Consider the following 72,089-nt stretch of genomic DNA (forward strand, 5'->3'; position numbering starts at 1 on the left):
TTCGCTTTAGTTCAAGTTATTGGGAGTAACGGAGTTAGATATTAACTTCATAATGCTATAATGCTATGAAGCCCACTAGCGTCATCCTAAAACAAAAACTCACCCCGACTCAAGTCCTATTTTCAAAAATGTTCAAATGGTTCATCCATTTTATCTACATCAGTTTAATAAGTAAATTGGTCCACATGCTGCTAATGGCGCTAACGTCATCCGTCTATGCAATCATAAAGTTTGCTTCCTCATAATCATAAAGATGTGTGCTGTGTTTACTCACTCCAGAGCAGAGAAAAAGACGCGTCGCTGAACAAAAATTGGCCGAGCTGCGATATGAACTGCTTCCATGTCCTGCCAATTCACCAGATATAGCTCCACCATCTTTCCGAAATTTAAGACTTTCTCAACACGACAAAAATTTGAGTCAAATGAAGAGATCATACAGGAGGTAACATTTACTTTGAAAGCCTCGAAGAAACTCATTTCCATGTAGGAACCGTGAAACTGGGGACACGTTGGAGCACGTGCGTTGAACTTCGATGGGTACTATAAAAGTAACCAAGAATGTTCTGTCGCTTTTTGTGGAGGTTTGTGTTCAACTGACACTCACACCGTGAATTGAATGCGAATGGAGATAAGGCGAAGGTCAATTGTTGGTATGAGTATCTAACATACTATCTGGTTGTGGCAGATCAGTTACACCGTGAACTTGTGTAAGGACAGAGGAAACATGGGACCTCCACAGAGCATCGCAAGGGCGTGTATGCTGTACGAGTTTACACTGAGGTCAAACGCCGCTGCAGTGGTGGTTTAACAAGGGTGTCGTGACGATGCGGACAGTGCAGCGGTGGTTTAACAAGTTTAAGGACGGTGACGAAACACTCGAAGAAGCACCGCGTGCCGGAAGACCAACACATGTACAAAATGAAGATCTTCAGGCAACAATTGAGGCGAACAGTGGCCAGACATGTGAAGAACTGGGACTACAATTCAGTGTAAGTGCAGAAACCATTCGGCAGCACCTCCATCAACTTGGGAAGCACTACAAGTTAGGTCGATGGGTCCAACATGATTTGACTCCGTGTTAGAAGGCAACGCGAGCAGACATCTGTTTCTTTGCTGTCTCGTCTGAGCAAGGAGCCATTTCTGGACAGACTGTTGACATATGATGAGAAGTAGGTCTTGTATGAAGCTCCTCGGCGCATCATCATTGGTTAACATCCCATGAATTGGTTCCAAAAAACAGCCGAAACCAGCATTGCACCAGAAGAAGGTCATCCTGTGTGTTTGGTGGACTGCTCCTGGTATCGCGCATCGGGACTGCTACCGCTGGTCAGAACATCAATGCAACTGTGTAGTGTTAGCAGTTGAGCTGTGTTCAAGAAAAACTCAAAACTCTGGAGAAAGCACTTCTGAATAGCAAAGGGATTCTCCTGTGACAGGACAATGCTAAGCTCCACGTGGCTAGGATGACCCGTGAGACCATTCTACGGCTTGGATGGAAAGCACTATTGCATTAACCATACTCCCCAGACATTGCACCGTCCGATTATTACCTGTTCCATTCCTTGGACAATCACCTTAGAGGACGCCAGTTCAAATCCCTACTAGAGGTGCAAAATGCACTTGATACCTTCTTCGCTTCACGACGCACCAAGTTCTACCGCGATGGAATCCATGGCCTTCCAGAACGTTGACAGAAGATCGTCGATGCTGATGGGGACTATTTTTGATCTTCCAGGTTGTCTTAGGATACATATTGATGTTCGAAGATGGTGGGTAAAAACCGACAGAACTTTCTTGGTTACCTTTATAAAATCACAGTGCACTTAGACATAACAATTTAAATACGTCAATATGTTCACATATCAAAGCTTACATAATGAATCGGAAGCATAGATACGGAAGGAACAGAAAAAAAGAAAAAACTATCTTAGCGATTGTGTGGTAAGACAGCCAACTCCTCCGTTCCTCATTGAGTGCTGTTACCAATACGATAGACTGCATTAGGAACGTTAGAAAATGCAAACAGATAAGAGAATTTCGAAAAAATTTATGCGAACGGAAATAGAAGGGTTGGATGCAAGAACCAGATAGGTGCGAATTTGAGATTTTGACATGTTCCAGTTAAAAAAAAAAAAAAAAAAAACCTCTTCATTGTGTGAAAGAATTATGTGGATTCGATGATTATATTCAGTTTTATAATGTAAAAGGAGGTATACCTTCTACAAACCGTGTTCATCGTGAAGTTACAGCAAGAAGCGGGCAGCTGCGGAAAAAATTCTAAAAGTGGACTTACCTGGTTCTTGCATTCAACCCTTTGACTTGACAGAGATTTCCTGTATCGCTGAAGAGAGGATGGATTTAGTCCCCTCTTCTTCTTCTTCTTCTTTTTTTCCCAGAAATTGAAGTATTTTGTCGGAAGAATTTTGAGAAACTGTTGAAATCACATTAAACTACCTACCATTTAAGGCGGAATCCAAACCACCATAAAACATTCAGATCCAAACCACCCGGTAAAAGTTCTTCTACCGGGAATCAGACCAGGGCAAGTCTTTACTTTAGGCAAGGCAGTGGCAATAACCAATTCATCTGAACCGGTTCCTGCAGTTACAGTGACAGTTCCCAAGAAGGAAAGACAGAAAACAACGTGCCCTGCGGGGCTCTAACCCGCCTTCACTCGCTCACGCTCGCTCGGCAATTTGTACTGACATAATATTACTGCCTTCCCCAAAGTAAAGAGTTACCCAGACCAGTAATCACGTGCACTAAAGACGCTCATTAGCCATTAGACCACCGAGAATTGCTTCAAATGCTTTTGCTTCTACGTAGATCATCAAACAAAATATTACTTCATAATAACATTTTTCTGCGTACAAACAGTGAATGTTAGCTAAACTGAATGTAATTCCGTGCCTCCAAGAAAATTATCTCAGTTGCCTGACCTTACTGTTCTGGGCACGGACCTGCTTAGAATCGAACTTAAAACACTTCTCAGAAAGACGAGTTCTGTATTATTGAGTCACGGCGGAAGATACAAATAACAGACTAATACAAATACCGGTATATTACTCGCCATTGTGAAAATAACATAACAGTAACATTTCCTGTATTGTTACAAGTCCTGATAAAGTAGTTTAAGTCATTAATGGAAAAATGATGTGGTATACAGTTGCATTCAGTTGGAAATGAACAATTTCGACATTTGAAATTTTGTACCTTATACTATTACATATCTATTCTATTTAAACTTACTTACGACATCTTGACTTCAGAGATACACGCCGATAACGATGATTTGATATTAAAATTAGTTTTTTTTTTTTTTAATATGTTTCCTAGATACTTCAATTCATTGTTGTGTAAAACTTATTGAATCCTTAATAGTCATAGCTTTGAGACTATTATTTATAGATCTCGATTGAAGAATGAGATATAGTGTCCAATATAAAAGGGAAATAATTGCTGCGGCAGTAGTCCAGAGAGTAGAAGCTACGGGCAGTAGCGTAACGATAGGTGTGCGGGCCTGCCCCCTAAAAAACAATTCGGGCCCCCTAAAAGTATAGTCTCACCGAAACTAATTAACATAAGTTATAGTAGGCTTGGCACATTTTACGTTTTTCTTGGACATCCTACGTTATTCGTTTTAATTTAGTAAAACAATTTATTACGTTTTTTCAATAAATGCGAGAAATGAGAGTCCTAAACGCCACTAAAATGTTTTATTTATTTATATATATATATATATATATATATATATATATATATATATATATATAAGTTAGTGCATTTTTAATTATTATTATTAGAGGAAGTGATTTCTCACACAGCTAACAACGCAACTCAACAAATGAGAAAGAGCATTCAAGATGGAATATTGCTCTCCCACATGGGTAATGGTAGCATCTACATATCTCTCTAGACTTGATTCTGTTCTCAATTTCTTTATTGCTATATTAGACTTTCGTGTCCCCGCGCTTCCAATATTACCTAAGGAGGAACTCTTGAGGAATCTTAAATATCCAAACTCCGGGAGTACTCAGAAATAACTCTGACCTGAAATTCATTCAAAAGCAGGGCCGCCCACAGGGGGGATGTATGGCGCAAGCTGCGCCATTGAGAAAAATTCTGGGGGGGGATTTTACTCTACTTTCGAACTAGCAATTTTACTATCGGAATAGAATTAAAACACGATTTTGAGAAGCTAATTTTCAAAAATTTTCCGGGGTGAACCTCCGTTTCCCCTGCTTCGATACTCGATGAATGAAGTACCGCGTAAGTAGCCGTATGAAAGGAAAGGTTGGTTCGTTTTAAGAGAGAAGGGCCGCCCACAGGAGGGATGAATGGCGCAACTTATGGCATCGAGAAAAAAATTGAGGGAAATAAAAAAAATTGGGGAAGAATTTTACTCTAATGTCGAATAAGTAATTTTGCTGTCGTCAGAATAACATTGGAACACGATGCGATTTTTTGTTTTTAAATCTCGAGAATGAATCCTCCTACCCCCTGCTTAGAAACTCTATGAATGAAGTACCGCGCAAGTTGCTATATGAAAGGATGGCGCCAAGTTCTGGTGAACAACAGTTACAAACACTCAAGGAATCACTTTCAAATTTAGACTTGACACTTGCCTGTGTTGTCTGTTGAAAATTATAAAGTAGTTTGACATAATTGTGAGCTAGTGGTAACCATACAGACAACAGCCAAGTTTCAAATCTAAATTTGAAGTGAGCCAGTGAATGTTTGTAACTGTTGTCCACCAGAACTTGGCGCCTATTTTTGTGATTTCAATTCTTTTTAAGGCCACTCGTACTTGGCTCTTTTACAGGAATGTTTTTTGTTGGATATCACTTCTTTTTGTAGGCTAATTTCGAGGATAACATTTTCTTTTGGTATCAAACTCAATAACTTGTAACTTGCGTCTTACTTTTCATGTACAAGGGAATTATATCAATATTTTGTAAAGAAAAAATAATACTACTAATTGTAAAAAAAAGAATACCTGTGCCATACACAGTGTGTAGAAGTTTTTATACCCTTCAATATCCTTATAGAACATATTTAGTATTGTACACTACCAAGACTACTAATAGTAGGGAATTACTACTGTCCCTACTACTACTACAAGCATTCTATAATACTACTACAGGAAATGAAAACAACAACAAAAATAACAATTACTAGTACTACAAAAACTACTGCTACACTGGGCAATTGTTTTTAGAGGACTTGAGTTTTGAGGAGGGAAGAGATTATTAGTTTTGGGGGGGAGTGCGCCATCAGCTTTGGGGGGGATGGGCACCCCTGTATTAGCAATGACAGTAAAGTGGATCTTTCTGTTTCTACCGTGTATCATCAGCATCATTATATCAGTAGTATTCCGCCATGACCAGCGGATCACTTACCGCAGATGAGAAACTGCCATGCTCCACGATCTTCTATTAACCTCTCCATCTTCACATACGATTTTTCTGTTTCGATATCTCCAATAGCCTAATTCTGTTTCTATATAGTCTAATCCGTCTCCTCGCTCTCTTTCCTGCCACTAGCACATCCTTCATGATACAGTTCCTTCTTAACCAATATCCCAACCAGTTTCTCTTCCTCTTCTTAATAATATTTTTCTCCTTCCATTTCTAACACCCTCTCATTCGTTTTCCTTTCGACCCAGCCATTTCTCTCCATTCTTCTCCACGCACATATTTCGAAAGCCTTCAATTGTTTCTCATCATTTTTGCGTAATGTCCATGCTTCTGTCCTATAAGTACAGTAAAATACAGTACACGAAGCATTTTATGAGTCTTTTTTCAACTCTATTCAAGGTCCCACAAAATAGTATTTTTTTCATCATAAAGGCTTCTTTCGCCATTTCTATCCTTCCTTTTATTTCACGTTCGCATGTCATATCATCACTAATAATACTACTCAGATATCGAAAACTAGTCACCTGTTCTTTTTTCCCGCCCTACTTGTATATTTGACACCGATCGCTTCGTTTCAATCACCATGGATTTTGTCTTTCTAACATTTATTTTCATCCCATATTCTTCACAAGCCTTTCTCAAGTTTTCTACATCTTACGGTTTTCTTTTTAGATTCTGCAATAACAACCATATAAACCCCAAACCGTATACACATCATCATTCTATCTCCTACCGAAATTCCATCTTCATTATGTAGATTCCTTTTCGCTATCTCTTCTACATAGCTATTAAATAATGTCTGCGAAATATATCATCTCTATTGAACTCACCTCCCAATTACACTGTCTGTCTACTGTTACTGTGCATGCACCAGTGAATTTCCATGGAAGACCATGAATAATTCTGATAATTTATATAATATTTATCAATGAATACTTAATAGACCCCATATGAATAACATATATCTCATTCCTCAAAGTAACGAATACGATAGACATATTAATTATATTAATAGACATATTATATCAGGGCGAAATAGGCGTAAACTTCAGACACTACATAATACATTTAGCTCTTCCCGCTGGTCTAGTAACTAGCACGTGTGCTTTGGGTGTACGGGGTCCCGGGTTCAATTCCCGGTGGTGAAGGTTGAAATTTTAATTGTCCTAGATGTTTTCGTATTCGTGTTCCTGTCGTTCAAGATTAATGGAAATGATTGTAAAACGTGTATAACCGAGTAGAAATTAGAGACAAATTACTCAGATACGTTCGATGAATCAGTTAACTTAAAGAAAAGAAAATGTGTCTAAAGTATTTGTCTGTAAATTGTGAAGAACTGTTTAAAAGTTAGTTACAGTTCCACAAAAGCAACTTTATTCTTTTACCTGTTCTCCAAGTTCCTCTTCGTATTTCTGTCGGATTCGATTAAATAGAACCTCGAATAGAGAACCCGTTGAATTCATTTATTGACTAAGCCTGAAATTCTGATAAAGATATGGCTATGATTTTATTATTATTATTATTATTAGACCTATTATTTTTAAAGTAAGAAGTTTCAAATCGGGCGATGCAGTATTTACGTAAACTAAATGCTAATTTATTTGATAATAGTTACTAGTCCACTATAAATTTGCAAGGTTTTGCTTTGGAATATGAAATGCATATGACATTGAATAGTAAAAGTATTACAATAAAATATATTATTAAAAATATTGATTAAGTAATTGGAGTTAAACATGCTCTCCAGTAAGGATTATATGGAGAGATGATTTACTTCGAAGTGCGATGCAAACGAATATTCGAGTTTTAATCTGATTAGAAATCGATAACTTAAAGTACGGGACAAGGATAAACGACCAAAAACTCTATTGGTTATAATGGCATTTTTGGTCGTTTATTCTTGTCCCATACTGTACACAAGAATATTTACTTTATTAGTTCTATAAATATTTATGCTTATCAAATTATAATTCTTTTTAAAATTATGATTTTTCCATTTCAAAACGTAGAACGAGAAATAAATGTAATATTCTATTTGTTAAGAAAACTTTCAAACGGTGATGATTTCAGAGCATGACCTGTCGTAGAATTTGAGACCTTGTCGACATAAGTTATCTTTCATCATGCTCAAAGTGGACTAATAATGTTTTATTGGTTTTCTCTCATTCATATATTGACTTCCCTCCCCCCCAGGGAGAATCTTCTGAAATCGTCAATGCTTATAATTAGTGTTTCATTACAAATCAAAGGATAATAATTAAACATTGAACATACTTAATATTTTCTTCTCAGCTATGGATTTTAGATTTGCCATTCATATAATGTTCGCTTCTAATCGAATTTGGGAAAAAAGTAGTTGCCAAAGATTTATTCAAAGAAATGTTCTCAATCTTCTGATGAAAGTGGGAACTCAGTTTTAAGAAAAAACAAAACAAAACGAATACTTCCTACAGAGTTTGAACACACAAACTTTTGACTGATAGGCTAGTGACCCAAACCGATCGACCAGTTCGTATGTCTTCACTGAGCCTCTTTTGACTCTTATATAAAGTGGTTTCCTGCTCCACACTTTTTTGTTTTGTTTATGTCGATACGACTATAAGTTTGTGGTGAATATTTGGACATTACAACTCTTGCAATGCATAAAAGTCTTTTTCGTATAAATTATATTCAATTTTATGTCCTAATAACTTATATACAACAGGTTTAATATGTGAAATGATTGAGGTTCGAATGATCGTAAATGTTTTCATAGTTAGGAGCTTGGATATGCAAACCCAGTTAACGTGGGGATTTAATGTTGAGTTGAGTTGATTTTAGTTTAGCGTCCCTTTCAGCAGCGAGGCTATATGAGACTTGGACCTAGTGATTAACGTGGAATCCGAACCACATGAGCTCCCGCCGGGAATCGAACCCGGGTCTCCCACGCCAAAGGCGCGTACGCTAACCGCTTAGCCACGAGGGAGCTCATGGGGATTTAATATTGTGAAATTTGGTACCTATACGAGCAAAATTGTGTAATTATTCCTTTCGGACCCAGGTCATTTTTGGCGTTTTCCTACATTTTCAGTTAGTGACTTATTGCTCAAAAACCATTCATTCGATTGATATGGTTAAGGCCTTGTTTTTTTAGAAAATGGATGTGGCTTTTTTTTGGTGTAAGTTCCATTGCAGTGTTTCCAACGGGTGGGAAATTATTGAAGGAAATGTAGGGGTAAAAATTTACAAAAAATTTCCTAGCTGAATTTCAATTTTTTTTATGTAGCACCACTGCTGATATATGGATTCAGGCTACCTAGAAATTATTCTTTGGTGTGTTGACAAGGTACAGTGAAATTCTGAAGTCGCTGGCTTCCATTCAAAGAGGGAAAGAAAAAATTCTCTGTCATCATACACATCAAATTTTGACACTTTTTACGTCTCAGAAGCAAAAATCAGCAGATATGCCGGGGCTACAGCTTCTCTAATTATCCTATTGAAACTCTTTATGGTGCGTTCTGTAGGGCAAAGAGGAAGATTTCAGGTAGTGGTACGTTTGTTTCAATGTAGCCAGCAAGAGGGTAATAATAAAGGGGAAAAAGAAAATTTTCCGAATTTGTCACCTAAAATCGGGAATTAATTGTTTTGACTAGAAACACTGCCATCAGACAGACGAAATCTATCTGTAAATAAACCTTATTATCCCAAGAATATATCCTACAATTATCATGGCGATATATAACAAAGCAAGCATGAAATTTTAAAAAAAATCTCATTCTACCTCAGAAATTCACCATTTTTTTTTTTACCATTCCCAGAACATGGTTTATTATAAACCTCAACTGTACTTCCCCTAATTAGTCTAGTGAAACTTTTTATAGTGCGATGTGTAGGCTAAGGTTGAGGCTTTTAGACACTGGTACGTTTGTTCGAGTGTATCCAACAAGGGGGAAACAATAGAAACAAAAAGGATTTTTTTCCAAAATTTGCCCCTAAAAACTGGAATTAAAATTTTCTGTAGCTGGCAACACTGCTATCAGACACACACACACAAACTATCTTAAAATAAGCTTTGGTATCCCTCTAATATATCCTACAAGTATTGTGAGAATATCTAATAAAGTAAGCATGTCAATAAAAAATATCTCATTCTACTTTAAAAAAATCAGTTATCTTTCCAATTAGAGAAGAAAGTCTACTGTAAATCTCAACTGTACTTCCCCTAATTACCCTATTTAAACTTTCTATAGTGCGTTGTGTAGGGCAAAGATGAGGCTTCCAGATACTGGTACGTTTGTTCCGATGTAGCCAACAAGAGGGAGATAATAGAGACAAAACTGATAATTTTACCAAAATTTTCTCCTAAAATCTGGAATTAAAATTTTCTGTAGCTGGCAACACTGCTACCAGACAGACGCAATCTATCTTAAATTAAACACTGATACACCACTAATATATCCTACAAGTATTATGGCGATATTTAAGGAACAAAGCTTCTAATTACCAAAAATATATTACGGTAAACAGAAAAGTAGGGAAAAACTAGGAAAATCAAGGGTTAGAACCTAAATACGAATTTTTCGTGCGCCCCCTAATTACCCCATTGTAACGATCTGTACTGCGTTTGTTCGATTGGCGTAAATTGACTTGCACTCGGACGTATAGGTACGGATTTATAAAAAACATTTCGAATTTTTTGCCGAAAGTTAAGGAAATTTTAATTCCTTAATTGACAACACTGCGCGCAGGCCCGTCCAATTGATGTCAACAGTCAGGTATCTACCTGGCAAGTCTTAAGGTCTTTCTACAACGAAGGTAGCTACAGGAGGAAAACAAGTAAAGGAAATTCGAAATTCGAAAATTCTCGAATTTTTGACTGGGATGAAATTTGAGAAGGTAATTCGACACCAGAAGAAAAAGAAATTAATGTGATAAACTATGGTCCAACCATATTTGGCAAGAATAATATCCAGATATCTAATTAGTGCCCACACAGGATTAAAAAATGACATCCCCGTGTGTGTCACTTTGGCCACCTGCCACTTTGGTTACCTGAGCAACCGAGCGTACATTTGATTACATTTTTTTGACTACTAACCCGTGTTGTTGTTGTATTTATAGTCTCGACTAATAATAATATCGTTGTTGTAAACAATAACTTTACAAGGAAAATGTTCTCTCCTTTTTACATCTTAGTCCCAACACTGTTGGTGAGAAATGCAGGGTGTTTCAAAATGAATATCGGGGTTTTAAGTCTTTGTAGTTCTTGTTACATTTTACGTACAATTATAAGCAATGCATCAAGTAAAAGAGCACCTCAAACAGTCTTTGCTACAGGTGTTCCATGTGAGATTCATTCGTTACACGGCACACATCTAGTCGATAGGCAAGAAAGACCCATAAACTTTCCGCCATATGGCACCAAACACATTCAATTTAGGGGAGTCTCGTTTCAACTGTACAATCTTCTGAGGATTTGCTGACGGCCAGATGCAAACATTATAAGTGTTCACATTAGCTCTCAGGTGGAATGTCGATTTATCACTGAAAACGACACGATCCAGAAAATCTTCATTGTTATGCAGCAATATTTTATTTGCGAAATTGGCACGTAAACCGTAGTCCTGTAGAAACCGTTGCTTTAGACCTGTAGCAACTGCAAACGATAAGGATGTAGTTGCAAGCGTCTCCTTAATATTCTTCACACAGACGGTTGCACTGTACAGATTCAGTCTTTATTAAAACACAAAAAGCTTTCTGCTCTCTAGTCTCCATCTTTGCTACTTGCTCTTTCTAACGGCAGACAGAAGGAACAATGCATGTACATGAGTGCGTACAAAAGTGTTTGAGTTGCTCTTTCATTTGGTATAATATTTATAATTGTAAGTTAATTGTAATAGGTACTACAAAGTTTCAAAACCCTAATATTAATTTTGAAACACCCTGCATTTCTTCAAATTGTGTCATCCTATATTCATGCCTTGTATATACATATCATCAGGGCCGGCCCTAGGCAATTTGTCGCCCCGTGCAATGGCATAATTTGCCGCCTCCCCCTTTCTCCAGAAAGAACAAATCTTAAAAGTCATGACTAAGTATGCTACTCCAGCATGAACAACGAAGGGAAGGGTAAGTGCAGTTGCACTCAGAAAGACTTAAATACTTACTAAAAATACAATCCCGTTGTGTCTGTTTTTCTTCTTTAAATATTAATTTATTATGCTAATGAAAGATAAAGCAAACACACCTGCAGAGGAAAGATGGTAATCCTTTTTATAGAATTCAATATCGAGCTTCAATCTCAATGTATCAGTCTGCAATTCCAGTGCAACTAGCTCTTTTATCTTTATTTCTTGATTTTTCTTCTACATCTGTTAACATTTAAAAAAAAAAACAACTTGTTTCTATCTTCAATGACAAGGAACTTGTTTCTGACAAAAACAAGACTAGTTGTCATATTAAAACTGTGATAACTTACTAAATGGAACAGATATTCGCTATTATTCGAGAATTGAATTCTTCCATTTGACAACAACCAAGCAATTTGTGCTCGGATTTATTCGATCATTTGCTTAAACATTTTCCATGTGACCTTAAACTAATGCAACCTAAACATAATTTATGAATGTAGTATTCAAATAGGTTGGTTTAGTAAATGTAACTATCATCATCATGAAGTCTGTTTCCAACAAGAAATATTTAATTTAAATAATATACTTATGACAGATTTTGTTGCACCCTCCAGACTTGCCGCTCCATGCAAAAGCACGTGTTGCATATATGGTAGAGCCGGCTCTGCATATCATATATATAACTAGTCGAAAAATTATTTATTGATATTTAGAAAAAGTACTATTAGGCAAATTAGTATTAGTTTTTACATTTAGAAAAGTTATTTGAATTTTATACGGTTCGTGACATTATTTTCGTACTTATTAAAGGTCTGCTTTCACGAAAAAACAAAATTTCATTTCTACTTTTATTTCTTAGTTGATATTGATGAAAACTGCTGAAACCCGAATTGTTAATAGGTATGGTATTCATGTATATTGTAAAATATTTGTAGCATATCAGTATCTAGCGTTTAATTTATGTTGCATTTTACGGTGATTACACCTACATAAAAATATTTCATATTTAAATAGACGTACGATGAATTAAAAATGACTATTTGAAAAAAATGAAATTTAGAAAAAAACGAGAGGCAATGTTTTTTTTTCTAAAAAAACGTACATTTCTGAAAAAATACGAACGTTTTTTTCTATTTACAACACTAGAAAGTATAGCGAAACATGCACAAAGTTCACGCCAATGGTTAGTTGAGATGCATAGAAATTCCTCTGCTTTTTAGTGTAACACATCAAATGATGACTGTCTTTCTCGATGCTGCGTACGGGAAATTATTCTTGAGGTCACGAGTACTATACTACTTAGGTGTAATGCAACGTCTCTTTGCCCGTATGCGATACATCCGAGAAGATCTGTTCTGGTTTCGTTGCATGACAATGATTTTTTGCACTGTGCACAGTTTGTAAAGCAGTGTTTAGCTTCAAATTCAATTCTTAAATCTTCACCCTATTTCCCAGATTTGCTTCCCTTGCATTTTTTCTTTTCCTCAATATTAAGAGTACCTCGAGAGGAGAATGATTACGTGACATTGAACATGCCATGGCTTAAAGACTGGCGGTTGTACACATTCATGGGCTCAATGTAGCTTCTCAACACTTATAGGTGCAGAAGTTGCATCGGGTTTACGGAGTATTTTTTTTTTTTTTTTGTAAATATTTATAGCAATATAAACACAGTCAAGAAAATGAACGTCCATAAACTATGCTGCTTTTCTTATGAAATGCTTATTTATACATTTTTCATAACTTGTGCTTCTGCACTCTTAAGACTCTGTTTGAAAAGGGAACATACTGGAAATGTAATAATAATAGTATTATGTATGTTTACACTAAAATTTGTATATATGTATAGTGAGTTATTGATGTTTCCATAATCTGAAAAAAGGTCTGTTACAGCTTAGTTTTGGTTTGCTTCTAGTATTTGAAAAAGTCCGTCTCTCCTGAAAAAGTAATGAACTCTCGTGGAACAAATTTCTGGCTATATCCCTGTCATCAAATTACTCTTTCTACAGCCATTGTGTTTCTGTATTATACTTAGAGAAATAATTAACATCATATTGCGAATCTACCTCATAGAAAGACATCGCGAAAGCTGTAATACAATTAAAACATATCTGAGATGAACCTTAGAAATTAGTTCTGGTGGTATATTAAACATTCATAATATTTTGCAACACTGCTTAAAATTCTGTAATTTCGAGTACTTATTGCAATTACACTGTGTGGTCCTTAAGTTTTCAAACTGATTTCTTTTACTGCTTTCTTACCAACGCTGTTTCTGGGACAGTGATTGAATTACACAGTACTAGACCTACTTAATAAGAGTGCAAAAAATAGTTTAGAAGGAAAGACGTGATTCAGATCGCTATTGTTAGGCTGCGTTAAAATGTAAATTCGATGAGGACGAACAACGTGTAGTGATTAAATTCTGCTGTAAAGCTTATATCTCTGCAATAGACACGCCGAAAATGATTCAGAAATCTTTTGGTGATACAGCATTAAGCTGAACAACCGTTTTAGAGTGGCACAAACGGTTTCGAGAGGGTAGGGAGACAAGGGAACCTTCCGAAAATGATAGTTGCAGTGAAAGATGTGACCTATGCCAATTGAAAGAGCTGTAACAGAGATGAGCATTCCCTAAAAATTAGCTGCCCATAGCAATAGGTGCAAGAAATATAAGGGGTGGAAGTTCGGGAAACAGCAAGGTTGGACAAGGGGTAAAAGTGCAAATTCCGCAAAAAGGGGGGCACGGCAAAATACAATGCTGACAAGTGATGTATAGAAAGAGACTTGCCACAATAGGGAACAAATGAAGGCCACCAGTGGGGTTAACAGTGTTGCCAACTGCAATGAAAAGTATATGTTTTGCAAAGAGCACTATATGAAGTTAGTGCAATATTCAGTGTTAACCCGTAACGTAGAACATAAGATATGACGTGTATAATCAGTGGTACAATCTAACAGAAGAAAATAGAAAAACAGAAGTAGAAAAAATACGGAAAAGACGGAGTTGGTCATAATGCGCCACATTTGATCACGAGCTGTGCATATTTGAATGAACAAAACAAGAAAGCACCAACTATGCAGGAAACCGACGTACCTAGAGTCGAAAAGAAAAACGAGTTCCAAAGTTGGCAACAGTGGCCATGAAAATCCAGACAATTTTAATATAGTTACGCCACTCGTTTCACAAAAGGAAAATTCCGGCAACAGGCATTAGTCTTCGCAGCATTTGTGCATGCTCGTCAACATTGTACGTGCAATTGTGCGATGAGACAATGGTTCAAACAGAAGATATATTTGCAGTGAGCACAGCGGAATACTGCCAATCCGTCACACATGGTACAATGATCGCCTGTGAATGTCTTGAAACAGTACGTTAGAGGTGTCGTAACCTTTGGTGGTCTTTCTATCACATATCCACCCCTGTAGAAAGCAAACATAATCAAAGGCTTGAATAAACGAGCATGCCGTAAACTGGTAATGGGTTAAGGCTTGAAGTTTCAGAAAATTCTCGCGGGACCAAATGTTAAAGTGAGTATCTGATAACACAAGCTCTGTAACGTAACGCAGAAAGTTCTTGTATGGTCTAAAAACATAAACATCAAATGCTTGTATCAGACCCGTACAACCAGGAGGAATCAGCTCAACTTTGAAATTCACTCCGGATGGTACATGCTCGTAGAGCAAGTTGGTGTGTTTGTTCGCTGTCCAAGAATCAACAAGTTGCACAACATCAGTTAGGTTTCTTTCATCACGTGTTCATCACATTCGTATATGATAATGCCTGTCATCTCTGCTGATGGAACTCTTTTGTCACCAATGTATGTGTAAGTGGCAGAAGGCAAAGGAACATTAACCCAGAAGACCAAAGACTTTTTCTCAACTCTTCCGAATATTACGGCCTTCCCAAATACAACCTCAAACATTCGAAAGAGTGATTTAAGCGTGTTTTATGCCAACGTGTTTTGGCCAAGTTTTGCAGAAAGAAACCTAACTGATGTTGTGCAACTTGTTGATTCTTGGACAGCGAACAAACACACCAACTTGCTCTACGAGCATGTACCATCCGGAGTGAATTTCAAAGTTGAGCTGATCCCTCCTGGTTGTACGGGTCTGATACAACCATTTGATGTTTATGTTTTTAGATCATACAAGAACTTTCTGCGCTACATTATAGAGCTTGTGTTATCAAATACTCACTTTAACATTTGGTCCCGCGAGAATTTTCTGAAACTTCAAGCCTTAACCCATTACCAGTTTACGGCATGTTTATTCAAGCCTTTGAATATGTTTGCTTTCTACAGGGGTGAATATGTGATAGAAAGACCACCAAAGGTTACGACACCTCTAAAGTACTGTTTCAAGACATTCACAGGCGATCATTGTACCATGTGTGACGGATTGGCAGTATTCCGCTGTGCTCACTGCAAATATATCTTCTGTTTGAACCATTGTCTCATCGCACAATTGCACGTACAATGTTGACGAGCATGCACAAATGCTGCGAAGACTAATGCCTGTTGTCGGAATTTTCCTTTTGTGAAACGAGTGGCGTAACTATATTAAAATTGTCTGGATTTTCATGGCCACTGTTGCCAACTTTGGAACTCGTTTTTCTTTTCGACTCTAGGTACGTCGGTTTCCTGCATAGTTGGTACTTTCTTGTTTTGTTCATTCTAATACACACAGCTCGTGATCAAATGTGGCGCATTATGACCAACTCCGTCTTTTCCGTATTTTTTCTACTTCTGTTTTTCTATTTTCTTCTGTTAGATTGTACCACTGATTATACACGTCATATCTTATGTTCTACATTACAGGTTGACACTGAATATTGCACTAACTTCATATAGTGCACTTTGCAAAACATGTACTTTTCATTGCAGTTGGCAACACTGTTAACCCCACTGGTGGCCTTCATTTGTTCCCTATTGTGGCAAGTCTCTTTCTATACATCACTTGTCAGCATTGTATTTTGCCGTGCCCCCCTTTTTGCGGAATTTGCACTTTTACCCCTTGTCCAACCTTGCTGTTTCCCGAACTTCCACCCCTTATATTTCTTGCACCTATTGCTATGGGCAGCTAATTTTTGGGGAATGCTCATCTCTGTTACAGCTCTTTCAATTGGCATAGGTCACATCTTTCACTGCAACTATCATTTTCGGAAGGTTCCCTTGTGAGCAGCTCGACGGGAGATAATGGTAAGCTCCATTTCCGGTGACATTGAGTTATTAGATGGTATCGGTTGGGACTGTACTATAGAATAGCAGAATATATACAGCCCATTTGATACAACTTGTCCCATCTGACAGTTGCTTCCCTCTGTTTTTTTTCTTTCTGCACGTGGTCACAACAACCAAGCAAGAAGAACTGTTTCTATTTCAACAGCACGTTCAGCCAATTATAATGGCTCATTTCTTCGCGCTGTAATGGTAAACATTCTACCCTCTCCGCTCGTTGGCAATTCGAATATAACAAATGCACATTGTTTTAGTCGAATGTCAACTTGAGTAGCGGGCCTGCTGGTTATTGAGAGCATTCTCTTTAGTTCTCTTTCGTGTCAATTATATAAAACTGAGATTTATTGCAATGAATAATTTCGTGTTTCAACACCAGACACAAAAGCCGGCAACACAGCATTGAGCACCACGTGCGCGCAGCGAACTGTCAGAAGGAACAAGTAGTATCAATTACAATAGTTCGAAAAGGTATAAGTTGTTTAAGTTCGAAACTGTGTCTTCAGAAAATAGGAAAAGCTTGTTTGGTATGTGTCATTGCATGACATTGGATGGGAATGTTGAACTTTCCTTTCCATTTTACTTTAAAGTTAAAAATGTGGGTTATTATTATCTTCCTCCGATCTACTTATGTACCCATTATTGGTGAGAATATTTCTTGAGAAACTGCCCAGCAGATAGCTTCGCCTAACTACTCGAGTGTAAGATATGTTGCCAGTTCATGCGTTAAGAAAATTACGACTATAGTTGAGTGATAGGACCTATTCCAACGTCTACATTTATTGCCACGATTTCATAAGCCACCATCATTCAGCATTGTCTACATTTTGTTTCTGTTACTAGGCCTATCACAAAATAAGTGTTTTGCATAATGATACCTAACGAAAAATTTGCAGAATCAATTTCCTCCTTACTAATGACAACGGTTACGCGAAGACCTACAACTCGAAGTACCTTTTCGAACATTATTTCAAACGAAATGCTTGCAACTACAAAGTGTAATTGAATAATAATCAACAAGCATGAGTTCCCGTTAACCTAGGGTTATCCTATGAAAATTATCGAGTGTCGGACATTCTCTCAGAAATAGTATGACTTCTCATAGAACAACTGAGCATTTTTCTAAATTTTGAAATTACTTTTCTTCTAATTTATGATTGTTTTGAAAACGTTGAAGCTGTCCCATTTTAAACAGGAAACCATTCTTCAGGTTTTCTTCACTTCTAAATCGGAGTGATGCCGAATGTCAAGTTAGTTTTAACTAGGGTTGCTCATGAAACGAAACATTTCTCGAATCACTCTCTTAGTCTTACAACAATTTGGAAATTATCAATATGCTAATAAAGTTTCCGTTTTAACTACGCAATGTATAATTTGATCATTACGTTATATTCTCGGCGAACAAGTGAAGACATTTTACGAGTTTGAACTCAAAACATATGGTGATTACTCATACTCGAACTGAATCCTTAGACTTCAAAATTGGAGGCTAAGTCAGTGAAAAGCATTTTTTCTGTCAAATCGTCTAATAAGCTGTGATCGTGGTAAATTTATTGTGTTATCGTTTTTATATCATGTCATTGAAAGAACTTGCACAAATTACTATTTTGTAAAGCTGTTGGATGGAAGTAAATAGTAGTGTGTCATTTTGCTGAGCAATGTAATTTTTAATTATTTATTGCAAAATAAAGATGAAATTATTTGTGAAGCTGTATTAATTTCAAATGTCACAATTTTGAGTCACTTGTTTGATCATAATTGTATTATTAGGGACGTTCTAGAGGGTATGGTGGCGGGAAAGAGAGGGGGCGAAGGAGACTACAATTAATGGATGATATGAAAACAGAAAGATCATACGCGAAGACGAAGAGGTTAGTGGAGGACCGTGGAGCATGGAAGCTTCTCAGCTGCGGCAAGTGACCTGCCAATAAGGGCAGAATATATATGATGATGATGATGATGATAATGATGTTTGATGATTTGGATCAATGGTGAAACAAACTCTTATTAGAATTTTATATCAGTATTAAATTTGGAAGTGTGTTGAAGGAAAATAATAACAATGTTTTTTGGGGTGCTGAAGAAATTGTTCCGCGTTAGGGTTAATATTTATAAACTGTAAAGGTAGACCCACGAAACTTTGCTTCTAAGCTATTTTTCCAGGATATATTTTTTTAATGTCAATAGAATATTAGGTTCAGGTTTGTTGTAAAGCATTAATATTGAAGCGTTCTTACATTTAGAAGAATTTTTGCTGCCAAAAGGACCAATATAGCCGAATAAGGAGTCGGTAAGACCGAAAACTTCAGCTAGGAAGTCAATTCGAAAATGTCGTCAGAAGATCGATTGAGAAGTCTATCATGCCGATAACATTGACTAATACTGCTTGTAGACGATCCAAGAAACCATTCAAGACTATTTGATGAAAAAGACGTCAGCATTGACGTCAGTTTTGTCTTGAATTCAATAATTTCGTTCAAGAAATTTCGTTTCGGTCCTGTTCTAAACAATCCAATTCAAGAGCATTCAATAGCCAATCAGCGCTCGAGTTGAATGCAGGAAAATACAAAACAAGTATGATGGCGTCGTGACACGGAGCTGCAGTTGTTGAATAAATATCTTTTCGTTATCCTTTTCCATAATTATCTGATATTCCAAGTGCATTATAATAATAAACAAAAGCTAATATTTGCACCGGAAGATATTGTTAGTATTTTTTGTTCATAACATACACGATTTATATAGCTATAATGCTTGCATGCCCATAAATTTTGTTAAATTTTGAGGCAATGAGAAGTATTAATTTGAGAATTTAATATAGAGTCTACAAGAATACCGGATATAGATTAAGAAAGAAGAGTCCATTAAATAAAAAAAATGTATATATATAACTGGCTTTTCTTGATTTAATAACATGTTTTGTACTGTTATTAATCTCCGATAATATAAAATAATTGCGTACAGATTGATAATATGCTCGCAAACTGCAGTATCCTGGAAATTATTACATGTTATCCTATTGTAATCTAATTATTTTATTACGAAATCCACACGTAGTATTTCAGAAGTTATTTCTTAAGATAGAGGTTGCTTTCACGCGTGCAGATTAATTTTACCAGTACTTTCCCGTAAGGTACAAATGTACATCCTAACATATGCTACATACGAGATAGTGCAAAAAAAAATTAATAATACATAAATAAAATCGAGAATATTTAACAATGTCAGGGCAGGAGCATTGAAGGGGGTCCACGGGAGAGGATGTCCATACGGAGCAGGCACGTCATCGACGGAGGTTATAGTGCAAGAAACATAAGAATAAGAATCATGGATAAATGAGAATAGTGCAACAAACCCTTGACATCGTATTCACTCATTTGAACTGAACTATAGCCCTTGTAATGATTTAATACTACAAACTTCTAAACATAAAATACTGGTTTCCTACATTATACAGGCATGTTCCGACAGTGGGAATTATTACGGTATCTTAGACAATCCTTCTTCATACGCACTCACACATTTTAAAAGTAAAATTACTATTCGTTTGATGGGTTATTCTTAACCAGTACCAAATATGGGATAGATTTGTGAAGAAGGTCTGATGCAGATATAGGCGGTAAGTCCAGTAGCTGAAAAAATATTATCATTGCTTCGTTTGGTTTTCTGTGATTTCAGCCTTTTATTTAAACAGTCTTTGATACCATAGAATAAATAACATCAAAAGGCAGTCATTGCCTCGTGATACACACAATTTTAGGAAACAGTTCGATTTTTTTTCTTTTTGAGTGTGGTTCTGTCATCAGCACGCCATTTTAAGAATCATATTTTTGAAAAAGCTTAGTATAGGGAACTATTTTATACCTAAGCAGCACTTTACTTTTCTAACGTCAGCTAACCTAACCCGCATGTAATGTAAAAGGGTCAAAATAGTTAGTGAAAATTATATGGGATTGCTGCAAAATCAATTGACCTGCCTTCTAAATTATTTAATATAATCTATTAAATTACAAATGCCTTCAGAAAGTTACGAAAAATATGCTAATATTATAGCTATTCATACGCAGGTCTGAACTAAATCATTACGCAGTTTTGCTTTCATTTGTTTTCATAGTTACAGCCACTTGTTTTGGACTGGCATCTATTAACAAGAATATAAAACAGATTCAATACCTCTATGATCGTGTAAAAAGTTGTTTCAAGTCCATTTGAGACTCTTGTTCAAGTGTCTTGAACAATACTCCTTTGAACGTGTAAATTTGAAGTATTGAATGGTCTTGTTCAAGCTTTCTAGGATCGTCTACAAGCAGCATAAGAAGTCAATTGGGAATCAAAATAGAAGTAGCGGCCGAGGAGATTGGCGCAAAGATCGATAAATCAACGAAGAGTCCTGTATAGCTGGGAAAACCGATAAGGAAGATGAGAAAAATTAATAAAAAGGTGAATATTAGTATAAGAGGTCAGCGAACAAAGAGATAAATTGTGTCAGAGGTCACAAAAAGACGACTGATGGGATCAACAAGAAGGTATTCCGCAATACTGTAGTTTAATAATATTAGGGTACAGGAAAGTATTGTTTGAGGGAAAATTATATATACTATTTACTGAAGTGTCGAAGTGGTCGCTTGACTTGAGACTTTTAATAGAATATCAAAATTATCAATGCAAAAAATATCGGTCACCACAATTCTAGAATATTGTGTTGAAATGGTCTTAGAAATTATTCAAGTGAGAATTAAGCACAGCAAGAGTGAGTTGTTCTTTTGTTTTGCATGTTCTTTACGCTACAACAGGAAAGAAGATATCCAAATTCCATTGCATCTCTGGGCAAGACAATAAAAATTATGGCTAAACAGAAGTTATGTGAGCAATGTTGAACAACGAATGCGATGAACTGCTTGTTGACTTCTCACATGAACAGACTTATCAAATAAATATGCTTATCAAAAGAACCGTATAATTTTTTGACTCGAAAACACTTTTACGAAACGGAAATTTGAGTATTCATGCTGCTCTGATACTCAATGTGAATAATTAAAAAAAAAAAAAAAAAAAAAAAAAAAAAAAAACAATATCAATATGAACTATGGTCTTCAAACTCGAGAATGAAATCTAAAGGCAAAAAAAGTAATTTTATACAACATTGAATCGAATAAACTCATATGTTAATAACAAAAGAACACTTAGTTGCGGTAAATGACAGTACACGTTTAAGTAGTATATTAGAGTACATTACCTAAAGCAGTAAGTATTGTTAGGAAGTAACAGTGAGCTAAAGAGAGTATTTCCCACCCAAGAACTGTTCATAGTAACTATACACGCTAGTACATAAAATCACATCAGAACACTAACAGTACATAAAATCAATTCAGCAAAATTCATTTAATTTTTATGTAGTACTAGCAGCGTTCACCCCGCTTCGCTGGGGTCACCCCGGAACGCAATAAACCTTGTTAATTAGATAATTTTTACTTTTTCGCTTTCAAGTGATATGATAAAAACCATAGTAGATTGCAGTAAATGTTAACATTATATCGCCTGTCATTTATGTTAACCCGCCGAGTGACATGGTCATGCGGGTTGCATATAAATACGTTTATTTTTACCTATGATGAACTAACAAAGGATTTGTACGTTATGGACACTTGAATGGTCAATTATCTCAAGACACTGGTAATTGAAAATTAAAGTGATATGATAAAAACCATCTAGGGTCCAAATCCTAATAACCCCCCAAAAATGAAAGAAATTGGTTCAGCCGTATTAGCGTGATGAGGGAACAAAGGATTTGTGCGTTCTCTTTTATATATAAGATTAAAGGTAATGTCAAAGTGATGATGTGGTTGAAGATCTTTTAAAAATATTCTTTCTACCGTTTATAATTAAAAATATCACATGAAATGATAAAAAAAAACATTAACTTAAAGTATTCAGAAGAAGGGTTTTTTTCTGGAAAGGTTAAAAGTGGTCTCGCATATTTAAGAGTACATCATTGCAGTTGGAAACTGTACAAACAAAATTTTGTTGTGGATGATACACAGCAAACAATAATTTCATTTGTTCCACTATCTTAATCCAAAATATGTTTCTTCCTCCATGTTCACTCTGGAATTATTATTTAAATAATTAACATTTTCCTGACGAGAGTATGCATTTCTTTATTAAAAGTAAATTATTTACTAACAGTTTCCATAACGTAACGTTATTTTCCTCAGACGTTAATATGTATGTTCATATTAATGTAGGCAATAGAGGTATAGATCTCTATTACACATTATAAGAGTAAATACCGGGCGAATTCCTTATCAAATTATATTCCTAGAACAACATATTTATAAACATGCGACAATAATTTTGGACATGAGTGTACATTACGTGCTGGATGTAAACACTCCTGAGGCGATAATCACGACGAAGACATCGTCTACCATCGCTAACGATCGGCAAGTGACGAAGATTCAAATAGTTAGCAACATTTCTGCATAAAAAGAAACAATACACTACAGGAGACATCAATGCTGACCAAAGCACCAATTCTCTAAGATGCCTGGTCATTGAGACCATCTTAACCTTCTCTCTAAGACGCATGGTCAAGGAGAGCATCTTAACCCTCTCTCTAAGACGCATGGTCAGTGAGAGCATCTTAACCATCTCTCTAAGACGCATTGTCACCGAGAGCATCTTAACCCTCTGTCTAAGACGCATGATCACCGAGAGCATCTTAATCCTCTCTCTAAGACGCATGGTCACTGAGAGCATCTTAACCATCTCCCTAAGACGCATGGTCACCGAGAGCATCCTAACCCTCTCTCTAAGACGCATGGTGGTTGAGAGCATCTAAACCCTCTCTCTAAGACGCATGGTCACCGAGAGCATCTTATCCCTCTCTCTAAGACGCATGGACACTGAGACCATCTTGACTCTCTCTCTAAGACGCATGATCACCGAGAACATCTTATCCCTCTCTCTAAGACGCATGGTGGTTGAGAGCATCTTAACCTTCTCTCTAAGACGCATGGTCACTGAGAGCATCTTAACCCTCTCTCTAAGACGCATGGTGACTGAGAGCATCTTAACTCTCTCTGTAAGACGCATAGTCACCGAGAGCATCTTAACCCTCTCTCTAAGACGCTTGGTCACCGAGAGCATCTTAACCTACTCTCTAAGACGCATGATCACCGAGAGCATCTTAACTCTCTCTCTAAGACGCATGATCACCGAGAGCATCTTAACCCTCTCTCTAAGACGCATGGTGGTTGAGAGCATCTTAACCTTCACTCTAAGACGCATTGTCACTGAGAGGAACCCATCCAACAAGCCCTAAGGCACATGTCATTGGGCTTCTGTAACTTCACGAACAAACCTCAAAATAATTAGAGGAACTTATTTGTAATAATTATTGTATACAAGAGGAAAGCTGTAATTAGAGGTGATGGGAAAAAATGAAATCTTTAAGTTTTACGTCCCACAGTTATGCTGGTTAAGCTAAAGGAGACTGTGATGATGAGAGATGAATGAAATGGTGGAATGAAGAAAGTGATAGGAAACGGGAGAACCCGAGAAAATCCACGAACACTTTGATCGTCCACACAAAGTCTGTACGCGCGAGCTGGGATCGAACCAGGGGCCCCAAGTACCGGAGGTATACGTTCTACCACTGAGCCACCGCGCCCCCTGAGGTGATGGGAAAGTCCGAACTCCCATGTACTATATTTTAGTTCTACCCTAAAGAGAAAACTCTTTACATTGGATTTATGGCATTTCTTTCTCGACTATCACTGTATTTCTGGTGACTCGAGAAACACTAATGACAAAATGTATAATTTCGGGCACATAGTAAGGGAGTTAGGCAACCAAAACGGCACCCGTAATAGGTTGAGCGATATAATTTATATTTGTAGGCAAAAAAAAAATTCAGTGACAGTTAGAGAACAAATCAAGATAGCCAGCTCCAGACTAACCATAGAACTCACAAGTACTGAATGTTGTCAAGAAACTTTTCTACTTCTAAAATTCAGTGTTCAAGAATATATCAAGATAGTCAGCTCCAGACTAACCATAGAACTCACAAGTACTGAATGTTGTCAAGATACTTTTCTACTTCTAAAATTCAGTGTTCAAAAATAAATCAAGATAGTCAGCTCCAGACTAACCATAGAACTCACAAGTACTGAATGTTGTCAAGATACTTTTCTACTTCTAAAATTCAGTGTTCAAGAATAAATCAAGATAGTCAGCTCCAGACTAACCATAGAACTCACAAGTACTGAATGTTGTCAAAATACTTTTCTACTTCTAAAATTCAGTGCTCAAGAATAAATCAAGATAGTCAGCTCCACACTAACCATAGAACTCACAAGTACTGAATGTTGTCAAGATACTTTTCTACTTCTAAAATTCAGTGTTCAAGAATATATCAAGATAGTCAGCTCCAGACTAACCATAGAACTCACAAGTACTGAATGTTGTCAAGATACTTTTCTACTTCTAAAATTCAGTGTTCAAGAATAAATCAAGATAGTCAGCTCCAGACTAACCATAGAACTCACAAGTACTGAATGTTGTCAAGATACTTTTCTACTTCTAAAATTCAGTGTTCAAGAATAAATCAAGATAGTCAGCTCCAGACTAATCATAGAACTCACAAGTACTGAATGTTGTCAAGATACTTTTCTACTTCTAAAATTCAGTGTTCAAGAATAAATCAAGATAGTCAGCTCCAGACTAACCATAGAACTCACAAGTACTGAATGTTGTCAAGATACTTTTCTACTTCTAAAATTCAGTGTTCAAGAATAAATCAAGATAGTCAGCTCCAGACTAACCATAGAACTCACAAGTACTGAATGTTGTCAAGATACTTTTCTACTTCTAAAATTCAATGTTCAAGAATAAATCAAGATAGTCAGCTCCAGACTAACCATAGAACTCACAAGTACTGAATGTTGTCAAGATACTTTTCTACTTCTAAAATTCAGTGTTCAAGAATAAATCAAGATAGTCAGCTCCAGACTAACCATAGAACTCACAAGTACTGAATGTTGTCAAGATACTTTTCTACGTCTAAAATTCAGTGTTCAAGAATAAATCAAGATAGTCAGCTCCAGACTAACCATAGAACTCACAAGTACTGAATGTTGTCAAAATACTTTTCTACTTCTAAAATTCAGTGCTCAAGAATAAATCAAGATAGTCAGCTCCAGACTAACCATAGAACTCACAAGTACTGAATGTTGTCAAGATACTTTTCTACTTCTAAAATTCAGTGTTCAAGAATATATCAAGATAGTCAGCTCCAGACTAACCATAGAACTCACAAGTACTGAATGTTGTCAAGATACTTTTCTACTTCTAAAATTCAGTGTTCAAGAATAAATCAAGATAGTCAGCTCCAGACTAACCATAGAACTCACAAGTACTGAATGTTGTCAAGATACTTTTCTACTTCTAAAATTCAGTGTTCAAGAATAAATCAAGATAGTCAGCTCCAGACTAATCATAGAACTCACAAGTACTGAATGTTGTCAAGATACTTTTCTACTTCTAAAATTCAGTGTTCAAGAATAAATCAAGATAGTCAGCTCCAGACTAACCATAGAACTCACAAGTACTGAATGTTGTCAAGATACTTTTCTACTTCTAAAATTCAGTGTTCAAGAATAAATCAAGATAGTCAGCTCCAGACTAACCATAGAACTCACAAGTACTGAATGTTGTCAAGATACTTTTCTACTTCTAAAATTCAATGTTCAAGAATAAATCAAGATAGTCAGCTCCAGACTAACCATAGAACTCACAAGTACTGAATGTTGTCAAGATACTTTTCTACTTCTAAAATTCAGTGTTCAAGAATAAATCAAGATAGTCAGCTCCAGACTAACCATAGAACTCACAAGTACTGAATGTTGTCAAGATACTTTTCTACTTCTAAAATTCAGTGTTCAAGAATAAATCAAGATAGTCAGCTCCAGACTAACCATAGAACTCACAAGTACTGAATGTTGTCAAGATACTTTTCTACTTCTAAAATTCAGTGTTCAAGAATGAATCACGATAGTCAGCTCCAGACTAACCATAGAACTCACAAGTACTGAATGTTGTCAAGATACTTTTCTACTTCTAAAATTCAGTGTTCAAGAATAAATCAAGATAGTCAGCTCCAGACTAACCATAGAACTCACAAGTACTGAATGTTGTCAAGATACTTTTCTACTTCTAAAATTCAATGTTCAAGAATAAATCAAGATAGTCAGCTCCAGACTAACCATAGAACTCACAAGTACTGAATGTTGTCAAGATACTTTTCTACTTCTAAAATTCAGTGTTCAAGAATAAATCAAGATAGTCAGCTCCAGACTAACCATAGAACTCACAAGTACTGAATGTTGTCAAGATACTTTTCTACTTCTAAAATTCAGTGTTCAAGAATAAATCAAGATAGTCAGCTCCAGACTAACCATAGAACTCACAAGTACTGAATGTTGTCAAGATACTTTTGTACTTCTAAAATTCAGTGTTCAAGAATAAATCAAGATAGTCAGCTCCAGACTAACCATAGAACTCACAAGTACTGAATGTTGTCAAGATACTTTTGTACTTCTAAAATTCAGTGTTCAAGAATAAATCAAGATAGTCAGCTCCAGACTAACCATAGAACTCACAAGTACTGAATGTTGTCAAGATACTTTTCTACTTCTAAAATTTAGTGTTCAAGAATAAATCAAGATAGTCAGCTCCAGACTAACCATAGAACTCACAAGTACTGAATGTTGTCAAGATACTTTTCTACTTCTAAATTTAGTGTTCAAGAATAAATCAAGATAGTCAGCTCCAGACTAACCATAGAACTCACAAGTACTGAATGTTGTCAAGATACTTTTCTACTTCTAAAATTTAGTGTTCAAGAATAAATCAAGATAGTCAGCTCCAGACTAACCATAGAACTCACAAGTACTGAATGTTGTCAAGATACTTTTCTACTTCTAAAATTCAATGTTCAAGAATAAATCAAGATAGTCAGCTCCAGACTAACCATAGAACTCACAAGTACTGAATGTTGTCAAGATACTTTTCTACTTCTAAAATTCAATGTTCAAGAATAAATCAAGATAGTCAGCTCCAGACTAACCATAGAACTCACAAGTACTGAATGTTGTCAAGATACTTTTCTACTTCTAAAATTCAATGTTCAAGAATAAATCAAGATAGTCAGCTCCAGACTAACCATAGAACTCACAAGTACTGAATGTTGTCAAGATACTTTTCTACTTCTAAAATTCAGTGTTCAAGAATGAATCACGATAGTCAGCTCCAGACTAACCATAGAACTCACAAGTACTGAAGGTTGTCAAGATACTTTTCTACTTCTAAAATTCATTGTTCAAGAATAAATCAAGATAGTCAGCTCCAGACTAACCATAGAACTCACAAGTACTGAGTGTTGTCAAGATACTTTTCTACTTCTAAAATTTAGTGTTCAAGAATAAATCAAGATAGTCAGCTCCAGACTAACCATTGAACTCACAAGTACTGAATGTTGTCAAGATACTTTTCTACTTCTAAAATTCAGTGTTCAAGAATAAATCAAGATAGTCAGCTCCAGACTAACCATAGAACTCACAAGTACTGAATGTTGTCAAGATACTTTTCTACTTCTAAAATTCAGTGTTCAAGAATAAATCAAGATAGTCAGCTCCAGACTAACCATTGAACTCACAAGTACTGAATGTTGTCAAGATACTTTTCTACTTCTAAAATTCAATGTTCAAGAATAAATCAAGATAGTCAGCTCCAGACTAACCATTGAACTCAGAAGTACTGAATGTTGTCAAGATACTTTTCTACTTCTAAAATTTAGTGTTCAAGAATGAATCACGATAGTCAGCTCCAGACTAACAATAGAACTCACAAGTACTGAATGTTGTCAAGATACTTTTCTACTTCTAAAATTCATTGTTCAAGAATGAATCACGATAGTCAGCTCCAGACTAACCATAGAACTCACAAGTACTGAATGTTGTCAAAATACTTTTCTACTTCTAAAATTCATTGTTCAAGAATGAATCACGATAGTCAGCTCCAGACTAACCATAGAACTCACAAGTACTGAATGTTGTCAAGATACTTTTCTACTTCTAAAATTCAATGTTCAAGAATAAATCAAGATAGTCAGCTCCAGACTAACCATAGAACTCACAAGTACTGAATGTTGTCAAGATACTTTTCTACTTCTAAAATTCAATGTTCAAGAATAAATCAAGATAGTCAGCTCCAGACTAACCATAGAACTCACAAGTACTGAATGTTGTCAAGATACTTTTCTACTTCTAAAATTCAGTGTTCAAGAATAAATCAAGATAGTCAGCTCCAGACTAACCATAGAACTCACAAGTACTGAATGTTGTCAAGATACTTTTCTACTTCTAAAATTCAGTGTTCAAGAATAAATCAAGATAGTCAGCTCCAGACTAACCATAGAACTCACAAGTACTGAATGTTGTCAAGATACTTTTCTACTTCTAAAATTCAGTGTTCAAGAATAAATCAAGATAGTCAGCTCCAGACTAACCATAGAACTCACAAGTACTGAATGTTGTCAAGATACTTTTCTATTTCTAAAATTCAATGTTCAAGAATAAATCAAGATAGTCAGCTCCAGACTAACCATAGAACTCACAAGTACTGAATGTTGTCAAGATACTTTTCTATTTCTAAAATTCAATGTTCAAGAATAAATCAAGATAGTCAGCTCCAGACTAACCATAGAACTCACAAGTACTGAATGTTGTCAAGATACTTTTCTACTTCTAAAATTCAGTGTTCAAGAATAAATCATGATAGTCAGCTCCAGACTAACATAGAACTCACAAGTACTGAATGTTGTCAAGATACTTTTCTACTTCTAAAATTCAATGTTCAAGAACAAATCAAGATAGTCAGTTCCAGACTAACCATAGAACTCACAAGTACTGAATGTTGTCAAGATACTTTTCTACTTCTAAAATTCAATGTTCAAGAATAAATCAAGATAGTCAGCTCCAGACTAACCATAGAACTCACAAGTACTGATAGTTGTCAAGATACTTTTCTACTTCTAAAATTTAGTGTTCAAGAATAAATCAAGATAGTCAGCTCCAGACTAACCATAGAACTCACAAGTACTGAATGTTGTCAAGATACTTTTCTACTTCTAAAATTTAGTGTTCAAGAATAAATCAAGATAGTCAGCTCCAGACTAACCATAGAACTAACAAGTACTGAATGTTGTCAAGATACTTTTCTACTTCTAAAATTTAGTGTTCAAGAATAAATCAAGATTGTCAGCTCCAGACTAACCATAGAACTCACAAGTACTGAATGTTGTCAAGATACTTTTCTACTTCTAAAATTCAATGTTCAAGAATAAATCAAGATAGTCAGCTCCAGACTAACCATAGAACTCACAAGTACTGAATGTTGTCAAGGTACTTTTCTACTTCTAAAATTCAATGTTCAAGAATAAATCAAGATAGTCAGCTCCAGACTAACCATAGAACTCACAAGTACTGAATGTTGTCAAGATACTTTTCTACTTCTAAAATTCAATGTTCAAGAATAAATCAAGATAGTCAGCTCCAGACTAACCATAGAACTCACAAGTACTGAATGTTGTCAAGATACTTTTCTACTTCTAAAATTCAATGTTCAAGAATAAATCAAGATAGTCAGCTCCAGACTAACCATAGAACTCACTAGTACTGAATGTTGTCAAGATACTTTTCTACTTCCAAAATTCAATGTTCAAGAATAAATCAAGATAGTCAGCTCCAGACTAACCATAGAACTCACAAGTATTGAATGTTGTCAAGGTACTTTTCTACTTCTAAAATTCAATGTTCAAGAATAAATCAAGATAGTCAGCTCCAGACTAACCATAGAACTCACAAGTACTGAATGTTGTCAAGATACTTTTCTACTTCTAAAATTCAATGTTCAAGAATAAATCAAGATAGTCAGCTCCAGACTAACCATAGAACTCACAAGTACTGAATGTTGTCAAGATACTTTTCTACTTCTAAAATTCAGTGTTCAAGAATAAATCAAGATAGTCAGCTCCAGACTAACCATAGAACTCACAAGTACTGAATGTTGTCAAGATACTTTTCTACTTCTAAAACTTAGTGTTCAAGAATAAATCAAGATAGTCAGCTCCAGACTAACCATAGAACTCACAAGTACTGAATGTTGTCAAGATACTTTTCTACTTCTAAAATTCAGTGTTCAAGAATAAATCAAGATAGTCAGCTCCAGACTAACCATAGAACTCACAAGTACTGAACGTTGTCAAGATACTTTTCTACTTCTAAAATTCAGTGTTCAGGAATAAATCAAGATAGTCAGCTCCAGACTAACCATTGAACTCACAAGTACTGAATGTTGTCAAGATACTTTTCTACTTCTAAAATTTAGTGTTCAGGAATAAATCACGATAGTCAGCTCCAGACTAACCATAGAACTCACAAGTACTGAATGTTGTCAAGATACTTTCCTACATCTAAAATTCAATGTTCAAGAATGAATCACGATAGTCAGCTCCAGACTAACCATAGAACTCACAAGTACTGAATGTTGTCAAGATACTTTTCTACTTCTAAAATTCAATGTTCAAGAATAAATCAAGATAGTCAGCTCCAGAATAACCATTGAACTCACAAGTACTGAATGTTGTCAAGATACTTTTCTACTTCTAAAATTCAATGTTCAAGAATAAATCAAGATAGTCAGCTCCAGACTAACCATAGAGCTCACAAGTACTGAATGTTGTCAAGATACTTTTCTACTTCTAAAATTCAGTGTTCAAGAATAAATCAAGATAGTCAGCTCCAGACTAACCATAGAACTCACAAGTACTGAATGTTGTCAAGATACTTTTCTACTTCTAAAACTTAGTGTTCAAGAATAAATCAAGATAGTCAGCTCCAGACTAACCATAGAACTCACAAGTACTGAATGTTGTCAAGATACTTTTCTACTTCTAAAATTCAGTGTTCAAGAATAAATCAAGATAGTCAGCTCCAGACTAACCATAGAACTCACAAGTACTGAACGTTGTCAAGATACTTTTCTACTTCTAAAATTCAGTGTTCAAGAATAAATCAAGATTGTCAGCTCCAGACTAACCATAGAACTCACAAGTACTGAATGTTGTCAAGATACTTTTCTACTTCTAAAATTCAATGTTCAAGAATAAATCAAGATAGTCAGCTCCAGACTAACCATAGAACTCACAAGTACTGAATGTTGTCAAGGTACTTTTCTACTTCTAAAATTCAATGTTCAAGAATAAATCAAGATAGTCAGCTCCAGACTAACCATTGAACTCACAAGTACTGAATGTTGTCAAGATACTTTTCTACTTCTAAAATTCAATGTTCAAGAATAAATCAAGATAGTCAGCTCCAGACTAACCATAGAACTCACAAGTACTGAATGTTGTCAAGATACTTTTCTACTTCTAAAATTCAATGTTCAAGAATAAATCAAGATAGTCAGCTCCAGACTAACCATAGAACTCACAAGTACTGAATGTTGTCAAGATACTTTTCTACTTCCAAAATTCAATGTTCAAGAATAAATCAAGATAGTCAGCTCCAGACTAACCATAGAACTCACAAGTACTGAATGTTGTCAAGGTACTTTTCTACTTCTAAAATTCAATGTTCAAGAATAAATCAAGATAGTCAGCTCCAGACTAACCATAGAACTCACAATGTTGTCAAGATACTTTTCTACTTCTAAAATTCAATGTTCAAGAATAAATCAAGATAGTCAGCTCCAGACTAACCATAGAACTCACAAGTACTGAATGTTGTCAAGATACTTTTCTACTTCTAAAATTCAGTGTTCAAGAATAAATCAAGATAGTCAGCTCCAGACTAACCATAGAACTCACAAGTACTGAATGTTGTCAAGATACTTTTCTACTTCTAAAACTTAGTGTTCAAGAATAAATCAAGATAGTCAGCTCCAGACTAACCATAGAACTCACAAGTACTGAATGTTGTCAAGATACTTTTCTACTTCTAAAATTCAGTGTTCAAGAATAAATCAAGATAGTCAGCTCCAGACTAACCATAGAACTCACAAGTACTGAACGTTGTCAAGATACTTTTCTACTTCTAAAATTCAGTGTTCAGGAATAAATCAAGATAGTCAGCTCCAGACTAACCATTGAACTCACAAGTACTGAATGTTGTCAAGATACTTTTCTACTTCTAAAATTTAGTGTTCAGGAATAAATCACGATAGTCAGCTCCAGACTAACCATAGAACTCACAAGTACTGAATGTTGTCAAGATACTTTCCTACATCTAAAATTCAATGTTCAAGAATGAATCACGATAGTCAGCTCCAGACTAACCATAGAACTCACAAGTACTGAATGTTGTCAAGATACTTTTCTACTTCTAAAATTCAATGTTCAAGAATAAATCAAGATAGTCAGCTCCAGAATAACCATTGAACTCACAAGTACTGAATTTTGTCAAGATACTTTTCTTTTTCTAAAATTCAATGTTCAAGAATAAATCAAGATAGTCAGCTCCAGACTAACCATAGAGCTCACAAGTACTGAATGTTGTCAAGATACTTTTCTACTTCTAAAATTCAGTGTTCAAGAATAAATCAAGATAGTCAGCTCCAGACTAACCATAGAACTCACAAGTACTGAATGTTGTCAAGATACTTTTCTACTTCTAAAATTCAGTGTTCAAGAATAAATCAAGATAGTCAGCTCCAGACTAACCATAGAACTCACAAGTACTGAATGTTGTCAAGATACTTTTCTACTTCTAAAATTCAGTGTTCAAGAATAAATCAAGATAGTCAGCTCCAGACTAACCATAGAACTCACAAGTACTGAATGTTGTCAAGATACTTTTCTACTTCTAAAATTCAATGTTCAAGAATAAATCAAGATAGTCAGCTCCAGACTAACCATAGAACTCACAAGTACTGAATGTTGTCAAGATACTTTTCTACTTCTAAAATTTAGTGTTCAAGAATAAATCAAGATAGTCAGCTCCAGCCTAACCTTAGAACTCACAAGTACTGAATGTTGTCAAGATACTTTTCTACTTCTAAAATTTAGTGTTCAAGAATAAATCAAGATAGTCAGCTCCAGACTAACCATAGAACTCACAAGTACTGAATGTTGTCAAGATACTTTTCTACTTCTAAAATTCAATGTTCAAGAATAAATCAAGATAGTCAGCTCCAGACTAACCATAGAACTCAAAAGTACTGAATGTTGTCAAGATACTTTTCTACTTCTAAAATTTAGTGTTCAAGAATAAATCAAGATAGTCAGCTCCAGACTAACCATAGAACTCACAAGTACTGAATGTTGTCAAGATACTTTTCTACTTCTAAAATTTAGTGTTCAAGAATAAATCAAGATAGTCAGCTCCAGACTAACCATAGAACTCACAAGTACTGAATGTTGTCAAGATACTTTTCTACTTCTAAAATTCAGTGTTCAAGAATAAATCAAGATAGTCAGCTCCAGACTAACCATAGAACTCACAAGTACTGAATGTTGTCAAGATACTTTTCTACTTCTAAAATTCAGTGTTCAAGAATAAATCAAGATAGTCAGCTCCAGACTAACCATAGAACTCACAAGTACTGAATGTTGTCAAGATACTTTTCTACTTCTAAAATTTAGTGTTCAAGAATAAATCACGATAGTCAGCTCCAGACTAACCATAGAACTCACAAGTACTGAATGTTGTCAAGATACTTTTCTACTTCTAAAATTTAGTGTTCAAGAATAAATCACGATAGTCAGCTCCAGACTAACCATAGAACTCACAAGTACTGAATGTTGTCAAGATACTTTTCTACTTCTAAAATTCAATGTTCAAGAATAAATCAAGATAGTCAGCTCCAGACTAACCATAGAACTCACAAGTACTGAATGTTGTCAAGATACTTTTCTACTTCTAAAATTCAATGTTCAAGAATAAATCAAGATAGTCAGCTCCAGACTAACCATAGAACTCACAAGTACTGAATGTTGTCAAGATACTTTTCTACTTCTAAAATTCAGTATTCAAGTATAAATCAAGATAGTCAGCTCCAGACTAACCATAGAACTCACAAGTACTGAATGTTGTCAAGATACTTTTCTACATCTAAAATTCAATGTTCAAGAATAAATCAAGATAGTCAGCTCCAGACTAACCATAGAACTCACAAGTACTGAATGTTGTCAAGATACTTTTCTACTTCTAAAATTCAGTGTTCAAGAATAAATCAAGATAGTCAGCTCCAGACTAACCATTGAACTCACAAGTACTGAATGTTGTCAAGATACTTTTCTACTTCTAAAATTTAGTGTTCAAGAATAAATCAAGATAGTCAGCTCCAGACTAACCATAGAACTTACAAGTACTGAATGTTGTCAAGATACTTTTCTACTTCTAAAATTCAATGTTCAAGAATAAATCATGATAGTCAGCTCCAGCCTAACCTTAGAACTCACAAGTACTGAATGTTGTCAAGATACTTTTCTACTTCTAAAATTTAGTGTTCAAGAATAAATCAAGATAGTCAGCTCCAGCCTAACCATAGAACTCACAAGTACTGAATGTTGTCAAGATACTTTTCTACTTCTAAAATTCAGTGTTCAAGAATAAATCAAGATAGTCAGCTCCAGACTAACCATAGAACTCACAAGTACTGAATGTTGTCAAGATACTTTTCTACTTCTAAAATTCAGTGTTCGAGAATAAATCAAGATAGTCAGCTAAAGACTAACCATAGAACTCACAAGTACTGAATGTTGTCAAGATACTTTTCTACTTCTAAAATTTAGTGTTCAAGAATAAATCAAGATAGTCAGCTCCAGACTAACCATAGAACTCACAAGTACTGAATGTTGTCAAGATACTTTTCTACTTCTAAAATTTAGTGTTCAAGAATAAATCACGATAGTCAGCTCCAGACTAACCATAGAACTCACAAGTACTGAATGTTGTCAAGATACTTTTCTACTTCTAAAATTTAGTGTTCAAGAATAAATCACGATAGTCAGCTCCAGACTAACCATAGAACTCACAAGTACTGAATGTTGTCAAGATACTTTTCTACTTCTAAAATTCAATGTTCAAGAATGAATCAAGATAGTCAGCTCCAGATTAACCATAGAACTCACAAGTACTGAATGTTGTCAAGATACTTTTCTACTTCTAAAATTCAATGTTCAAGAATAAATCAAGATAGTCAGCTCCAGACTAACCATAGAACTCACAAGTACTGAATGTTGTCAAGATACTTTTCTACTTCTAAAATTCAATGTTCAAGAATAAATCAAGATAGTCAGCTCCAGACTAACCATAGAACTCACGAGTACTGAATGTTGTCAAGATACTTTTCTACTTCTAAAATTCAGTGTTCAAGAATAAATCAAGATAGTCAGCTCCAGACTAACCATAGAACTCACAAGTACTGAATGTTGTCAAGATACTTTTCTACTTCTAAAATTCAGTGTTCAAGAATAAATCAAGATAGTCAGCTCCAGACTAACCATAGAACTCACAAGTACTGAATGTTGTCAAGATACTTTTCTACTTCTAAAATTCAGTGTTCAAGAATAAATCAAGATAGTCAGCTCCAGACTAACCATAGAACTCACAAGTACTGAATGTTGTCAAGATACTTTTCTACTTCTAAAATTCAGTGTTCAAGAATAAATCAAGATAGTCAGCTCCAGACTAACCATAGAACTCACAAGTACTGAATGTTGTCAAGATACTTTTCTACTTCTAAAATTCAGTGTTCAAGAATAAATCAAGATAGTCAGCTCCAGACTAACCATAGAACTCACAAGTACTGAATGTTGTCAAGATACTTTTCTACTTCTAAAATTCATTGTTCAAGAATGAATCACGATAGTCAGCTCCAGACTAACCATAGAACTCACAAGTACTGAATATTGTCAAGATACTTTTCTACTTCTAAAATTCAGTGTTCAAGAATAAATCAAGATAGTCAGCTCCACACTAACCATAGAACTCACAAGTACTGAATGTTGTCAAGATATTTTTCTACTTCTAAAATTTAGTGTTCAAGAATAAATCAAGATAGTCAGCTCCAGACTAACCATAGAACTCACAAGTACTGAATGTTGTCAAGATACTTTTCTACTTCTAAAATTTAGTGTTCAAGAATAATTCAAGATAGTCAGCTCCAGACTAACCATTGAACTCACAAGTACTGAATGTTGTCAAGATGCTTTTCTACTTCTAAAATTCAGTGTTCAAGAATAAATCAAGATAGTCAGCTCCAGACTAACCATAGAACTCACAAGTATTGAATGTTGTCAAGATACCTTTCTACTTCTAAAATTTAGTGTTCAAGAATAAATCAAGATAGTCAGCTCCAGACTAACCATAGAACTCACAAGTACTGAATGTTGTCAAGATACTTTTCTACTTCTAAAATTTAGTGTTCAAGAATAAATCAAGATAGTCAGCTCCAGACTAACCATAGAACTCACAAGTACTGAATGTTGTCAAGATACTTTTCTACTTCTAAAATTCAATGTTCAAGAATAAATCAAGATAGTCAGCTCCAGACTAACCATGGAACTCACAAGTACTGAATGTTGTCAAGATACTTTTCTACTTCTAAAATTTAGTGTTCAAGAATAAATCAAGATAGTCAGCTCCAGCCTAACCTTAGAACTCACAAGTACTGAATGTTGTCAAGATACTTTTCTACTTCTAAAATTCAGTGTTCAAGAATAAATCAAGATAGTCAGCTCCAGACTAACCATAGAACTCACAAGTACTGAATGTTGTCAAGATACTTTTCTACTTCTAAAATTCAGTGTTCAAGAATAAATCAAGATAGTCAGCTCCAGACTAACCATAGAACTCACAAGTACTGAATGTTGTCAAGATACTTTTCTACTTCTAAAATTCAGTGTTCAAGAATAAATCAAGATAGTCAGCTCCAGACTAACCATTGAACTCACAAGTACTGAATGTTGTCAAGATACTTTTCTACTTCTAAAATTTAGTGTTCAAGAATGAATCACGATAGTCAGCTCCAGACTAACCATAGAACTCACAAGTACTGAATGTTGTCAAGATACTTTTCTACTTCTAAAATTCATTGTTCAAGAATAAATCAAGATAGTCAGCTCCAGACTAACCATAGAACTCACAAGAACTGAATGTTGTCAAGATACCTTTCTACTTCTAAAATTCAGTGTTCAAGAATAAATCAAGATAGTCAGCTCCAGACTAACCATTGAACTCACAAGTACTGAATGTTGTCAAGATACTTTTCTACTTCTAAAATTTAGTGTTCAAGAATGAATCACGATAGTCAGCTCCAGACTAACCATAGAACTCACAAGTACTGAATGTTGTCAAGATACTTTTCTACTTCTAAAATTCAGTGTTCAAGAATAAATCAAGATAGTCAGCTCCAGACTAACCATAGAACTCACAAGTACTGAATGTTGTCAAGATACTTTTCTACTTCTAAAATTCATTGTTCAAGAATAAATCAAGATAGTCAGCTCCAGACTAACCATAGAACTCACAAGTACTGAATGTTGTCAAGATACTTTTCTACTTCTAAAATTCAATGTTCAAGAATAAATCAAGATAGTCAGCTCCAGACTAACCATTGAACTCACAAGTACTGAATGTTGTCAAGATACTTTTCTACTTCTAAAATTTAGTGTTCAAGAATGAATCACGATAGTCAGCTCCAGACTAACCATAGAACTCACAAGTACTGAATGTTGTCAAGATACTTTTCTACTTCTAAAATTTAGTGTTCAAGAATAAATCAAGATAGTCAGCTCCAGACTAACCATAGAACTCACAAGTACTGAATGTTGTCAAGATACTTTTCTACTTCTAAAAATCAGTGTTCAAGAATAAATCAAGATAGTCAGCTCCAGACTAACCATAGAACTCACAAGTACTGAATGTTTCAAGATACTTTTCTACTTCTAAAATTCAATGTTCAAGATTAAATCAAGATAGTCAGCTCCAGACTAACCATAGAACTCACAAGTACTGAATGTTGTCAAGATACTTTTCTACTTCTAAAATTCAGTGTTCAAGAATAAATCAAGATAGTCAGCTCCAGACTAACCATAGAACTCACAAGTACTGAATGTTGTCAAGATACTTTTCTACTTCTAAAATTTAGTGTTCAAGAATAAATCAAGACAGTCAGCTCCAGACTAACCATAGAACTCACAAGTACTGAATGTTGTCAAGATACTTTTCTACTTCTAAAATTCAGTGTTCAAGAATAAATCAAGATAGTCAGCTCCAGACTAACCATAGAACTCACAAGTACTGAACGTTGTCAAGATACTTTTCTACTTCTAAAATTCAGTGTTCTAGAATAAATCAAGATAGTCAGCTCCAGACTAACCATTGAACTCACAAGTACTGAATGTTGTCAAGATACTTTTCTACTTCTAAAATTTAGTGTTCAGGAATAAATCACGATAGTCAGCTCCAGACTAACCATAGAACTCACAAGTACTGAATGTTTTCGAGATACTTTTCTACTTCTAAAATTTAGTGTTCAAGAATAAATCACGATAGTCAGCTCCAGACTAACCATAGAACTCACAAGTACTGAATGTTGTCAAGATACTTTTCCACATCTAAAATTCATTGTTCAAGAATGAATCACGATAGTCAGCTCCAGACTAACTACAGAACTCACAAGTACTGAATGTTGTCAAGATACTTTTCTACTTCTAAAATTCAATGTTCAAGAATAAATCAAGATAGTCAGCTCCAGACTAACCATAGAACTCACAAGTACTGAATGTTGTCAAGATACTTTTCTACTTCTAAAATTCAATGTTCAAGAATAAATCAAGATAGTCAGCTCCAGACTAACCATAGAACTCACAAGTACTGAATGTTGTCAAGATACTTTTCTACTTCTAAAATTCAGTGTTCAAGAATAAATCAAGATAGTCAGCTCCAGACTAACCATAGAACTCACAAGTACTGAATGTTGTCAAGGTACTTTTCTACTTCTAAAATTCAATGTTCAAGAATAAATCAAGATAGTCAGCTCCAGACTAACCATAGAACTCACAAGTACTGAATGTTGTCAAGATACTTTTCTACTTCTAAAATTCAATGTTCAAGAATAAATCAAGATAGTCAGCTCCAGGCTAACCATAGAACTCACAAGTACTGAATGTTGTCAAGATACTTTTCTACTTCTAAAATTCAATGTTCAAGAATAAATCAAGATAGTCAGCTCCAGACTAACCATAGAACTCACAAGTACTGAATGTTGTCAAGATACTTTTCTACTTCTAAAATTCAGTGTTCAAGAATAAATCAAGATAGTCAGCTCCAGACTAACCATAGAACTCACAAGTACTGAATGTTGTCAAGATACTTTTCTACTTCTAAAATTCAGTGTTCAAGAATAAATCAAGATAGTCAGCTCCAGACTAACCATAGAACTCACAATTACTGAATGTTGTCAAGATACTTTTCTACTTCTAAAATTCAATGTTCAAGAATAAATCAAGATAGTTAGCTCCAGACTAACCATAGAACTCACAAGTACTGAATGTTGTCAAGGTACTTTTCTACTTCTAAAATTCAATGTTCAAGAATAAATCAAGATAGTCAGCTCCAGACTAACCATAGAACTCACAAGTACTGAATGTTGTCAAGATACTTTTCTACTTCTAAAATTTAGTGTTCAAGAATAAATGAAGATAGTCAGCTCCAGACTAACCATTGAACTCACAAGTACTCAATGTTGTCAAGATACATTTCTACTTCTAAAATTCAATGTTCAAGAATAAATCAAGATAGTCAGCTCCAGACTAACCATAGAACTCACAAGTACTGAATGTTGTCAAGATACTTTTCTACTTCTAAAATTCAATGTTCAAGAATAAATCAAGATAGTCAGCTCCAGACTAACCATAGAACTCACAAGTACTGAATGTTGTCAAGATACTTTTCTACTTCTAAAATTCAATGTTCAAGAATAAATCAAGATAGTCAGCTCCAGACTAACCATAGAACTCACAAGTACTGAATGTTGTCAAGATACTTTTCTACTTCTAAAATTCAATGTTGAAGAATAAATCAAGATAGTCAGCTCCAGACTAACCATAGAACTCACAAGTACTGAATGTTGTCAAGATACTTTTCTACTTCTAAAATTCAGTATTCAAGTATAAATCAAGATAGTCAGCTCCAGACTAACCATAGAACTCACAAGTACTGAATGTTGTCAAGATACTTTTCTACTTCTAAAATTTAGTGTTCAAGAATAAATCAAGATAGTCAGCTCCAGACTAACCATAGAACTCACAAGTACTGAATGTTGTCAAGATACTTTTCTACTTCTAAAATTCAATGTTCAAGAATAAATCAAGATAGTCAGCTCCAGACTAACCATAGAACTCACAAGTACTGAATGTTGTCAAGATACTTTTCTACTTCTAAAATTCAGTGTTCAAGAATAAATCAAGATAGTCAGCTCCAGACTAACCATAGAACTCACAAGTACTGAATGTTGTCAAGATACTTTTCTACTTCTAAAACTTAGTGTTCAAGAATAAATCAAGATAGTCAGCTCCAGACTAACCATAGAACTCACAAGTACTGAATGTTGTCAAGATACTTTTCTACTTCTAAAATTCAGTGTTCAAGAATAAATCAAGATAGTCAGCTCCAGACTAACCATAGAACTCACAAGTACTGAACGTTGTCAAGATACTTTTCTACTTCTAAAATTCAGTGTTCAGGAATAAATCAAGATAGTCAGCTCCAGACTAACCATTGAACTCACAAGTACTGAATGTTGTCAAGATACTTTTCTACTTCTAAAATTTAGTGTTCAGGAATAAATCACGATAGTCAGCTCCAGACTAACCATAGAACTCACAAGTACTGAATGTTGTCAAGATACTTTCCTACATCTAAAATTCAATGTTCAAGAATGAATCACGATAGTCAGCTCCAGACTAACCATAGAACTCACAAGTACTGAATGTTGTCAAGATACTTTTCTACTTCTAAAATTCAATGTTCAAGAATAAATCAAGATAGTCAGCTCCAGAATAACCATTGAACTCACAAGTACTGAATGTTGTCAAGATACTTTTCTACTTCTAAAATTCAATGTTCAAGAATAAATCAAGATAGTCAGCTCCAGACTAACCATAGAGCTCACAAGTACTGAATGTTGTCAAGATACTTTTCTACTTCTAAAATTCAGTGTTCAAGAATAAATCAAGATAGTCAGCTCCAGACTAACCATAGAACTCACAAGTACTGAATGTTGTCAAGATACTTTTCTACTTCTAAAACTTAGTGTTCAAGAATAAATCAAGATAGTCAGCTCCAGACTAACCATAGAACTCACAAGTACTGAATGTTGTCAAGATACTTTTCTACTTCTAAAATTCAGTGTTCAAGAATAAATCAAGATAGTCAGCTCCAGACTAACCATAGAACTCACAAGTACTGAACGTTGTCAAGATACTTTTCTACTTCTAAAATTCAGTGTTCAAGAATAAATCAAGATTGTCAGCTCCAGACTAACCATAGAACTCACAAGTACTGAATGTTGTCAAGATACTTTTCTACTTCTAAAATTCAATGTTCAAGAATAAATCAAGATAGTCAGCTCCAGACTAACCATAGAACTCACAAGTACTGAATGTTGTCAAGGTACTTTTCTACTTCTAAAATTCAATGTTCAAGAATAAATCAAGATAGTCAGCTCCAGACTAACCAATGAACTCACAAGTACTGAATGTTGTCAAGATACTTTTCTACTTCTAAAATTCAATGTTCAAGAATAAATCAAGATAGTCAGCTCCAGACTAACCATAGAACTCACAAGTACTGAATGTTGTCAAGATACTTTTCTACTTCTAAAATTCAATGTTCAAGAATAAATCAAGATAGTCAGCTCCAGACTAACCATAGAACTCACAAGTACTGAATGTTGTCAAGATACTTTTCTACTTCCAAAATTCAATGTTCAAGAATAAATCAAGATAGTCAGCTCCAGACTAACCATAGAACTCACAAGTACTGAATGTTGTCAAGGTACTTTTCTACTTCTAAAATTCAATGTTCAAGAATAAATCAAGATAGTCAGCTCCAGACTAACCATAGAACTCACAATGTTGTCAAGATACTTTTCTACTTCTAAAATTCAATGTTCAAGAATAAATCAAGATAGTCAGCTCCAGACTAACCATAGAACTCACAAGTACTGAATGTTGTCAAGATACTTTTCTACTTCTAAAATTCAGTGTTCAAGAATAAATCAAGATAGTCAGCTCCAGACTAACCATAGAACTCACAAGTACTGAATGTTGTCAAGATACTTTTTTACTTCTAAAACTTAGTGTTCAAGAATAAATCAAGATAGTCAGCTCCAGACTAACCATAGAACTCACAAGTACTGAATGTTGTCAAGATACTTTTCTACTTCTAAAATTCAGTGTTCAAGAATAAATCAAGATAGTCAGCTCCAGACTAACCATAGAACTCACAAGTACTGAACGTTGTCAAGATACTTTTCTACTTCTAAAATTCAGTGTTCAGGAATAAATCAAGATAGTCAGCTCCAGACTAACCATTGAACTCACAAGTACTGAATGTTGTCAAGATACTTTTCTACTTCTAAAATTTAGTGTTCAGGAATAAATCACGATAGTCAGCTCCAGACTAACCATAGAACTCACAAGTACTGAATGTTGTCAAGATACTTTCCTACATCTAAAATTCAATGTTCAAGAATGAATCACGATAGTCAGCTCCAGACTAACCATAGAACTCACAAGTACTGAATGTTGTCAAGATACTTTTCTACTTCTAAAATTCAATGTTCAAGAATAAATCAAGATAGTCAGCTCCAGAATAACCATTGAACTCACAAGTACTGAATTTTGTCAAGATACTTTTCTTTTTCTAAAATTCAATGTTCAAGAATAAATCAAGATAGTCAGCTCCAGACTAACCATAGAGCTCACAAGTACTGAATGTTGTCAAGATACTTTTCTACTTCTAAAATTCAGTGTTCAAGAATAAATCAAGATAGTCAGCTCCAGACTAACCATAGAACTCACAAGTACTGAATGTTGTCAAGATACTTTTCTACTTCTAAAATTCAGTGTTCAAGAATAAATCAAGATAGTCAGCTCCAGACTAACCATAGAACTCACAAGTACTGAATGTTGTCAAGATACTTTTCTACTTCTAAAATTCAGTGTTCAAGAATAAATCAAGATAGTCAGCTCCAGACTAACCATAGAACTCACAAGTACTGAATGTTGTCAAGATACTTTTCTACTTCTAAAATTCAATGTTCAAGAATAAATCAAGATAGTCAGCTCCAGACTAACCATAGAACTCACAAGTACTGAATGTTGTCAAGATACTTTTCTACTTCTAAAATTTAGTGTTCAAGAATAAATCAAGATAGTCAGCTCCAGCCTAACCTTAGAACTCACAAGTACTGAATGTTGTCAAGATACTTTTCTACTTCTAAAATTTAGTGTTCAAGAATAAATCAAGATAGTCAGCTCCAGACTAACCATAGAACTCACAAGTACTGAATGTTGTCAAGATACTTTTCTACTTCTAAAATTCAATGTTCAAGAATAAATCAAGATAGTCAGCTCCAGACTAACCATAGAACTCAAAAGTACTGAATGTTGTCAAGATACTTTTCTACTTCTAAAATTTAGTGTTCAAGAATAAATCAAGATAGTCAGCTCCAGACTAACCATAGAACTCACAAGTACTGAATGTTGTCAAGATACTTTTCTACTTCTAAAATTTAGTGTTCAAGAATAAATCAAGATAGTCAGCTCCAGACTAACCATAGAACTCACAAGTACTGAATGTTGTCAAGATACTTTTCTACTTCTAAAATTCAGTGTTCAAGAATAAATCAAGATAGTCAGCTCCAGACTAACCATAGAACTCACAAGTACTGAATGTTGTCAAGATACTTTTCTACTTCTAAAATTCAGTGTTCAAGAATAAATCAAGATAGTCAGCTCCAGACTAACCATAGAACTCACAAGTACTGAATGTTGTCAAGATACTTTTCTACTTCTAAAATTTAGTGTTCAAGAATAAATCACGATAGTCAGCTCCAGACTAACCATAGAACTCACAAGTACTGAATGTTGTCAAGATACTTTTCTACTTCTAAAATTTAGTGTTCAAGAATAAATCACGATAGTCAGCTCCAGACTAACCATAGAACTCACAAGTACTGAATGTTGTCAAGATACTTTTCTACTTCTAAAATTCAATGTTCAAGAATAAATCAAGATAGTCAGCTCCAGACTAACCATAGAACTCACAAGTACTGAATGTTGTCAAGATACTTTTCTACTTCTAAAATTCAATGTTCAAGAATAAATCAAGATAGTCAGCTCCAGACTAACCATAGAACTCACAAGTACTGAATGTTGTCAAGATACTTTTCTACTTCTAAAATTCAGTATTCAAGTATAAATCAAGATAGTCAGCTCCAGACTAACCATAGAACTCACAAGTACTGAATGTTGTCAAGATACTTTTCTACTTCTAAAATTCAATGTTCAAGAATAAATCAAGATAGTCAGCTCCAGACTAACCATAGAACTCACAAGTACTGAATGTTGTCAAGATACTTTTCTACTTCTAAAATTCAGTGTTCAAGAATAAATCAAGATAGTCAGCTCCAGACTAACCATAGAACTCACAAGTACTGAATGTTGTCAAGATACTTTTCTACTTCTAAAATTTAGTGTTCAAGAATAAATCAAGATAGTCAGCTCCAGACTAACCATAGAACTTACAAGTACTGAATGTTGTCAAGATACTTTTCTACTTCTAAAATTCAATGTTCAAGAATAAATCATGATAGTCAGCTCCAGCCTAACCTTAGAACTCACAAGTACTGAATGTTGTCAAGATACTTTTCTACTTCTAAAATTTAGTGTTCAAGAATAAATCAAGATAGTCAGCTCCAGCCTAACCATAGAACTCACAAGTACTGAATGTTGTCAAGATACTTTTCTACTTCTAAAATTCAGTGTTCAAGAATAAATCAAGATAGTCAGCTCCAGACTAACCATAGAACTCACAAGTACTGAATGTTGTCAAGATACTTTTCTACTTCTAAAATTCAGTGTTCGAGAATAAATCAAGATAGTCAGCTAAAGACTAACCATAGAACTCACAAGTACTGAATGTTGTCAAGATACTTTTCTACTTCTAAAATTTAGTGTTCAAGAATAAATCAAGATAGTCAGCTCCAGACTAACCATAGAACTCACAAGTACTGAATGTTGTCAAGATACTTTTCTACTTCTAAAATTTAGTGTTCAAGAATAAATCACGATAGTCAGCTCCAGACTAACCATAGAACTCACAAGTACTGAATGTTGTCAAGATACTTTTCTACTTTTAAAATTTAGTGTTCAAGAATAAATCACGATAGTCAGCTCCAGACTAACCATAGAACTCACAAGTACTGAATGTTGTCAAGATACTTTTCTACTTCTAAAATTCAATGTTCAAGAATGAATCAAGATAGTCAGCTCCAGATTAACCATAGAACTCACAAGTACTGAATGTTGTCAAGATACTTTTCTACTTCTAAAATTCAATGTTCAAGAATAAATCAAGATAGTCAGCTCCAGACTAACCATAGAACTCACAAGTACTGAATGTTGTCAAGATACTTTTCTACTTCTAAAATTCAGTGTTCAAGAATAAATCAAGATAGTCAGCTCCAGACTAACCATAGAACTCACAAGTACTGAATGTTGTCAAGATACTTTTCTACTTCTAAAATTCAGTGTTCAAGAATAAATCAAGATAGTCAGCTCCAGACTAACCATAGAACTCACAAGTACTGAATGTTGTCAAGATACTTTTCTACTTCTAAAATTCAGTGTTCAAGAATAAATCAAGATAGTCAGCTCCAGACTAACCATAGAACTCACAAGTACTGAATGTTGTCAAGATACTTTTCTACTTCTAAAATTCATTGTTCAAGAATGAATCACGATAGTCAGCTCCAGACTAACCATAGAACTCACAAGTACTGAATATTGTCAAGATACTTTTCTACTTCTAAAATTCAGTGTTCAAGAATAAATCAAGATAGTCAGCTCCACACTAACCATAGAACTCACAAGTACTGAATGTTGTCAAAATATTTTTCTACTTCTAAAATTTAGTGTTCAAGAATAAATCAAGATAGTCAGCTCCAGACTAACCATAGAACTCACAAGTACTGAATGTTGTCAAGATACTTTTCTACTTCTAAAATTTAGTGTTCAAGAATAATTCAAGATAGTCAGCTCCAGGCTAACCATTGAACTCACAAGTACTGAATGTTGTCAAGATGCTTTTCTACTTCTAAAATTCAGTGTTCAAGAATAAATCAAGATAGTCAGCTCCAGACTAACCATAGAACTCACAAGTATTGAATGTTGTCAAGATACCTTTCTACTTCTAAAATTTAGTGTTCAAGAATAAATCAAGATAGTCAGCTCCAGACTAACCATAGAACTCACAAGTACTGAATGTTGTCAAGATACTTTTCTACTTCTAAAATTTAGTGTTCAAGAATAAATCAAGATAGTCAGCTCCAGACTAACCATAGAACTCACAAGTACTGAATGTTGTCAAGATACTTTTCTACTTCTAAAATTCAATGTTCAAGAATAAATCAAGATAGTCAGCTCCAGACTAACCATGGAACTCACAAGTACTGAATGTTGTCAAGATACTTTTCTACTTCTAAAATTTAGTGTTCAAGAATAAATCAAGATAGTCAGCTCCAGCCTAACCTTAGAACTCACAAGTACTGAATGTTGTCAAGATACTTTTCTACTTCTAAAATTCAGTGTTCAAGAATAAATCAAGATAGTCAGCTCCAGACTAACCATAGAACTCACAAGTACTGAATGTTGTCAAGATACTTTTCTACTTCTAAAATTCAGTGTTCAAGAATAAATCAAGATAGTCAGCTCCAGACTAACCATAGAACTCACAAGTACTGAATGTTGTCAAGATACTTTTCTACTTCTAAAATTCAGTGTTCAAGAATAAATCAAGATAGTCAGCTCCAGACTAACCATTGAACTCACAAGTACTGAATGTTGTCAAGATACTTTTCTACTTCTAAAATTTAGTGTTCAAGAATGAATCACGATAGTCAGCTCCAGACTAACCATAGAACTCACAAGTACTGAATGTTGTCAAGATACTTTTCTACTTCTAAAATTCATTGTTCAAGAATAAATCAAGATAGTCAGCTCCAGACTAACCATAGAACTCACAAGAACTGAATGTTGTCAAGATACCTTTCTACTTCTAAAATTCAGTGTTCAAGAATAAATCAAGATAGTCAGCTCCAGACTAACCATTGAACTCACAAGTACTGAATGTTGTCAAGATACTTTTCTACTTCTAAAATTTAGTGTTCAAGAATGAATCACGATAGTCAGCTCCAGACTAACCATAGAACTCACAAGTACTGAATGTTGTCAAGATACTTTTCTACTTCTAAAATTCAGTGTTCAAGAATAAATCAAGATAGTCAGCTCCAGACTAACCATAGAACTCACAAGTACTGAATGTTGTCAAGATACTTTTCTACTTCTAAAATTCATTGTTCAAGAATAAATCAAGATAGTCAGCTCCAGACTAACCATAGAACTCACAAGTACTGAATGTTGTCAAGATACTTTTCTACTTCTAAAATTCAATGTTCAAGAATAAATCAAGATAGTCAGCTCCAGACTAACCATTGAACTCACAAGTACTGAATGTTGTCAAGATACTTTTCTACTTCTAAAATTTAGTGTTCAAGAATGAATCACGATAGTCAGCTCCAGACTAACCATAGAACTCACAAGTACTGAATGTTGTCAAGATACTTTTCTACTTCTAAAATTTAGTGTTCAAGAATAAATCAAGATAGTCAGCTCCAGACTAACCATAGAACTCACAAGTACTGAATGTTGTCAAGATACTTTTCTACTTCTAAAAATCAGTGTTCAAGAATAAATCAAGATAGTCAGCTCCAGACTAACCATAGAACTCACAAGTACTGAATGTTTCAAGATACTTTTCTACTTCTAAAATTCAATGTTCAAGATTAAATCAAGATAGTCAGCTCCAGACTAACCATAGAACTCACAAGTACTGAATGTTGTCAAGATACTTTTCTACTTCTAAAATTCAGTGTTCAAGAATAAATCAAGATAGTCAGCTCCAGACTAACCATAGAACTCACAAGTACTGAATGTTGTCAAGATACTTTTCTACTTCTAAAATTTAGTGTTCAAGAATAAATCAAGACAGTCAGCTCCAGACTAACCATAGAACTCACAAGTACTGAATGTTGTCAAGATACTTTTCTACTTCTAAAATTCAGTGTTCAAGAATAAATCAAGATAGTCAGCTCCAGACTAACCATAGAACTCACAAGTACTGAACGTTGTCAAGATACTTTTCTACTTCTAAAATTCAGTGTTCTAGAATAAATCAAGATAGTCAGCTCCAGACTAACCATTGAACTCACAAGTACTGAATGTTGTCAAGATACTTTTCTACTTCTAAAATTTAGTGTTCAGGAATAAATCACGATAGTCAGCTCCAGACTAACCATAGAACTCACAAGTACTGAATGTTTTCGAGATACTTTTCTACTTCTAAAATTTAGTGTTCAAGAATAAATCACGATAGTCAGCTCCAGACTAACCATAGAACTCACAAGTACTGAATGTTGTCAAGATACTTTTCCACATCTAAAATTCATTGTTCAAGAATGAATCACGATAGTCAGCTCCAGACTAACTACAGAACTCACAAGTACTGAATGTTGTCAAGATACTTTTCTACTTCTAAAATTCAATGTTCAAGAATAAATCAAGATAGTCAGCTCCAGACTAACCATAGAACTCACAAGTACTGAATGTTGTCAAGATACTTTTCTACTTCTAAAATTCAATGTTCAAGAATAAATCAAGATAGTCAGCTCCAGACTAACCATAGAACTCACAAGTACTGAATGTTGTCAAGATACTTTTCTACTTCTAAAATTCAGTGTTCAAGAATAAATCAAGATAGTCAGCTCCAGACTAACCATAGAACTCACAAGTACTGAATGTTGTCAAGGTACTTTTCTACTTCTAAAATTCAATGTTCAAGAATAAATCAAGATAGTCAGCTCCAGACTAACCATAGAACTCACAAGTACTGAATGTTGTCAAGATACTTTTCTACTTCTAAAATTCAATGTTCAAGAATAAATCAAGATAGTCAGCTCCAGGCTAACCATAGAACTCACAAGTACTGAATGTTGTCAAGATACTTTTCTACTTCTAAAATTCAATGTTCAAGAATAAATCAAGATAGTCAGCTCCAGACTAACCATAGAACTCACAAGTACTGAATGTTGTCAAGATACTTTTCTACTTCTAAAATTCAGTGTTCAAGAATAAATCAAGATAGTCAGCTCCAGACTAACCATAGAACTCACAAGTACTGAATGTTGTCAAGATACTTTTCTACTTCTAAAATTCAGTGTTCAAGAATAAATCAAGATAGTCAGCTCCAGACTAACCATAGAACTCACAATTACTGAATGTTGTCAAGATACTTTTCTACTTCTAAAATTCAATGTTCAAGAATAAATCAAGATAGTTAGCTCCAGACTAACCATAGAACTCACAAGTACTGAATGTTGTCAAGGTACTTTTCTACTTCTAAAATTCAATGTTCAAGAATAAATCAAGATAGTCAGCTCCAGACTAACCATAGAACTCACAAGTACTGAATGTTGTCAAGATACTTTTCTACTTCTAAAATTTAGTGTTCAAGAATAAATCAAGATAGTCAGCTCCAGACTAACCATTGAACTCACAAGTACTCAATGTTGTCAAGATACATTTCTACTTCTAAAATTCAATGTTCAAGAATAAATCAAGATAGTCAGCTCCAGACTAACCATAGAACTCACAAGTACTGAATGTTGTCAAGATACTTTTCTACTTCTAAAATTCAATGTTCAAGAATAAATCAAGATAGTCAGCTCCAGACTAACCATAGAACTCACAAGTACTGAATGTTGTCAAGATACTTTTCTACTTCTAAAATTCAATGTTCAAGAATAAATCAAGATAGTCAGCTCCAGACTAACCATAGAACTCACAAGTACTGAATGTTGTCAAGATACTTTTCTACTTCTAAAATTCAATGTTGAAGAATAAATCAAGATAGTCAGCTCCAGACTAACCATAGAACTCACAAGTACTGAATGTTGTCAAGATACTTTTCTACTTCTAAAATTCAATGTTCAAGAATAAATCAAGATAGTCAGCTCCAGACTAACCATAGAACTCACAAGTACTGAATGTTGTCAAGGTACTTTTCTACTTCTAAAATTCAATGTTCAAGAATAAATCAAGATAGTCAGCTCCAGACTAACCATAGAACTCACAAGTACTGAATGTTGTCAAGATACTTTTCTACTTCTAAAATTCAGTGTTCAAGAATAAATCAAGATAGTCAGCTCCAGACTAACCATAGAACTCACAAGTACTGAATGTTGTCAAGATACTTTTCTACTTCTAAAATTCAGTGTTCAAGAATAAATCAAGATAGTCAGCTCCAGACTAACCATAGAACTCACAAGTACTGAATGTTGTCAAGATACTTTTCTATTTCTAAAATTCAATGTTCAAGAATAAATCAAGATAGTCAGCTCCAGACTAACCATAGAACTCACAAGTACTGAATGTTGTCAAGATACTTTTCTATTTCTAAGATTCAATGTTCAAGAATAAATCAAGATAGTCAGCTCCAGACTAACCATAGAACTCACAAGTACTGAATGTTGTCAAGATACTTTTCTACTTCTAAAATTCAGTGTTCAAGAATAAATCATGATAATCAGCTCCAGACTAACATAGAACTCACAAGTACTGAATGTTGTCAAGATACTTTTCTACTTCTAAAATTCAATGTTCAAGAATAAATCAAGATAGTCAGTTCTGGACTAACCATAGAACTCACAAGTACTGAATGTTGTCAAGATACTTTTCTACTTCTAAAATTCAATGTTCAAGAATAAATCAAGATAGTCAGCTCCAGACTAACCATAGAACTCACAAGTACTGATAGTTGTCAAGATACTTTTCTACTTCTAAAATTTAGTGTTCAAGAATAAATCAAGATAGTCAGCTCCAGACTAACCATAGAACTCACAAGTACTGAATGTTGTCAATATACTTTTCTACTTCTAAAATTTAGTGTTCAAGAATAAATCAAGATAGTCAGCTCCAGACTAACCATAGAACGCACAAGTACTGAATGTTGTCAAGATACTTTTCTACTTCTAAAATTTAGTGTTCAAGAATAAATCAAGATTGTCAGCTCCAGACTAACCATAGAACTCACAAGTACTGAATGTTGTCAAGATACTTTTCTACTTCTAAAATTCAATGTTCAAGAATAAATCAAGATAGTCAGCTCCAGACTAACCATAGAACTCACAAGTTCTGAATGTTGTCAAGGTACTTTTCTACTTCTAAAATTCAATGTTCAAGAATAAATCAAGATAGTCAGCTCCAGACTAACCATAGAACTCACAAGTACTGAATGTTGTCAAGATACTTTTCTACTTCTAAAATTCAATGTTCAAGAATAAATCAAGATAGTCAGCTCCAGACTAACCATAGAACTCACAAGTACTGAATGTTGTCAAGATACTTTTCTACTTCTAAAATTCAATGTTCAAGAATAAATCAAGATAGTCAGCTCCAGACTAACCATAGAACTCACAAGTACTGAATGTTGTCAAGATACTTTTCTACTTCTAAAATTCAGTGTTCAAGAATAAATCAAGATAGTCAGCTCCAGACTAACCATAGAACTCACAAGTACTGAATGTTGTCAAGATACTTTTCTACTTCTAAAATTTAGTGTTCAAGAATAAATCAAGATAGTCAGCTCCAGACTAACCATAGAACTCACAAGTACTGAATGTTGTCAAGATACTTTTCTACTTCTAAAATTCAGTGTTCAAGAATAAATCAAGATAGTCAGCTCCAGACTAACCATAGAACTCACAAGTACTGAACGTTGTCAAGATACTTTTCTACTTCTAAAATTCAGTGTTCAGGAATAAATCAAGATAGTCAGCTCCAGACTAACCATTGAACTCACAAGTACTGAATGTTGTCAAGATACTTTTCTACTTCTAAAATTTAGTGTTCAGGAATAAATCACGATAGTCAGCTCCAGACTAACCATAGAACTCACAAGTACTGAATGTTGTCAAGATACTTTCCTTCATCTAAAATTCAATGTTCAAGAATGAATCACGATAGTCAGCTCCAGACTAACCATAGAACTCACAAGTACTGAATGTTGTCAAGATACTTTTCTACTTCTAAAATTCAGTGTTCAAGAATAAATCAAGATAGTCAGCTCCAGAATAACCATTGAACTCACAAGTACTGAATGTTGTCAAGATACTTTTCTACTTCTAAAATTCAATGTTCAAGAATAAATCAAGATAGTCAGCTCCAGAATAACCATAGAGCTCACAAGTACTGAATGTTGTCAAGATACTTTTCTACTTCTAAAATTCAGTGTTCAAGAATAAATCAAGATAGTCAGCTCCAGACTAACCATAGAACTCACAAGTACTGAATGTTGTCAAGATACTTTTCTACTTCTAAAATTCAGTGTTCAAGAATAAATCAAGATAGTCAGCTCCAGACTAACCATAGAACTCACAAGTACTGAATGTTGTCAAGATACTTTTCTACTTCTAAAATTCAGTGTTCAAGAATAAATCAAGATAGTCAGCTCCAGACTAACCATAGAACTCACAAGTACTGAATGTTGTCAAGATACTTTTCTACTTCTAAAATTCAATGTTCAAGAATAAATCAAGATAGTCAGCTCCAGACTAACCATAGAACTCACAAGTACTGAATGTTGTCAAGATATTTTTCTACTTCTAAAATTTAGTGTTCAAGAATAAATCAAGATAGTCAGCTCCAGACTAACCATAGAACTCACAAGTACTGAATGTTGTCAAGATACTTTTCTACTTCTAAAATTTAGTGTTCAAGAATAAATCAAGATAGTCAGCTCCAGACTAACCATAGAACTCACAAGTACTGAATGTTGTCAAGATACTTTTCTACTTCTAAAATTCAGTGTTCAAGAATAAATCAAGATAGTCAGCTCCAGACTAACCATAGAACTCACAAGTACTGAACGTTGTCAAGATACTTTTCTACTTCTAAAATTCAGTGGTAAAGAATAAATCAAGATAGTCAGCTCCAGACTAACCATTGAACTCACAAGTACTGAATGTTGTCAAGATACTTTTCTACTTCTAAAATTTAGTGTTCAAGAATAAATCACGATAGTCAGCTCCAGACTAACCATAGAACTCACAAGTACTGAATGTTGTCAAGATACTTTTCTACTTCTAAAATTTAGTGTTCAAGAATAAATCACGATAGTCAGCTCCAGACTAACCATAGAACTCACAAGTACTGAATGTTGTCAAGATACTTTTCTACTTCTAAAATTCAATGTTCAAGAATAAATCAAGATAGTCAGCTCCAGACTAACCATAGAACTCACAAGTACTGAATGTTGTCAAGATACTTTTCTACTTCTAAAATTCAATGTTCAAGAATAAATCAAGATAGTCAGCTCCAGACTAACCATAGAACTCACAAGTACTGAATGTTGTCAAGATACTTTTCTACTTCTAAAATTCAGTGTTCAAGAATAAATCAAGATAGTCAGCTCCAGACTAACCATAGAACTCCAAGTACTGAATGTTGTCAAGGTACTTTTCTACTTCTAAAATTTAATGTTCAAGAATAAATCAAGATAGTCAGCTCCAGACTAACCATAGAACTCAAAAGTACTGAATGTTGTCAAGATACTTTTCTACTTCTAAAATTCAATGTTCAAGACTAAATCAAGATAGTCAGCTCCAGACTAACCATAGAACTCACAAGTACTGAATGTTGTCAAGATACTTTTCTACTTCTAAAATTCAATGTTCAAGAATAAATCAAGATAGTCAGCTCCAGACTAAAAATAGAACTCACAAGTACTGAATGTTGTCAAGATACTTTTCTACTTCTAAAATTCAGTGTTCAAGAATAAATCAAGATAGTCAGCTCCAGACTAACCATAGAACTCACAAGTACTGAATGTTGTCAAGATACTTTTCTACTTCTAAAATTCAGTGTTCAAGAATAAATCAAGATAGTCAGCTCCAGACTAACCATAGAACTCACAAGTACTGAATGTTGTCAAGATACTTTTCTACTTCTAAAATTTAGTGTTCAAGAATAAATCAAAATAGTCAGCTCCAGACTAACCATAGAACTTACAAGTACTGAATGTTGTCAAGATACTTTTCTACTTCTAAAATTCAATGTTCAAGAATAAATCAAGATAGTCAGCTCCAGCCTAACCTTAGAACTCACAAGTACTGAATGTTGTCAAGATACTTTTCTACTTCTAAAATTTAGTGTTCAAGAATAAATCAAGATAGTCAGCTCCAGCCTAACCATAGAAGTCACAAGTACTGAATGTTGTCAAGATACTTTTCTACTTCTAAAATTCAGTGTTCAAGAATAAATCAAGATAGTCAGCTCCAGACTAACCATAGAAGTCACAAGTACTGAATGTTGTCAAGATACTTTTCTACTTCTAAAATTCAGTGTTCGAGAATAAATCAAGATAGTCAGCTCCAGACTAACCATAGAACTCACAAGTACTGAATGTTGTCAAGATACTTTTCTACTTCTAAAATTTAGTGTTCAAGAATAAATCAAGATAGTCAGCTCCAGACTAACCATAGAACTCACAAGTACTGAATGTTGTCAAGATACTTTTCTACTTCTAAAATTTAGTGTTCAAGAATAAATCACGATAGTCAGCTCCAGACTAACCATAGAACTCACAAGTACTGAATGTTGTCAAGATACTTTTCTACTTCTAAAATTTAGTGTTCAAGAATAAATCACGATAGTCAGCTCCAGACTAACCATAGAACTCACAAGTACTGAATGTTGTCAAGATACTTTTCTACTTCTAAAATTCAATGTTCAAGAATGAATCAAGATAGTCAGCTCCAGATTAACCATAGAACTCACAAGTACTGAATGTTGTCAAGATACTTTTCTACTTCTAAAAATTCAATGTTCAAGAATAAATCAAGATAGTCAGCTCCAGACTAACCATAGAACTCACAAGTACTGAATGTTGTCAAGATACTTTTCTACTTCTAAAATTCAGTGTTCAAGAATAAATCAAGATAGTCAGCTCCAGACTAACCATAGAACTCACAAGTACTGAATGTTGTCAAGATACTTTTCTACTTCTAAAATTCAGTGTTCAAGAATAAATCAAGATAGTCAGCTCCAGACTAACCATAGAACTCACAACTACTGAATGTTGTCAAGATACTTTTCTACTTCTAAAATTCAGTGTTCAAGAATAAATCAAGATAGTCAGCTCCAGACTAACCATAGAACTCACAAGTACTGAATGTTGTCAAGATACTTTTCTACTTCTAAAATTCAGTGTTCAAGAATAAATCAAGATAGTCAGCTCTAGACTAACCATAGAACTCACAAGTACTGAATGTTGACAAGATACTTTTCTACTTCTAAAATTCAGTGTTCAAGAATAAATCAAGATAGTCAGCTCCAGACTAACCATAGAACTCACAAGTACTGAATGTTGTCAAGATACTTTTCTACTTCTAAAATTCATTGTTCAAGAATGAATCACGATAGTCAGCTCCAGAATAACCATAGAACTCACAAGTACTGAATGTTGTCAAGATATTTTTCTACTTCTAAAATTCATTGTTCAAGAATAAATCAAGATAGTCAGCTCCACACTAACCATAGAACTCACAAGTACTGAATGTTGTCAAGATATTTTTCTACTTCTAAAATTTAGTGTTCAAGAATAAATCAAGATAGTCAGCTCCAGACTAACCATAGAACTCACAAGTACTGAATGTTGTCAAGATACTTTTCTACTTCTAAAATTTAGTGTTCAAGAATAAATCAAGATAGTCAGCTCCAGACTAACCATTGAACTCACAAGTACTGAATGTTGTCCAGATACTTTTCTACTTCTAAAATTCAGTGTTCAAGAATAAATCAAGATAGTTAGCTCCAGACTAACCATAGAACTCACAAGTACTGAATGTTGTCAAGATACCTTTCTACTTCTAAAATTTAGTGTTCAAGAATAAATCAAGATAGTCAGCTCCAGACTAACTATAGAACTCACAAGTACTGAATGTTGTCAAGATACTTTTCTACTTCTAAAATTTAGTGTTCAAGAATAAATCAAGATAGTCAGCTCCAGACTAACCATAGAACTCACAAGTACTGAATGTTGTCAAGATACTTTTCTACTTCTAAAATTCAATGTTCAAGAATAAATCAAGATAGTCAGCTCCAGACTAACCATTGAACTCACAAGTACTGAATGTTGTCAAGATACTTTTCTACTTCTAAAATTTAGTGTTCAAGAATAAATCAAGATAGTCAGCTCCAGCCTAACCTTAGAACTCACAAGTACTGAATGTTGTCAAGATACTTTTCTACTTCTAAAATTCAGTGTTCAAGAATAAATCAAGATAGTCAGCTCCAGACTAACCATAGAACTCACAAGTACTGAATGTTGTCAAGATACTTTTCTACTTCTAAAATTCAGTGTTCAAGAATAAATCAAGATAGTCAGCTCCAGACTAACCATAGAACTCACAAGTACTGAATGTTGTCAAGATACTTTTCTACTTCTAAAATTCAGTGTTCAAGAATAAATCAAGATAGTCAGCTCCAGACTAACCATTGAACTCACAAGTACTGAATGTTGTCAAGATACTTTTCTACTTCTAAAATTTAGTGTTCAAGAATGAATCACGATAGTCAGCTCCAGACTAACCATAGAACTCACAAGTACTGAATGTTGTCAAGATACTTTTCTACTTCTAAAATTCATTGTTCAAGAATAAATCAAGATAGTCAGCTCCAGACTAACCATAGAACTCACAAGTACTGAATGTTGTCAAGATACTTTTCTACTTCTAAAATTCAGTGTTCAAGAATAAATCACGATAGTCAGCTCCAGACTAACCATAGAACTCACAAGTACTGAATGTTGTCAAGATACTTTTCTACTTCTAAAATTCAATGTTCAAGAATAAATCAAGATAGTCAGCTCCAGACTAACCATAGAACTCACAAGTACTGAATGTTGTCAAGATATTTTTCTACTTCTAAAATTTAGTGTTCAAGAATAAATCAAGATAGTCAGCTCCAGACTAACCATAGAACTCACAAGTACTGAATGTTGTCAAGATACTTTTCTACTTCTAAAATTTAGTGTTCAAGAATAAATCAAGATAGTCAGCTCCAGACTAACCATAGAACTCACAAGTACTGAATGTTGTCAAGATACTTTTCTACTTCTAAAATTCAGTGTTCAAGAATAAATCAAGATAGTCAGCTCCAGACTAACCATAGAACTCACAAGTACTGAACGTTGTCAAGATACTTTTCTACTTCTAAAATTCAGTGTTCAAGAATAAATCAAGATAGTCAGCTCCAGACTAACCATTGAACTCACAAGTACTGAATGTTGTCAAGATACTTTTCTACTTCTAAAATTTAGTGTTCAAGAATAAATCACGATAGTCAGCTCCAGACTAACCATAGAACTCACAAGTACTGAATGTTGTCAAGATACTTTTCTACTTCTAAAATTTAGTGTTCAAGAATAAATCACGATAGTCAGCTCCAGACTAACCATAGAACTCACAAGTACTGAATGTTGTCAAGATACTTTTCTACTTCTAAAATTCAATGTTCAAGAATAAATCAAGATAGTCAGCTCCAGACTAACCATAGAACTCACAAGTACTGAATGTTGTCAAGATACTTTTCTACTTCTAAAATTCAATGTTCAAGAATAAATCAAGATAGTCAGCTCCAGACTAACCATAGAACTCACAAGTACTGAATGTTGTCAAGATACTTTTCTACTTCTAAAATTCAGTGTTCAAGAATAAATCAAGATAGTCAGCTCCAGACTAACCATAGAACTCCCAAGTACTGAATGTTGTCAAGGTACTTTTCTACTTCTAAAATTTAATGTTCAAGAATAAATCAAGATAGTCAGCTCCAGACTAACCATAGAACTCAAAAGTACTGAATGTTGTCAAGATACTTTTCTACTTCTAAAATTCAATGTTCAAGAATAAATCAAGATAGTCAGCTCCAGACTAACCATAGAACTCACAAGTACTGAATGTTGTCAAGATACTTTTCTACTTCTAAAATTCAATGTTCAAGAATAAATCAAGATAGTCAGCTCCAGACTAAAAATAGAACTCACAAGTACTGAATGTTGTCAAGATACTTTTCTACTTCTAAAATTCAGTGTTCAAGAATAAATCAAGATAGTCAGCTCCAGACTAACCATAGAACTCACAAGTACTGAATGTTGTCAAGATACTTTTCTACTTCTAAAATTCAGTGTTCAAGAATAAATCAAGATAGTCAGCTCCAGACTAACCATAGAACTCACAAGTACTGAATGTTGTCAAGATACTTTTCTACTTCTAAAATTTAGTGTTCAAGAATAAATCAAAATAGTCAGCTCCAGACTAACCATAGAACTTACAAGTACTGAATGTTGTCAAGATACTTTTCTACTTCTAAAATTCAATGTTCAAGAATAAATCAAGATAGTCAGCTCCAGCCTAACCTTAGAACTCACAAGTACTGAATGTTGTCAAGATACTTTTCTACTTCTAAAATTTAGTGTTCAAGAATAAATCAAGATAGTCAGCTCCAGCCTAACCATAGAACTCACAAGTACTGAATGTTGTCAAGATACTTTTCTACTTCTAAAATTCAGTGTTCAAGAATAAATCAAGATAGTCAGCTCCAGACTAACCATAGAACTCACAAGTACTGAATGTTGTCAAGATACTTTTCTACTTCTAAAATTCAGTGTTCGAGAATAAATCAAGATAGTCAGCTCCAGACTAACCATAGAACTCACAAGTACTGAATGTTGTCAAGATACTTTTCTACTTCTAAAATTTAGTGTTCAAGAATAAATCAAGATAGTCAGCTCCAGACTAACCATAGAACTCACAAGTACTGAATGTTGTCAAGATACTTTTCTACTTCTAAAATTTAGTGTTCAAGAATAAATCACGATAGTCAGCTCCAGACTAACCATAGAACTCACAAGTACTGAATGTTGTCAAGATACTTTTCTACTTCTAAAATTTAGTGTTCAAGAATAAATCACGATAGTCAGCTCCAGACTAACCATAGAACTCACAAGTACTGAATGTTGTCAAGATACTTTTCTACTTCTAAAATTCAATGTTCAAGAATGAATCAAGATAGTCAGCTCCAGATTAACCATAGAACTCACAAGTACTGAATGTTGTCAAGATACTTTTCTACTTCTAAAAATTCAATGTTCAAGAATAAATCAAGATAGTCAGCTCCAGACTAACCATAGAACTCACAAGTACTGAATGTTGTCAAGATACTTTTCTACTTCTAAAATTCAGTGTTCAAGAATAAATCAAGATAGTCAGCTCCAGACTAACCATTGAACTCACAAGTACTGAATGTTGTCAAGATACTTTTCTACTTCTAAAATTCAGTGTTCAAGAATAAATCAAGATAGTCAGCTCCAGACTAACCATAGAACTCACAACTACTGAATGTTGTCAAGATACTTTTCTACTTCTAAAATTCAGTGTTCAAGAATAAATCAAGATAGTCAGCTCCAGACTAACCATAGAACTCACAAGTACTGAATGTTGTCAAGATACTTTTCTACTTCTAAAATTCAGTGTTCAAGAATAAATCAAGATAGTCAGCTCTAGACTAACCATAGAACTCACAAGTACTGAATGTTGACAAGATACTTTTCTACTTCTAAAATTCAGTGTTCAAGAATAAATCAAGATAGTCAGCTCCAGACTAACCATAGAACTCACAAGTACTGAATGTTGTCAAGATACTTTTCTACTTCTAAAATTCATTGTTCAAGAATGAATCACGATAGTCAGCTCCAGACTAACCATAGAACTCACAAGTACTGAATGTTGTCAAGATACTTTTCTACTTCTAAAATTCATTGTTCAAGAATAAATCAAGATAGTCAGCTCCACACTAACCATAGAACTCACAAGTACTGAATGTTGTCAAGATATTTTTCTACTTCTAAAATTTAGTGTTCAAGAATAAATCAAGATAGTCAGCTCCAGACTAACCATAGAACTCACAAGTACTGAATGTTGTCAAGATACTTTTCTACTTCTAAAATTTAGTGTTCAAGAATAAATCAAGATAGTCAGCTCCAGACTAACCATTGAACTCACAAGTACTGAATGTTGTCCAGATACTTTTCTACTTCTAAAATTCAGTGTTCAAGAATAAATCAAGATAGTTAGCTCCAGACTAACCATAGAACTCACAAGTACTGAATGTTGTCAAGATACCTTTCTACTTCTAAAATTTAGTGTTCAAGAATAAATCAAGATAGTCAGCTCCAGACTAACTATAGAACTCACAAGTACTGAATGTTGTCAAGATACTTTTCTACTTCTAAAATTTAGTGTTCAAGAATAAATCAAGATAGTCAGCTCCAGACTAACCATAGAACTCACAAGTACTGAATGTTGACAAGATACTTTTCTACTTCTAAAATTCAATGTTCAAGAATAAATCAAGATAGTCAGCTCCAGACTAACCATTGAACTCACAAGTACTGAATGTTGTCAAGATACTTTTCTACTTCTAAAATTTAGTGTTCAAGAATAAATCAAGATAGTCAGCTCCAGCCTAACCTTAGAACTCACAAGTACTGAATGTTGTCAAGATACTTTTCTACTTCTAAAATTCAGTGTTCAAGAATAAATCAAGATAGTCAGCTCCAGACTAACCATAGAACTCACAAGTACTGAATGTTGTCAAGATACTTTTCTACTTCTAAAATTCAGTGTTCAAGAATAAATCAAGATAGTCAGCTCCAGACTAACCATAGAACTCACAAGTACTGAATGTTGTCAAGATACTTTTCTACTTCTAAAATTCAGTGTTCAAGAATAAATCAAGATAGTCAGCTCCAGACTAACCATTGAACTCACAAGTACTGAATGTTGTCAAGATACTTTTCTACTTCTAAAATTTAGTGTTCAAGAATGAATCACGATAGTCAGCTCCAGACTAACCATAGAACTCACAAGTACTGAATGTTGTCAAGATACTTTTCTACTTCTAAAATTCATTGTTCAAGAATAAATCAAGATAGTCAGCTCCAGACTAACCATAGAACTCACAAGTACTGAATGTTGTCAAGATACTTTTCTACTTCTAAAATTCAGTGTTCAAGAATAAATCACGATAGTCAGCTCCAGACTAACCATAGAACTCACAAGTACTGAATGTTGTCAAGATACTTTTCTACTTCTAAAATTCAGTGTTCAAGAATAAATCAAGATAGTCAGCGCCAGACTAACCATAGAACTCACAAGTACTGAATGTTGTCAAGATACTTTTCTACTTCTAAAATTCAGTGTTCAAGAATAAATCAAGATAGTCAGCTCCTGAGTAACCATTGAACTCACAAGTACTGAATGTTGTCAAGATACTTTTCTACTTCTAAAATTCAGTGTTCAAGAATAAATCAAGATAGTCAGCTCCAGACTAACCATAGAACTCACAAGAACTGAATGTTGTCAAGATACCTTTCTACTTCTAAAATTCAGTGTTCAAGAATAAATCAAGATAGTCAGCTCCAGACTAACCATTGAACTCACAAGTACTGAATGTTGTCAAGATACTTTTCTACTTCTAAAATTTAGTGTTCAAGAATTAATCACGATAGTCAGCTCCAGACTAACCATAGAACTCACAAGTACTGAATGTTGTCAAGATACTTTTCTACTTCTAAAATTCAGTGTTCAAGAATAAATCAAGATAGTCAGCTCCAGACTAACCATAGAACTCACAAGTACTGAATGTTGTCAAGATACTTTTCTACTTCTAAAATTCATTGTTCAAGAATAAATCAAGATAGTCAGCTCCAGACTAACCATAGAACTCACAAGTACTGAATGTTGTCAAGATACTTTTCTACTTCTAAAATTCAATGTTCAAGAATAAATCAAGATAGTCAGCTCCAGACTAACCATTGAACTCACAAGTACTGAATGTTGTCAAGATACTTTTCTACTTCTAAAATTTAGTGTTCAAGAATGAATCACGATAGTCAGCTCCAGACTAACCATAGAACTCACAAGTACTGAATGTTGTCAAGATACTTTTCTACTTCTAAAATTTAGTGTTCAAGAATAAATCAAGATAGTCAGCTCCAGACTAACCATAGAACTCACAAGTACTGAATGTTGTCAAGATACTTTTCTACTTCTAAAAATCAGTGTTCAAGAATAAATCAAGATAGTCAGCTCCAGACTAACCATAGAACTCACAAGTACTGAATGTTGTCAAGATACTTTTCTACTTCTAAAATTCAATGTTCAAGAATAAATCAAGATAGTCAGCTCCAGACTAACCATAGAACTCACAAGTACTGAATGTTGTCAAGATACTTTTCTACTTCTAAAATTCAGTGTTCAAGAATAAATCAAGATAGTCAGCTCCAGACTAACCATAGAACTCACAAGTACTGAATGTTGTCAAGATACTTTTCTACTTCTAAAATTTAGTGTTCAAGAATAAATCAAGACAGTCAGCTCCAGACTAACCATAGAACTCACAAGTACTGAATGTTGTCAAGATACTTTTCTACTTCTAAAATTCAGTGTTCAAGAATAAATCAAGATAGTCAGCTCCAGACTAACCATAGAACTCACAAGTACTGAACGTTGTCAAGATACTTTTCTACTTCTAAAATTCAGTGTTCAAGAATAAATCAAGATAGTCAGCTCCAGACTAACCATTGAACTCACAAGTACTGAATGTTGTCAAGATACTTTTCTACTTCTAAAATTTAGTGTTCAGGAATAAATCACGATAGTCAGCTCCAGACTAACCATAGAACTCACAAGTACTGAATGTTTTCAAGATACTTTTCTACTTCTAAAATTTAGTGTTGAAGAATAAATCACGATAGTAAGCTCCAGACTAACCATAGAACTCACAAGTACTGAATGTTGTCAAGATACTTTTCTACATCTAAAATTCATTGTTCAAGAATGAATCACGATAGTCAGCTCCAGACTAACTATAGAACTCACAAGTACTGAATGTTGTCAAGATACTTTTCTACTTCTAAAATTCAATGTTCAAGAATAAATCAAGATAGTCAGCTCCAGACTAACCATAGAACTCACAAGTACTGAATGTTGTCAAGATACTTTTCTACTTCTAAAATTCAATGTTCAAGAATAAATCAAGATAGTCAGCTCCAGACTAACCATAGAACTCACAAGTACTGAATGTTGTCAAGATACATTTCTACTTCTAAAATTCAGTGTTCAAGAATAAATCAAGATAGTCAGCTCCAGACTAACCATAGAACTCACAAGTACTGAATGTTGTCAAGGTACTTTTCTACTTCTAAAATTCAATGTTCAAGAATAAATCAAGATAGTCAGCTCCAGACTAACCATAGAACTCACAAGTACTGAATGTTGTCAAGATACTTTTCTACTTCTAAAATTCAATGTTCAAGAATAAATCAAGATAGTCAGCTCCAGGCTAACCATAGAACTCACAAGTACTGAATGTTGTCAAGATACTTTTCTACTTCTAAAATTCAATGTTCAAGAATAAATCAAGATAGTCAGCTCCAGACTAACCATAGAACTCACAAGTACTGAATGTTGTCAAGATACTTTTCTACTTCTAAAATTCAATGTTCAAGAATAAATCAAGATAGTCAGCTCCAGACTAACCATAGAGCTCACAAGTACTGAATGTTGTCAAGATACTTTTCTACTTCTAAAATTCAGTGTTCAAGAATAAATCAAGATAGTCAGCTCCAGACTAACCATAGAACTCACAATTACTGAATGTTGTCAAGATACTTTTCTACTTCTAAAATTCAATGTTCAAGAATAAATCAAGATAGTCAGCTCCAGACTAACCATAGAACTCACAAGTACTGAATGTTGTCAAGGTACTTTTCTACTTCTAAAATTCAATGTTCAAGAATAAATCAAGATAGTCAGCTCCAGACTAACCATAGAACTCACAAGTACTGAATGTTGTCAAGATACTTTTCTACTTCTAAAATTTAGTGTTCAAGAATAAATCAAGATAGTCAGCTCCAGACTAACCATAGAACTCACAAGTACTGAATGTTGTCAAGATACTTTTCTACTTCTAAAATTCAATGTTCAAGAATAAATCAAGATAGTCAACTCCAGACTAACCATAGAACTCACAAGTACTGAATGTTGTCAAGATACTTTTCTACTTCTAAAATTCAATGTTCAAGAATAAATCAAGATAGTCAGCTCCAGACTAACCATAGAACTCACAAGTACTGAATGTTGTCAAGATACTTTTCTACTTCTAAAATTCAGTGTTCAAGAATAAATCAAGATAGTCAGCTCCAGACTAACCATAGAACTCACAAGTACTGAATGTTGTCAAGGTACTTTTCTACTTCTAAAATTCAGTGTTCAAGAATAAATCAAGATAGTCAGCTCCAGACTAACCATAGAACTCACAAGTACTGAATGTTGTCAAGATACTTTTCTACTTCTAAAATTCAATGTTCAAGAATAAATCAAGATAGTCAGCTCCAGACTAACCATAGAACTCACAAGTACTGAATGTTGTCAAGATACTTTTCTACTTCTAAAATTCAATGTTCAAGAATAAATCAAGATAGTCAGCTCCAGACTAACCATAGAACTCACAAGTACTGAATGTTGTCAAGGTACTTTTCTACTTCTAAAATTCAATGTTCAAGAATAAATCAAGATAGTCAGCTCCAGACTAACCATAGAACTCACAAGTACAGAATGTTGTCAAGATACTTTTCTACTTCTAAAATTCAATGTTCAAGAATAAATCAAGATAGTCAGCTCCAGACTAACCATAGAACTCACAAGTACTGAATGTTGTCAAGATACTTTTCTACTTCTAAAATTCAGTGTTCAAGAATAAATCAAGATAGTCAGCTCCAGACTAACCATAGAACTCACAAGTACTGAATGTTGTCAAGATACTTTTCTACTTCTAAAATTCAGTGTTCAAGTATAAATCAAGATAGCTCCAGACTAACCATAGAACTCACAAGTACTGAATGTTGTCAAGATACTTTTCTACTTCTAAAATTCAGTGTTCAAGAATAAATCAAGATAGTCAGCTCCAGACTAACCATAGAACTCACAAGTACTGAATGTTGTCAAGATACTTTTCTACTTCTAAAATTCATTTTTCAAGAATGAATCACGATAGTCAGCTCCAGACTAACCATAGAACTCACAAGTACTGAATGTTGTCAAGATACTTTTCTACTTCTAAAATTCAATGTTCAAGAATAAATCAAGATAGTCTGCTCCAGACTAACCATAGTACTCACAAGTACTGAATGTTGTCAAGATACTTTTCTACTTCTAAAATTCAGTGTTCAAGAATAAATCAAGATAGTCAGCTCCAGACTAACCATAGAACTCACAAGTACTGAATGTTGTCAAGATACTTTTCTACTTCTAAAATTCAGTGTTCAAGAATAAATCAAGATAGTCAGCTCCAGACTAACCATAGAACTCACAAGTACTGAATGTTGTCAAGATACTTTTCTACTTCTAAAATTCAGTGTTCAAGAATAAATCAAGATAGTCAGCTCCAGACTAACCATAGAACTCACAAGTACTGAATGTTGTCAAGATACTTTTCTACTTCTAAAATTCAGTGTTCAAGAATAAATCAAGATAGTCAGCTCCAGACTAACCATAGAACTCACAAGTACTGAATGTTGTCAAGATACTTTTCTACTTCTAAAATTCAGTGTTCAAGAATAAATCAAGATAGTCAGCTCCAGACTAACCATAGAACTCACAAGTACTGAACGTTGTCAAGATACTTTTCTACTTCTAAAATTCAGTGTTCAAGAATAAATCAAGATAGTCAGCTCCAGACTAACCATTGAACTCACAAGTACTGAATGTTGTCAAGATACTTTTCTACTTCTAAAATTTAGTGTTCAGGAATAAATCACGATAGTCAGCTCCAGACTAACCATAGAACTCACAAGTACTGAATGTTTTCAAGATACTTTTCTACTTCTAAAATTCAGTGTTCAAGAATAAATCACGATAGTCAGCTCCAGACTAACCATAGAACTCACAAGTACTGAATGTTGTCAAGATACTTTTCTACTTCTAAAATTCAGTGTTCAAGAATAAATCAAGATAGTCAGCTCCAGACTAACCATAGAACTCACAAGTACTGAATGTTGTCAAGATACTTTTCTACTTCTAAAATTCAGTGTTCAAGAATAAATCAAGATAGTCAGCTCCAGACTAACCATAGAACTCACAAGTACTGAATGTTGTCAAGATACTTTTCTACTTCTAAAATTCAGTGTTCAAGAATAAATCAAGATAGTCAGCTCCAGACTAACCATAGAACTCACAAGTACTGAACGTTGTCAAGATACTTTTCTACTTCTAAAATTCAGTGTTCAAGAATAAATCAAGATAGTCAGCTCCAGACTAACCATTGAACTCACAAGTACTGAATGTTGTCAAGATACTTTTCTACTTCTAAAATTTAGTGTTCAGGAATAAATCACGATAGTCAGCTCCAGACTAACCATAGAACTCACAAGTACTGAATGTTTTCAAGATACTTTTCTACTTCTAAAATTCAGTGTTCAAGAATAAATCACGATAGTCAGCTCCAGACTAACCATAGAACTCACAAGTACTGAATGTTGTCAAGATACTTTTCTACTTCTAAAATTCAATGTTCAAGAATAAATCAAGATAGTCAGCTCCAGACTAACCATAGAACTCACAAGTACTGAATGTTGTCAAGATACTTTTCTACTTCTAAAATTCAATGTTCAAGAATAAATCAAGATAGTCAGCTCCAGACTAACCATAGAACTCACAAGTACTGAATGTTGTCAAGATACTTTTCTACTTCTAAAATTCAGTGTTCAAGAATAAATCAAGATAGTCAGCTCCAGACTAACCATAGAACTCCAAGTACTGAATGTTGTCAAGGTACTTTTCTACTTCTAAAATTTAATGTTCAAGAATAAATCAAGATAGTCAGCTCCAGACTAACCATAGAACTCAAAAGTACTGAATGTTGTCAAGATACTTTTCTACTTCTAAAATTCAATGTTCAAGAATAAATCAAGATAGTCAGCTCCAGACTAACCATAGAACTCACAAGTACTGAATGTTGTCAAGATACTTTTCTACTTCTAAAATTCAATGTTCAAGAATAAATCAAGATAGTCAGCTCCAGACTAAAAATAGAACTCACAAGTACTGAATGTTGTCAAGATACTTTTCTACTTCTAAAATTCAGTGTTCAAGAATAAATCAAGATAGTCAGCTCCAGACTAACCATAGAACTCACAAGTACTGAATGTTGTCAAGATACTTTTCTACTTCTAAAATTCAGTGTTCAAGAATAAATCAAGATAGTCAGCTCCAGACTAACCATAGAACTCACAAGTACTGAATGTTGTCAAGATACTTTTCTACTTCTAAAATTTAGTGTTCAAGAATAAATCAAAATAGTCAGCTCCAGACTAACCATAGAACTTACAAGTACTGAATGTTGTCAAGATACTTTTCTACTTCTAAAATTCAATGTTCAAGAATAAATCAAGATAGTCAGCTCCAGCCTAACCTTAGAACTCACAAGTACTGAATGTTGTCAAGATACTTTTCTACTTCTAAAATTTAGTGTTCAAGAATAAATCAAGATAGTCAGCTCCAGCCTAACCATAGAAGTCACAAGTACTGAATGTTGTCAAGATACTTTTCTACTTCTAAAATTCAGTGTTCAAGAATAAATCAAGATAGTCAGCTCCAGACTAACCATAGAACTCACAAGTACTGAATGTTGTCAAGATACTTTTCTACTTCTAAAATTCAGTGTTCGAGAATAAATCAAGATAGTCAGCTCCAGACTAACCATAGAACTCACAAGTACTGAATGTTGTCAAGATACTTTTCTACTTCTAAAATTTAGTGTTCAAGAATAAATCAAGATAGTCAGCTCCAGACTAACCATAGAACTCACAAGTACTGAATGTTGTCAAGATACTTTTCTACTTCTAAAATTTAGTGTTCAAGAATAAATCACGATAGTCAGCTCCAGACTAACCATAGAACTCACAAGTACTGAATGTTGTCAAGATACTTTTCTACTTCTAAAATTTAGTGTTCAAGAATAAATCACGATAGTCAGCTCCAGACTAACCATAGAACTCACAAGTACTGAATGTTGTCAAGATACTTTTCTACTTCTAAAATTCAATGTTCAAGAATGAATCAAGATAGTCAGCTCCAGATTAACCATAGAACTCACAAGTACTGAATGTTGTCAAGATACTTTTCTACTTCTAAAAATTCAATGTTCAAGAATAAATCAAGATAGTCAGCTCCAGACTAACCATAGAACTCACAAGTACTGAATGTTGTCAAGATACTTTTCTACTTCTAAAATTCAGTGTTCAAGAATAAATCAAGATAGTCAGCTCCAGACTAACCATAGAACTCACAAGTACTGAATGTTGTCAAGATACTTTTCTACTTCTAAAATTCAGTGTTCAAGAATAAATCAAGATAGTCAGCTCCAGACTAACCATAGAACTCACAACTACTGAATGTTGTCAAGATACTTTTCTACTTCTAAAATTCAGTGTTCAAGAATAAATCAAGATAGTCAGCTCCAGACTAACCATAGAACTCACAAGTACTGAATGTTGTCAAGATACTTTTCTACTTCTAAAATTCAGTGTTCAAGAATAAATCAAGATAGTCAGCTCTAGACTAACCATAGAACTCACAAGTACTGAATGTTGACAAGATACTTTTCTACTTCTAAAATTCAGTGTTCAAGAATAAATCAAGATAGTCAGCTCCAGACTAACCATAGAACTCACAAGTACTGAATGTTGTCAAGATACTTTTCTACTTCTAAAATTCATTGTTCAAGAATGAATCACGATAGTCAGCTCCAGAATAACCATAGAACTCACAAGTACTGAATGTTGTCAAGATATTTTTCTACTTCTAAAATTCATTGTTCAAGAATAAATCAAGATAGTCAGCTCCACACTAACCATAGAACTCACAAGTACTGAATGTTGTCAAGATATTTTTCTACTTCTAAAATTTAGTGTTCAAGAATAAATCAAGATAGTCAGCTCCAGACTAACCATAGAACTCACAAGTACTGAATGTTGTCAAGATACTTTTCTACTTCTAAAATTTAGTGTTCAAGAATAAATCAAGATAGTCAGCTCCAGACTAACCATTGAACTCACAAGTACTGAATGTTGTCCAGATACTTTTCTACTTCTAAAATTCAGTGTTCAAGAATAAATCAAGATAGTTAGCTCCAGACTAACCATAGAACTCACAAGTACTGAATGTTGTCAAGATACCTTTCTACTTCTAAAATTTAGTGTTCAAGAATAAATCAAGATAGTCAGCTCCAGACTAACTATAGAACTCACAAGTACTGAATGTTGTCAAGATACTTTTCTACTTCTAAAATTTAGTGTTCAAGAATAAATCAAGATAGTCAGCTCCAGACTAACCATAGAACTCACAAGTACTGAATGTTGTCAAGATACTTTTCTACTTCTAAAATTCAATGTTCAAGAATAAATCAAGATAGTCAGCTCCAGACTAACCATTGAACTCACAAGTACTGAATGTTGTCAAGATACTTTTCTACTTCTAAAATTTAGTGTTCAAGAATAAATCAAGATAGTCAGCTCCAGCCTAACCTTAGAACTCACAAGTACTGAATGTTGTCAAGATACTTTTCTACTTCTAAAATTCAGTGTTCAAGAATAAATCAAGATAGTCAGCTCCAGACTAACCATAGAACTCACAAGTACTGAATGTTGTCAAGATACTTTTCTACTTCTAAAATTCAGTGTTCAAGAATAAATCAAGATAGTCAGCTCCAGACTAACCATAGAACTCACAAGTACTGAATGTTGTCAAGATACTTTTCTACTTCTAAAATTCAGTGTTCAAGAATAAATCAAGATAGTCAGCTCCAGACTAACCATTGAACTCACAAGTACTGAATGTTGTCAAGATACTTTTCTACTTCTAAAATTTAGTGTTCAAGAATGAATCACGATAGTCAGCTCCAGACTAACCATAGAACTCACAAGTACTGAATGTTGTCAAGATACTTTTCTACTTCTAAAATTCAATGTTCAAGAATAAATCAAGATAGTCAGCTCCAGACTAACCATAGAACTCACAAGTACTGAATGTTGTCAAGATACTTTTCTACTTCTAAAATTCAGTGTTCAAGAATAAATCAAGATAGTCAGCTCCAGACTAACCATAGAACTCCCAAGTACTGAATGTTGTCAAGGTACTTTTCTACTTCTAAAATTTAATGTTCAAGAATAAATCAAGATAGTCAGCTCCAGACTAACCATAGAACTCAAAAGTACTGAATGTTGTCAAGATACTTTTCTACTTCTAAAATTCAATGTTCAAGAATAAATCAAGATAGTCAGCTCCAGACTAACCATAGAACTCACAAGTACTGAATGTTGTCAAGATACTTTTCTACTTCTAAAATTCAATGTTCAAGAATAAATCAAGATAGTCAGCTCCAGACTAAAAATAGAACTCACAAGTACTGAATGTTGTCAAGATACTTTTCTACTTCTAAAATTCAGTGTTCAAGAATAAATCAAGATAGTCAGCTCCAGACTAACCATAGAACTCACAAGTACTGAATGTTGTCAAGATACTTTTCTACTTCTAAAATTCAGTGTTCAAGAATAAATCAAGATAGTCAGCTCCAGACTAACCATAGAACTCACAAGTACTGAATGTTGTCAAGATACTTTTCTACTTCTAAAATTTAGTGTTCAAGAATAAATCAAAATAGTCAGCTCCAGACTAACCATAGAACTTACAAGTACTGAATGTTGTCAAGATACTTTTCTACTTCTAAAATTCAATGT

Source organism: Thermobia domestica, chromosome 14 (genome assembly GCF_964235325.1).
Source record: "Thermobia domestica chromosome 14, izTheDome1.hap1.1, whole genome shotgun sequence".
Classification (NCBI taxonomy): Eukaryota; Metazoa; Arthropoda; class Insecta; order Zygentoma; family Lepismatidae; genus Thermobia; species Thermobia domestica.